The sequence below is a fragment of the Salmo salar genome, chromosome 08 (genome assembly GCF_965601325.2).
Source record: "Salmo salar chromosome 08, fSalSal1, whole genome shotgun sequence".
Lineage (NCBI taxonomy): Eukaryota > Metazoa > Chordata > Actinopteri > Salmoniformes > Salmonidae > Salmo > Salmo salar.
Genome location: NC_138298.1, coordinates 35,454,868 through 35,526,956, shown reverse-complemented (window position 1 = coordinate 35,526,956; position 72,089 = coordinate 35,454,868). Strand labels below are relative to the sequence as shown.

The 72,089-nt window shown below is 43.3% G+C and overlaps 1 protein-coding gene, 3 long non-coding RNA genes and 1 pseudogene across 5 annotated transcripts; 4 read left to right on the top strand and 1 right to left on the bottom strand.

Moving 5' to 3' along the window:
• Positions 1 to 10,635: 10,635 nt before the first annotated feature.
• Positions 10,636 to 11,730, top strand: LOC145881504 (uncharacterized). The gene is made up of 2 exons (XR_014393036.1): positions 10,636 to 11,314; positions 11,411 to 11,730. It is a non-coding gene; the product is annotated as an uncharacterized LOC145881504 (long non-coding RNA).
• A 1,747-nt stretch (positions 11,731 to 13,477) lies between these two features.
• Positions 13,478 to 14,652, top strand: LOC145881547 (mitochondrial import receptor subunit TOM5 homolog; annotated as a pseudogene).
• Positions 14,653 to 17,616: 2,964 nt separating this feature from the next.
• On the top strand, positions 17,617 to 24,133 carry LOC123733151 (uncharacterized). The gene is made up of 3 exons (XR_014393110.1): positions 17,617 to 17,714; positions 23,670 to 23,699; positions 23,931 to 24,133. It is a non-coding gene; the product is annotated as an uncharacterized LOC123733151 (long non-coding RNA).
• A 4,723-nt stretch (positions 24,134 to 28,856) lies between these two features.
• LOC123733155 (cysteine-rich protein 1) lies at positions 28,857 to 41,223 on the bottom strand. Of its 2 annotated transcripts, XM_082978630.1 has the most exons (5): positions 41,182 to 41,223; position 39,755; positions 30,914 to 31,008; positions 29,405 to 29,459; positions 28,857 to 29,175 (listed from the first exon to the last, which is right to left on the bottom strand). In XM_082978630.1, exons 1-5 carry the CDS (start codon positions 41,221 to 41,223, stop codon positions 29,114 to 29,116), a joined length of 255 nt encoding a protein of 84 aa, XP_082834756.1. In that variant the 3' UTR covers positions 28,857 to 29,113. The 2 variants fall into 2 exon arrangements, 1 of the variants encoding a protein (XP_082834756.1); XR_006763627.2 differs by lacking the exons at positions 30,914 to 31,008; position 39,755; positions 41,182 to 41,223 and having other exon boundaries at positions 29,093 to 29,178; positions 29,405 to 29,543.
• A 7,465-nt stretch (positions 41,224 to 48,688) lies between these two features.
• On the top strand, positions 48,689 to 68,193 carry LOC123732697 (uncharacterized). Its single transcript, XR_014393108.1, has 4 exons — positions 48,689 to 48,830; positions 66,884 to 66,913; positions 67,145 to 67,459; positions 67,888 to 68,193. It is a non-coding gene; the product is annotated as an uncharacterized LOC123732697 (long non-coding RNA).
• The last annotated feature ends 3,896 nt before the right edge of the window (positions 68,194 to 72,089 follow it).

The following is a 72,089-nucleotide window of genomic DNA, read 5'->3' as shown; positions in this document are numbered from 1 at the left end:
CTGAAATAGAATCCACTAATTTGAAGGGGTGTCCACATACTTTTGTATATATAGTGTATGTACACATGGGTGTTGTTGCACCATACCAACGATAAGCCTGTCTTCCCCATCACATCATGAAAGGTCATGTTGATGTTCATTTAACCTCTGTCTCTCTATTCCTCTGACTCCTCCCTTTCTCCTTTGTTTCTCTCTATCTCTCTGTCTCTTTCTCTCTTTCTCCTCTGTCTCTCTCTTCCTCTGACTCCTCCCTTTCTCCTTTGTTTCTCTCTATCTCTCTGTCTCTTTCTCTCTTTCTCCTCTGTCTCTCTCTTCCTCTGACTCATCCCTTTCTCCTTTGTTTCTCTCTATCTCTCTGTCTCTTTCTCTCTCTTTCTCCTCTGTCTCTCTCTTTCTCCTCAGATCTCCAGGCTCAAAGCGTCAGTCCACCAGGTAGGTAGAGTATAAATCTACAGTGATAATAGCAGTTCAATATAACTTTATTATCCCACATGGAGAAATTCATGTGTCCATACAAACCATTCTAAACCCCAATAACAAGTAGTGTTTTATGGAACTACTAATACTTGTCAACCACAAAGCACTACTGCTGTTAGAATAACAGAATCACTGTCATCATCTGTCCTCACCACTGTGTTTTCCTCTCTGCTGTTTACAGCTGAACTCTCAGTCAGACTGGTGGATGGGACCACTTCCTGTTCTGGGACAGTGGAAGTCTTCCACGAAGGAGAGTGGTTGGGTCTATGTTCTGTGTTGTGGAGCATGATAGAGGTTAAGGTTGTGTGTAGAGAGCTGGACTGTGGGAATCCTGTAGCTGAATCTAGAGGACCTCTGGCTGAAGATGGAAGAAGAAGAGTCTATCTATATAGTTGCTATGGAAATGAGTCTTCTATTAGACAGTGTGACATCATAGGAGAACCTGGTGACTGTATTGGTAGATATTATCATCATGTGACCTGTTCAGGTAAGAGACTGGTCATATTGAGAGATTTATTTATACATTATACAATATTACCATGTATCATGTTTTATGTGTTTTTATTTCATTTAAATAGAGGGAGATGTCAGATGTATTTAAACATTATATTTGTGTTTGTCATATTGGTTTATGGGAGATGTTCATGGGCAGATCATTGTAGTTCAGATGGTACTGAAGTGAAGCTGCCTGATGGATGTCCAGCTGTTTATTTTCTATAAAGTGAAGTGAACTTATTCCTGTCTCCTGCCTGCATTATTCCCAACCCTATCCTGAGTGACTAAGAACCCATTTCTACCTCTTACAGTATCAAACATAGGAAACTACAATCTTTTATCCAACATATTTGTGTTTAGTCCTTGACAGTGTCATCAACAAAACTGATTGAATGTTCAACCAAGTCTTTTTCTCCAGAGCTTGTGCGGGTTGTGGATGGAGCTGGTCTCTGCTCTGGGAGAGTGGAGGTGAAGTCCAATCAGTCCTGGGCCTCAGTGTGTGAAGCTGACTTTGACCGGCAGGATGCAGAGGTAGTCTGTGGGGAGCTTGGCTGTGGGGCTCCTGCAGCTCTACAGGGGGGGCTCTATGGAAAAGGTGAGGGTCAGACCTGGGATAAAGAGTTCCAGTGTAAAGGCAAAGAGTCCCTTCTCCTGGACTGTGACACCTCAGACAGAGAAAACAACACCTGTCTACCTGGTAATGCTGTTGGACTCACCTGCTCAGGTAAGAAACAGTTTGTCACTCAATCAACATTGTTTCTCACCTGGAGTGAAGAATATGAGAGACAATATAGGTGTGTTTAGGTGAGAAAATAGTAAGATTACTGTCTTTCTATTCTCAGAGCCTGATGATGTGAGGCTGGTGGGAGGAGGCAGTCGCTGTGCTGGTGGAGTGGAGTGGTACTACCAGGGAGAGTGGAGAATTGTGGGAACTGACTGGCTCTTACCTTGGGGATACACATACAGTGGCAGTGCCAAGATCAGGAAGAATTTAGCTGTAGTAGTGTGTAGACAGCTGGGTTGTGGCTCCACTGTTTCAGTACTACCTGGAAAAACCACTCGAGGGTTTGGAGTTCACTGTGAAGGTTTTGAGCCTTCACTGAGGGAGTGTTTGTCAATTTATGATCTCCTTCCTGGACTCTCAGTGATCTGCTCAGGTAATAACAAGATATTATAATTATATTCAACTGATTTCCTTCATTTATACAACTTCCTCTGCACCTCTCATGATGACTGTTTAGCTTGTCAGTCTGCTTTACTAAATAGATCACTCAGTCAAGTAGGAATCAAATACAACTTAAATATCCCAGAATGCTTTTGTATTTGCGTGTTATCTCAGTGAACGTCTCTACTCACTACCACTGTCACATGTCATGTTATTGTCATATCTAAATGAGGAAAGTAGTTGAGGAGCTACGTTTTCTTTTTCTCTCCTCTTGTTCCAGATGTCCTGCTTAAGCCTGATATCAACATATGTTGTCTCAGTGACTGTAGGCCCACTACTCATGTTGCCCTGTGAGGGAGGGTGGCCAGCACTGTTACATGCTGATGTTATTGTCATATCTATAGGAAACTAGTTGAAGAGGTTTTTCTTGTTCTCTTTTATTGTTACAGATCTCCTGGTCCAGCCTGATATCTCCCTGACTGACTCAATGGGAGGGGTCTCCAGGGGCCACCAGGGGCCCGAGATGTTCAGGGGCTACAGCTTCACCATCTCCTGCTCCACTCAGCCACAGTACCCAGGAGGCTCCTTCCTCCTCACGTTCACCAGCTCCAACAGAACCCAGACCCAGCCAGCTGTCAATCACTCTGCTGCCTTCCTCTTCCCTGCTGCAGATGACTCCCACCAAGGGAACTACAGCTGTGTTTATGACAATTATGTTTTCTCTCATGACTTCTCCTCTGAGAGTGAGCTCCTCTCCCTCACCATCACAGGTAACTGAACATGAACCAGACTTATAACTTTGTTATTGACAGATTTCCCACAGATCTATGTGATGATGATCAGTCCCCTCATCAAATGTGTTTCTGTTTGCAGCCTCTCCTCTGCCAGCCTTCATCATCAGACATGTTGTAGTGCTGCTGATCCTACTAACAGCCATCACCACCTCCTACCTGTACTACAAGGTAAAGACATTTACTCAGACGTTACAAGTCATTTAAACTAGAGGGAGAGGGTGAGGGGGAGAGGGAGGGAGAGAGAATGGAGATACTAGAGAGTAAATGTCTGACTGTTGGTGCTGTGTCTCCCTAGCCCACCAGGAGGCAGAAGAGAGTGAACAGGGTGAGCAGCATGGATCTTTATGTCAATGCCATGGAGATGGTCTCTCTGAGCTCCAGAGCTGAAGCTGGACCGGGAGAGGAGAGAGCAGCCCAGGGGACGGAGTAGGAGTAGAATGAAGCTGACCCTACATGCTGATCTTAGGTCAGTTTTGTGTTTTAAATGGATGGTCAGCAGTGGACTGGTGTTTAAAATGTGGTGACAAACCTGAAGTGGTTCTAATTTTAATAACAAGTTCAGAATTAGTTTCTCTTTCTAGAACCTTGGAAGAAATCTAAAAGGAGTGACTGCAACCACCATTATTCCTTTTAGTTTGGTTTTTACCACCAGAGAAACATGGGGTTCTGCGTAACATGGGGTTCTGGGTAACATGGGGTTCTGGGTAACATGGGGTTCTGGGTAACATGGGGTTCTGGGTTACATGGGGTTTGGGTAACATGGGGTTCTGGGTAACATGGGGTTCTGGGTAACATGGGGTTCTGGGTAACATGGGGTTCTGGGTAACATGGCGTTTTGGGTAACATGGGGTTCTGGGTAACATGGCGTTTTGGGTAACATGGCGTTTTGGGTAACATGGGGTTCTGGGTAACATGGGGTTCTGGGTAACATGGGGTTCTCGGTAACATGGGGTTCTGGGTAACATGGGGTTTTGGGTAACATGGGGTTTTGGGTAACATGGGGTTTTGGGGTAACATGGGGTTCTCGGTAACATGGGGTTTTGGGTAACATGGGGTTTTGGGGTAACATGGGGTTCTCGGTAACATGGGGTTTGGGGTAACATGGGGTTTTGGGGTAACATGGGGTTTTTGATTATTTTAAGAGAGTATCTCAATTACGTCTGTTTTGTGTTCCAGAATAAATTGGTTTTTGCATTTGTCTTCATGTCTTTATCTTATTTAGTGTCTTAATGTCTTTATCTTATTTAGTGTCTCTTAGATTCTTTATCTTATTTAGTGTCTTAGATTCTTTATCTTATTTAGTGTCTCTTAGATTCTTTATCTTATTTAGTGTCGCTTAGATTCTTTATCTTATTTAGTGTCTCTTAGATTCTTTATCTTATTTAGTGTCTCTTAGATTCTTTATCTTATTTAGTGTTCTCTTAGATTCTTTATCTTATTTAGTGTCTTAGATTCTTTATCTTATTTAGTGTCTCTTAGATTCTTTATCTTATTTAGTGTCTCTTAGATTCTTTATCTTATTTAGTGTCTCTTAGATTCTTTATCTTATTTAGTGTCTTAGATTCTTTATCTTATTTAGTGTCTCTTAGATTCTTTATCTTATTTAGTGTCTCTTAGATTCTTTATCTTATTTTGTGTCTCTTAGATTCTTTATCTTATTTAGTGTCTCTTAGATTCTTTGTCTTATTTAGTGTCTTAGATTCTTTATCTTATTTAGTGTCTCTTAGATTCTTTATCTTATTTAGTGTCTCTTAGATTCTTTATCTTATTTAGTGTCTCTTAGATTCTTTATCTTATTTAGTGTCTCTTAGATTCTTTATTTTATTTAGTGGCTCTTAGATTCTTTATCTTATTTAGTGTCTCTTAGATTCTTTATCTTATTTAGTGTTTCTTAGATTCTTTATCTTATTTAGTGTCTCTTAGATTCTTTATCTTATTTAGTGTCTCTTAGATTCTTTATCTTATTTAGTGTCTCTTAGATTTTTTATCTTGAAGTGTTTCCATTATTAGTCCATGTATTATTATAATCATCTGGTCATTCTTTGTATTTAAAAAAAAAAAATTATAAAGGGGTTTGTTGTTGTTTACCTCTCATGATGTTATTGATTATAAATGTTATGATATTGATTATTGATTACGATGTAGATTATTGTTATGATGTTGCTCTCTAAACTGCCATGTAATCAACTGAATGCTTTTAATAAAATTACAGGCTGTCAGTCTTGTGTGATTCTCCTCTTGGACAGACTACAACATACAGTATGAATTAACTGAGATCAGTCTTGTGTGATTCCCCTCTTGGACAGACTACAACATACAGTATGAATTAACATACATTAACAAACATTTGTCAGGAGGTTAGGAAGTGCATCTCAGTTTACCCCTCAGTTTGTGGGCTGTGTGCACATAGCCTGTCTTCTCTTGAGAGCCAGGTACCACCTGTATATAGTCTTGCTATTGTTATTTTTCTGCTGCTCTTTAATTACTTGTTACTTTCATTTCTTATACTTATCCATATTTTTTTTAGCTGCATTGTTGGTTAGGGGCTCATAACTAATACAATTTGATTTGATTTGAGGTCTGCCTACGGCAGCCTTTCTCAATAGCAAGGCTATGCTCACTGAGTCTGTACGTAGTCAAAGCTTTCCTTAAGTTTGGGTCAGTCACAGTGGTCAGGTATTCTGCCACTGTGTAGTCTCTGTTTAGGGCTAAATAACATTCTAGTTTGCTCTGTTTTTTGTTAATCCTTTCCAATGTGTCAAGTAATTATCTTTTTTGTTTTCTCATGATTTGATTGGGTCTAATATGTTTGCTGTCCTGGGGCTCTGTGGGGTCTGTTTGTGTTTGTGAACAGAGCACCAGGTCCAGCTTGCTTAGGGGACTCTCCTGTCTGTCTGTCTGTCTGTCTGTCTGTCTGTCTGTCTGTCTGTCTGTCTGTCTGTCTGTCTGTCTGTCTGTCTGTCTGTCTGTCTGTCTGTCTGTCTGTCTGTCTGTCTGTCTTCTTCTGTCTCTCCTCTGTCTCTCGCTCTTTCTGTCTGTCTGTCTGTCTGTCTGTCTGTCTGTCTGTCTGTCTGTCTGTCTGTCTGTCTGTCTGTCTGTCTGTCTGTCTGTCTGTCTGTCTGTCTGTCTGTCTGTCTGTCTGTCTCTGTCTGTCTGTCTCTCGCTCATACACAAATGAGGGGCTAATGATAACACCTGCTAATTCAAACAGTGGGAAACTACAAACAAACAGAAAGAGAGAAGATAAGACATCATTGTAGTTATTTATCCTCCACATAGACTATGATGTATTGTTGTCCTGGTGTGTAGTTATTTATCCTCCATAGACTATGATGTAATGTTGTCCTGGTGTGTAGTTATTTATCCTCCACATAGACTATGATGTATTGTTGTCTTCCTCCTTCCTGCACACTTCAGGAAGCAGTAAATAATTTTGGGACACACCCCTGGCCCAGGCCGGAGGATCTCCAAATTGACCACCTGGCAAAGGGAGCCTATAAATTCTGTGGGGCTCTATTCTGGAATATTAACTGGCGTTTGTTGCCCCCTTGTGGAAAGAACCTCTTATTGATCTGGCTCGCTCTATGTACATAGATCTCTGCAGTTTGTACCTCGCAGCACACCATACAAATATTCAACGTTAAAAGCCTATATTACCGTTCTGCTAGCAGCAGGATAATATGCTGGCAGCACAACATCAGATTATTTTCTTCTAAATAAGTGTCCCCCTGCAAAGACAAGATCAACTTTGAGAATATCAATTATTTTAAGACTGTAGTTCAGTACAACTGTTTTTCACAGCAGTGCAACCACTTTTGAAACAAATAAATGGATAAGACGTATTTTAATATTATATTATTTCTACCAGCATTTCTTTAGAAAGTTTCCAAACTAAATACTGGTATGTTGAAAGCTGTTGTGTAGGCCAGTGGTTTAGTGGTGCCTGGAGAAGTGGGTATACAGTACTCTAATTTAGTAAAACATTTTCCAAACGGCCCAGTGAAGGAAAGGCCCTCTGTGTGAAAAGCATGAGAAATAGTGACATACACTCTGAATGACCTAAAATGATGAATCCCATATTGGTCTTTCACAGTCAGGCCAACCCAAGCTGTTCTGTTCAGTAGGATAATAGTAGACCAACCCAAGCTGTTCTGTTCAGTAGGATAATAGTAGACCAACCCAAGCTGTACTGTTCAGTAGGATAATAGTAGGCCAACCCAAGCTGTACTGGTCAGTAGGATAATAGTAGACCAACCCAAGCTGTACTATTCAGTAGGATAATAGTAGACCAATCCAAGCTGTACTGTTCAGTAGGATAAGAGTAGACCAACCCAAGCTGTACTGTTCAGTAGGATAATAGTAGACCAATCCAAGCTGTACTGTTCAGTAGGATAATAGTAGACCAATCCAAGCTGTACTGTTCAGTAGGATAATAGTAGACCAACCCAAGCTGTACTGTTCAGTAGGATAATAGTAGGCCAACCCAAGCTGTACTGTTCAGTAGAATAATAGTAGACCAACCCAAGCTGTACTGTTCAGTAGATTAATAGTAGACCAACCCAAGCTGTACTGTTCAGTAGGATAATAGTAGACCAATCCAAGCTGTACTGTTCAGTAGGATAATAGTAGACCAATCCAAGCTGTACTGTTCAGTAGGATAATAGTAGACCAACCCAAGCTGTACTGTTCAGTAGGATAATAGTAGGCCAACCCAAGCTGTACTGTTCAGTAGAATAATAGTAGACCAAACCAAGCTGTACTGTTCAGTAGGATAATAGTAGACCAACCCAAGCTGTACTGTTCAGTAGGATAATAGTAGACCAACCCAAGCTGTACTGTTCAGTAGGATAATAGTAGACCAACCCAAGCTGTACTGTTCAGTAGGATAATAGTAGACCAACCCAATCTGTACTGTTCAGTAGGATAATAGTAGACCAAACCAAGCTGTACTGTTCAGTAGGATAATAGTAGACCAACCCAAGCTGTACTGTTCAGTAGGATAATAGTAGACCAACCCAAGCTGTACTGGTCAGTAGGATAATAGTAGACCAACCCAAGCTGTACTGTTCAGTAGGATAATAGTAGACCAACCCAAGCTGTACTATTCAGTAGGATAATAGTAGACCAACCCAAGCTGTACTATTCAGTAGGATAATAGTAGACCAACCCAAGCTGTACTGTTCATTAGGATAATAGTAGACCAACCCAAGCTGTACTATTCAGTAGGATAATAGTAGACCAACCCAAGCTGTACTGTTCAGTAGGATAATAGAATAACTATTATTGAAACAGAGAAACTGAGTCAGAAATTCACAGGTTTCAAAATTTCTTTAATTTTTTTTCAGGTTTTTGTTCTCAAAGTCTAACTTTTTTTAAACAGAAAAACAATACAATTGTATGTTCTAAGTACATAACAATGCTTAAACCACATCAGGAGACCACGTTTGAGGTTTGGGAAAAATGCAAAATGTTGATTTTTGCGAGTAGTTCCCCTTTAATTAAAGGGGAACATAGCACTAATGGTTGGATTAGCAGTGTTTATATAGTACAGGCACCTAGCACTATTGTTGGATTAGCAGTGTTTATATAGTACAGGCACCAAGCACTAGTGTTGGATTAGCAGTGTTTCTGTAGTACAGGCTCCTAGCACTATTGTTGGATTAACAGTGTTTCTGTAGTACAGGCACCAGCACTATTGTTGGATTAGCAGTGTTTATATAGTACAGGCACCAAGCACTAGTGTTGGATTAGCAGTGTTTCTGTAGTACAGGCTCCTAGCACTATTGTTGGATTAGCAGTGTTTATATAGTACAGGCACCTAGCACTATTGTTGGATTAGCAGTGTTTATATAGTACAGGCACCAGCACTATTGTTGGATTAGCAGTGTTTCTGTAGTACAGGCACCTAGCACTAGTGTTGGATTAGCAGTGTTTATATAGTACAGGCACCTAGTACTATGGTTGGATTAGCAGTGTTTCTATAGTACAGGCACATAGCACTATTGTTGGATTAGCAGTGTTGATATAGTACAGGCACCTAGCACTATTGTTGGATTAGCAGTGTTTCTATAGTACAGGCACCTAGCACTATTGTTGGATTAGCAGTGTTTATATAGTACAGACACCTAGCACTATGGTTGGATTAGCAGTGTTTCTGTAGTACAGGCACCTAGCACTATTGTTGGATTAGCAGTGTTTCTGTAGTACAGGCACATAGCACTATTGTTGGATTAGCAGTGTTGATATAGTACAGGCACCTAGCACTATTGTTGGATTAGCAGTGTTTCTATAGTACAGGCACCTAGCACTATTGTTGGATTAGCAGTGTTTATATAGTACAGACACCTAGCACTATGGTTGGATTAGCAGTGTTTCTGTAGTACAGGCACCTGGTGTAACCAACTTCACACAGCCCCCCAGAAGAAAGGCACACGGACACCCACACTTCAGGTTGACTCAGTTTTTATCTGCAGTAAAATAAATCAAACAGTGATGACAGGCACTGACAGGACAGTCACAGCCACACGTTCACTGGTTAGGTAGGACACAATATACCATTTAGATAGGAGCAACATTAGTGATACATGGTTAGGTAGGACACAATATATCATTTAGATAGGAACAACAGTAGTGATACATGGTTAGGTAGGACACAAGATATCATTTAGATAGGAGCAACTGTAGTGATACATGGTTAGGTAGGACACAAGATATCATTTAGATAGGAACAACAGTAGTGACACATGCCCTCAATGTGAATTGATATTAATCCATAAATACAGAGCACAAGTACAACCCTTTTTATATAAACATTTTAAGGTAGTAATAAAATAAACATGAAGTTAATATTTCAATAAGTCACCTGCTAGTAAATCACCTGCTGGTAATAGCTGCGTGACACATTGTAGTGCAGTGACCAACGGTGCTAGTTAGCTCGTCATTAACACGGCTAGCTAAACAAGCAGAAACCTGGTTAACTTGCTGAAATAGGTCTTCAATTTATGAACGGCAAAATAAATATATACATAGCCACATTCGCCATTGACTTTAGGATATATGAACCAGTTTTCCAAAACCACTATTGTGTTATAGAGTTTTAAACAGTTTTTATATACAGAGGAAGAGGACTGGAACCTGCTGTCAGAATATCTCTCTCAGCCTGAGGAGCAGGCAGACCAACTTCCCAAATAGGGGAGAACCACTCAAAACCCACTAGCTCTAGTTAATAACACAGCATAGTAGGCTATTGGTTGACAGACTGCCGCTGATCACATCACCGCCAGCCAGGGACGTCACTAGACATTAATGATTAGGGGGGCTAAGTCTCTTTTAGGGGGTCTGGCATACTCCCTCCGGTCCGTTTATTGTTAGCTAGCAGTCTCAAGCCACAGAAGTAGCTAACGTTAACTTAAACGTTGCATGTACACTAGATAGTGGTAAACTGCTGAGGCCGCCCATTGTGACTCGCTTGTGGGCGTGCTGGCAGCATATGGCAGCATATTTGATTGTGCGTCAAGAATTCAGCACAGCAAGTTTGTATGAAGATCTGGTTATTAAAGGGGTACATAGTTCAATAGTAATATCCTCTAAAACGCTCTGGTGACTAACAAACTGCTGCCCTGTTTCCAATTATCCACATGGCTTGCAGAACCTATTCAACTAAGTAAATACATTACAAAAATGTTTAAAAAACGATGTATTATTAGCTAACTAGCTACAGTGCAGGCTAACACAAATTAGCTGCTAAATTAACTAGCTAGTTAGCTATCTTGCCAACGTTATATACTGTATAGATAGCTAGCCAAGTGAATTAAATATCACCAGCTTCCTAACATCATATTAGCTCGGTATCTTGATGTATTTATCACTGTAAAAAACTAACTCCAAATGCATTTGTAGGTAGCTAGCTAACAGCCTTGGAGGGTGAAACGATAGCAGCCCCAACTGTCAAAGTGAGAGAGTAGACTATTCTGGATAGGGAAGGTACTTTTGTGTAGTTCCTGTCCCTAGAAGTGAGGATGGAGATAATAGTAACATTATATTCAGTACGGTATAATTTGACTATAATGAAGTCTGTTTCTTGTGAGGTTTTCGGTGCTCAGATAAAGAGAGCTGTGAAAGCCTGTCTACATATGAAGAGGTCCCAATGAAGAGCAGTGGTTCTCGCTTTAACTACCTTATTTTCTCAATAACAGTCTCTCCTTCACTTCATCCCTCTCCCCTTCTCCCTAAATCCTCTAGGTTATATCAGCTGTGTCGGTGAACCCCTCCTGCATCTGAACTGGCTACATAGGGGGCACAGCATGATCAGATTTGAGAGGTCACTTGGTCAGGTCAACAGGAAGTATTATTAAAGAGATGCTTGACATTGAAATACAGATAGGTCAGTTTTGCATTTCACCTCCTGATTGATGTTAGAATAAAAAATAAAAACGAGGCTTAAATATGCTCTCTCTCTCCATCTGTCTCTCGTCTGCAGATATGTTTTGATGTGAGAGGATGCCAACCCCCAGTCCCATCATCGCCACCTCACCTGCTTTTAAGAACCTTTGGGCCGACGAGAGACACTATTGTGTAATTGTGATGAACTGAGAGAATATTTAGGTAGCACTGTGATTCATTAATCATGTGCTGCCTTCCCTGCTCCTGTGTGCTTACCTCTTTCCCTTTCTGTCTTTTACACCTCTTTCTTCCTCTGTTTTTATAATGCACAACACATGTGCATTGAAGTACAGATTGAACTTGTATTTATAACACTTGGATAAATGAGCTTTTCAATAAAGCATTTCACATTCTCTACTGATTGAAATGAAGTCTCATTTGATGAAATACTACACCTATCCTGTGTTCATCAGATCATCTACTTTGTGCATGACACAAGTAATTTTTGTTTACAGACAGATTATTTCACTTATAATTCACTGTATCACAATTCCAGTGAGTCAAGTTTACATACACTAAGTTGACTGTGCCTTTAAACAGCTTGGAAAATTACAGAAAATTATGTCATGGCTTTATAAGCTTATGATATGCTAATTGACATAATTTGAGTCAATTGGAGATGTACCTGTGGATGTATTTCAAGGCCTACCTTCAAACTCAGTACCTCTGTGCTTGACATCATGGGAAAATCAAAAGAAATCAGCCAATACCTCAGAAATAAATTGTAGATATCCACAAGTCTTGTTCATCCTTGGGAGCAATTTCCAAATGCTTGAAGGTACCACATTCATCTGTACAAGCAATAGTATGCAAGTATAAACAACATGGGACCACGCAGCCGTCATTCCGCTCAGGAAGAAAACACATTCTGTCTCCTAGAGATTAACATTGGTGCGAAAGTGCAAATCAATCCCAGAACAGCAAAGGACCTTGTGAAGATGCTGGAGGAAACAGGTACAAAATTATCTATATTCACAGTAAAACGAGTCCTATATCAACATAACCTGAAAGGTCGCTCAGCAAGGAAGAAGCCACTGCTCCAAAACCGCCATAAAAAAGCCAGACTATGGTTTGCAACTGCACATGGGGACAAAGATTGTACTTTTTGGAGAAATGTCCTCTGGTCTGATGAATCAAAAATAGAACTGTTTGGCCATAATGACTAGAGGTCGACCGATTATGATTTTTCAACACCAATACCGATTATTGGAGGACCCAAAAAAGCCAATACCGATTAATTGGCCGTTTTTTATATATATTTGTAATAATGACAATTACAACAATACTGAATGAACACTTTTATTTTAACTTAATATAATACATCAATCAAATCAATTTAGTCTCAAATAAATAATGAAACATGTTCAATTTGGGTTAAATAATGCAAAAACAAAGTGTTTTGGAGAAGAAAGTAAAAGTGCAATATGTGCCAGCCTAATCTCAGGAATTGATAGGCTTGAAGTCATAAACAGCACAATGCTTGAAGCACAGCGAAGAGCTGCCTTGTAAATGCAGGAAAGTGCTGTTTGAATGAATGCTTACGAGCCTGCTGCTGCCTACCACTGCTCAGTCAGGCTGCTCTATCAAATATCAAATCAAAGAGTTAATTATAATATAATAACACATAGAAATACGAGCCTTAGGTCGTTAATATGGTCAATTCCGGAAACTATAATTTAGAAAACAAAACGTTTATTCTTTCAGTGAAATATGGAACCGTTCAATATTTCATGTAACGGGTGGCATCCCTAAGTCTAAATATTCCTGTTACATTGCACAACCTTCAATGTTATGTCATAATTATGTACAATTCTGGCAAATGAATTACGGTCTTTATTAGGAAGAAATGGTCTTCACACAGTTCGCAACTTGTCAGGCTGCCCAAACTGCTGCATATACCCTGACTCTGCTTGCACAGAACGTAAGAGAAGTGACACAATTTCCCTAGTTAAAAGAAATTCATGTTAGCAGGCAATATTAACTAAATATGCAGGTTTAAAAATATATAATTGTGTATTGATATTAAAGACAGGCATTGATGTTTATGGTTAAACCCCCTAAAATAGGCCTAGCGACGTCCCTGCCACCAGCTAATTAACTAAAGATGCTGAAAATTGAGAGACTCGGGCCGAAGATGGACCCGGAAGAGATGAAGAGGAAGATGTGGTGTCATCGGTCAGGAACTTTCTCCTCTATGTCTCCCTGCTCCGAGTCAGTAAGTATTGGACCAGAAGCTAGTCGGGTTTCCCTATGATGTCAACTGTGTAGCCTGGCAGGTCCCAGATCTGTTTGTGTTTTTGCCCAGAGTCATGTATTCATATCTAAATACATGGCTCTGCTTTGGTCTATTCCATTGATATTGTCAAACTGAACATTACATTGAACATGTTAGTCATTTAGCAGACGCTCTTATCCAGACAGACTTACAGTAGTGAGTGGATACATTTTCATACGTTGCATTGGCAGGACAATTCCATTAGTAGTAGGGAGGAGAGCAGAAACAGCCTAACACCTACGCTGATACTGTGTAACCTGTCTGCAGTCAACTAGCCATCCCGACTGAAGTGAAGGCCTTATTACAGAATGACAACACCTTCTCTTTCGTCGGCATGGCAACCTGTAAACATGTCAGTGGTGTCACAATGTTGCACAACAGCAGCAGAACATTCCATGGAGGGTCATTGTATCATTACACAGTGTCACTGTCAATTCTACTGTATTGGTACATGTGGTATTACAATACATTAGAAGATCTGTAGACGGCAGCATTGAAACAATTTCCAACACATAGTCAACTAGCAACCTGCTTTGTTTCAGTGCTGTTTAAATATCCCAATTATTTTATTCTGCTGTTAGAGGCCATCAGTAGAGACAGTCAGGAAAATAGTATTTTTTCTGTCAAACCATGGGAAGTGTGTCTATATAGGTAAGTACATATACAATTAGGATTTTACTTTAAGGTTAAATGTACTGTAACTGTCTAGTTGTGAAGAGAATCTAAATATGTTGTTTATTGATCTCCTCTCCATTCTAGCACCATACGTTCTGTTGTTTACTGATCTCCTCTCCATTCTAGCACCATACGTTCTGTTGTTTACTGATCTCCTCTTCATTCTAGCACCATACGTTCTGTTGTTTACTGATCTCCTCTCCATTCTAGCACCATACGTTCTGTTGTTTACTGATCTCCTCTCCATTCTAGCACCATACGTTCTGTTGTTTACTGATCTCCTCTCCATTCTAGCACCATATGTTCTTCAGAAGCTGGTCAGCATGTGAATAGAATCCATCTTCTCTCACCCTCTCCCCACAAGACCTACATCACACAAGATGCTTCAGAATAACAACAACAACAAGCTGGTGAAGTTGCTACCCAACAGGAACAGCCATGACAACAACAACAAGCTGGTGAAGTTGCTACCCAACAGGAACAGCCATGACAACAACAACAACAACAAGCTGGTGAAGTTGCTACCCAACAGGAACAACCATGACAACAACAACAAGCTGGTGAAGTTGCTACCTAACAGGAACAACCATGACAACAACAACAAGCTGGTAGATGCTTCTAGAAAAAACAATCAATTTGGAAACATTATGAAAAAATTAATGTCTCCACCATGGATGTTTAAGTTATATAGTCTACCAAGTGTTAATGTCTCCACCATGGATGTTTAAGTTATATAGTCTACCAAGTGTTAATGTCACCAGCATGGATGTTTAAGTTATATAGTCTACCAAGTGTTAATGTCTCCACCATGGATGTTTAAGTTATATAGTCTACCAAGTGTTAATGTCTCCACCATGGATGTTTAAGTTATATAGTCTACCAAGTGTTAATGTCTCCACCATGGATGTTTAAGTTATATAGTCTACCAAGTGTTAATGTCTCCACCATGGATGTTTAAGTTATATAGTCTACCAAGTGTTAATGTCTCCACCATGGATGTTTAAGTTATATAGTCTACCAAGTGTTAATGTCTCCACCATGGATGTTTAAGTTATATAGTCTACCAAGTGTTAATGTCTCCACCATGGATGTTTAAGTTATATAGTCTACCAAGTGTTAATGTCACCACCATGGATGTTTAAGTTATATAGTCTACCAAGTGTTAATGTCTCCACCATGGATGTTTAAGTTATATAGTCTACCAAGTGTTAATGTCACCACCATGGATGTTTAAGTTATATAGTCTACCAAGTGTTACCCTTTTTTGGATAGGGGGCAGTATTTTCACGGCTGGATAAAAAACGTACCCGATTTAATCTGATTATTACTCCTGCCCAGAAACTAGAATATGCATATAATTATTAGCTTTGGATAGAAAACACTCCAAAGTTTCTAAAGCTGTTTGAATGGTGTCTGTGAGTATAACAGAACTCATTTGGCAGGCCAAAACCTGAGAAGATTCTGTACAGGAAGTACCCTGTCTGACCATTTCTTGGCCTTCTTGATCATCTCTATCCAAAACAGGGGATCTCTGCTGTAACGTGACACTTCCTACGGCTCCCATAGGCTCTCAGAAGGCGGCAAAAAGCTGAATGGTGGCTTTGCAGGCCCTGGCTGAAAAACATTAGCGCATTTGGATAGTGGTCGATCAGAGAACAGAGACTGGAGGCGCGTGCACGAGGCGACACCATGTTTTTATTCTTTCGTCTTTGAACGAAAACAAAGACTCCTGGTCGGAATATTATCGCTTTTTTACGAGAAAAATAGCATAAAAATGTATTTTAAACAGCGGTTGACATGCTTCGAAGTACAGTAATGGAATATTTATAATTTTTTTGTCACGAAACGCGTCGGGCGCGTAACCCTTCGTCACCCTTGGATAGTGTCTTGAACGCACGAACAAAACGCCGCTATTTGGATAAAACTATGGATTATTTGGAACCAAACCAACATTTGTTATTGAAGTAGAAGTCCTGGGAGTGCATTCTGACGAAGAACAGGAAAGGTAATCAAATTTTTCTTATAGTAAATCTGAGTTTGGTGAGGGTCAAACTTGGTGGGTGTCAAAATAGCTAGCCTGTGATGGCGAGCTATCTACTCAGAATATTGCAAAATGTGCTTTCACCGAAAAGCTATTTTAAAATCGGACACCTCGATTGCATAAAGGAGTTCTGTATCTATAATTCTTAAAATAATTGTTATGTTTTTTGTGAACGTTTATCGTGAGTAATTTAGTAAATTCACCGGAAGTGTTCGGTGGGAATGCTAGTTCTGAACGTCACATGTTCTGTCCTTTTGTTATTCTACTTGAATAAACTCAAGTCTTGAATGTAGTTTGAATTAATTTATTTCCATGTAAGGTTGTTGTTTACAGACACAGCTGTAAACTGACCTGACCCCAACCCTGACATACAACATCAGGTCTGTCGAAGAGGAGGGAGAAGGGTGGAAGTGAGCAACTGGGGGAGACAGGACATGAGGGAGAGAGAGGACTAACTGACAGACTGGTTTGGTAGAAGGAGACAGGACAGGAGGGAGAGATAGGACTAACTGACAGACTGGGTTGGTAGAAGGAGACAGGGGAGGAGGGAGAGAGAGATGAGAGAGAGATAGGACATATTGACAGACTGGGTTGGTAGAAGGAGACGAGAGGAGGGAGAGAGAGGGTGAGGAACATAGTGTGTAAAAGGTGAATAACTTGTCTCTGCAGATGAAGATAGCTGACGTTGACAGCACCAGGGCTCAGCCGTCTAGTTACCACAGCTCACACTATTCTCTGATCCGTTCTGCATGTTTCCACATAACTGAGTTCCTGCAGATTGTGAAAAACAGGATGTGTCACACACTGCGGTCACACCAAAACAGCTCTTGGCTGTACGCCCAGACTTATCAATAAGTCACACAAGACAAGTTTGTATCAGTGAAAAAACACTAGCATTTAACAACATACAATTATCTAAGTAACAAAAACAGCATAGCATGTCTAATTTGTAATTTACCACCACACCTGTTTTGTTGACTTGGGTAACAGTCCTCTAGCTTCTACACCACAGAAAGTTAGAGGTGACTTTCCCAAGTCAAGCACTGACAATTAGGTAAGATATTATAGGACACACTATGTGTAACAGCTGCTCTGTCAGCAGTTTCCTGTGGAGTTTTTCTAATGTCAATGTTTCCTGTAGGTAGGTGGGTTTAACTGATCTGATTTGCTTAAAAGTTTGTCACATCATAGAAGTCAGGAAGTATTGAGATAGAAGTAATATAGCCGAGCAGTATTTCTCACTCTCAGTCCACTCACTCATGACAGTACACTTGTTTCGGTCAGTGGAGCCCCAGTTAGAGGCAGATATGATACCTGCAGTGATATTGACGATCCTGTTCTGGTGTACAGGTAAGATGCTGTTATACTGATATACACTTGTGACAGTTACTGAGAAATGTTTTGATATTGTAAGATATATTATCATTTGCAGGGTTAGTAAAGAACATGCAACTGGAAGCAGACAGTAAAAATCTGTCACAAAGCAGGACAATGATGTGATCACCTGTAAATGTACTTTACTGTAGCCTAACTGTCCATCTGGGGACAGGCACTAATGTCAGTTAACTTGTTATGGATAGGGGGCAGTATTTTCACGGCCGGATAAAAAACGTACCCGATTTAATCTGATTATTACTCCTGCCCAGAAACTAGAATATGCATATAATGATTAGCTTTGGATAGAAAACACTCCAAAGTTTCTAAAACTGTTTGAATGGTGTCTGTGAGTATAACAGAACTCATTTGGCAGGCCAAAACCTGAGAAGATTCCTTACCTGAAGTGCCCTCTCTGACCATTTCTTGGCCTTCTACACTTCTTTATTGAAAACTGAGGATCTCTGCTGTAACGTGACACTTCCTACGGCTCCCATAGGCTCTCAGAAGGCGGCAGAATGTTGAATGATGACTTTGCAGGCCATGGCTGAAAAACAGTAGCGCATTTGGATAGTGGTCGATCTGAGAACAATGAGACTGGGGGCGTGTGCACGAGCCGACACCATTTTTTATTTTCAGTTTTTGAACGAAAACAACGACTCCCGGTCGGAATATTATCGCTTTTTTACGAGAAAAATCGCATAAAAATTGATTTTAAACAGCGTTTGACATGCTTCGAAGTACGGTAATGGAATATTTTGAAATATTTTGTCACGAAACGCGCCGGGCGCGTCACCATTCGGATAGTGTCTTGAATGCACAACAAAACGCCGCTATTTGGATATAACTATGGATTATTTGGAACCAAACCAACATTTGTTATTGAAGTAGAAGTCCTGGGAGTGCATTCTGACGAAGAACAGCAAAGGTAATCCAATTTTTCTTATAGTAAATCTGAGTTTGGTGAGGGCCAAACTTGGTGGGTGTCAAAATAGCTAGCCTGTGATGGCGAGCTATCTACTCAGAATATTGCAAAATGTGCTTTCACCGAAAAGCTAGCGGAACGTCTAGATGTAAGAGGTTGGTGTGATGGTCAGTGTTATTAGAACCAAGGTAAGACCCAAATGCAGACAACAGGAGCAGGCAAAGACAGGTCAAGGCAGGCAGGGGTCGATAGTCCAGAGTAAGCGGACAAAGGTACAGGATGGCAGGCATGCTCAGGGTAGGCAGAGGTCGGTAATCCAGAAGAGGGCAGAGGTACAGATCAGCAAGCAGGCTCAGGCAGAGTGGTCAGGCAGACGGGCTCAGAGTCAGGACAAGCAGAGTGGTCAGGCAGGTGGGCTCAGAGTCAGGGCAGGCAAGGGTCAAAACCAGGAGGACAAGAAAACAGAGACTGGGGAAAAAGCAGGCGCAGACACAAACCACTGGTTGACTCAAACAAATACACAGGGGATAATGGGGAAGATGGGCTACACCTGGAAGGGGGTGGAGATAATCACAAAGACAGGTGAAACAGATCAGTGTGTGACACAATGTTCCCTCTAAACTGCAGATAAATCAGCCAACAGTGAGAAGCACGAGATTGAACTTCACTAAATGTTCTAGAACAGTGGTCACCAACCGGTTGATCTCCATGGCATTCCTAGTGGATCGCCAAGCATTTCTGTAAAAACCCACGATAAAGCCTTGTGTTCCTATTAATGGGGGGGTCTCGGGCTGATGGCAGTAGGTGCACCTGATTCAGTTGCCCTGCACGCCGGGTAGGCAAACTGTTGCCATATTGAACCATTTGATGTGTCTGAATGTACAAACTGCCTTTCTGGCTGGCCCAGAGAGCAAATCAAGTGCACTATAGGGCTACCGCTGGCCAATCGGATGTAGCCAGGAGTGGTATGGTGTTGATATCGTGTAGTCATAGTAACCAGGAGTGGTATGGTGTTGATATGGTGTAGACATAGTAACCAGGAGTGGTATGGTGTTGATATTGTGTAGTCATAGTAACCAGGAGTGGTCTGGTGTTGATATTGTGTTGTCATAGTAACCAGGACTTGTATGGTGTTGATATGGTGTAGTCATAGTAACCAGGAGTGGTATGGTGTTGATATGGTGTAGTCATAGTAACCAGGAGTGGTATGGTGTTGATATTGTGCAGTCATAGTAACCAGGAGTGGTATGGTGTTGATATGGTGTAGTCATAGTAACCAGGAGTGGTATGGTGTTGATATGGTGTAGTCATAGTAACCAGGAGTGGTATGGTGTTGATATGGTGTAGTCATAGTAACCAGGAGTGGTATGGTGTTGATATTGTGCAGTCATAGTAACCAGGAGTGGTATGGTGTTGATATTGTGCAGTCATAGTAACCAGGAGTGGTATGGTGTTGATATGGTGTAGTCATAGTAACCAGGAGTGGTATGATGTTGATATGGTGTAGTCATAGTAACCAGGAGTGGTATGGTGTTGATATTGTGTAGTCATAGTAACCAGGAGTGGTATGGTGTTGATATTGTGTTGTCATAGTAACCAGGAATGGTATGGTGTTGATATGGTGTAGTCATAGTAACTAGGAGTGGTATGGTGTTGATATTGTGTAGTCATAGTAACCAGGAGTGGTATGGTGTTGATATTGTGTAGTTATAGTAACCAGGAGTGGTATGGTATTGATATTGTGTAGTTATAGTAACCAGGAGTGGTATGGTGTTGATATGGTGTAGTCATAGTAACCAGGAGTGGGATGGTGTTGATATTGTGTAGTCATAGTAACCAGGAGTGGTATGGTGTTGATATGGTGTAGTCATAGTAACCAGGAGTGGTATGGTGTTGATATTGTGTAGTCATAGTAACCAGGAGTGGTATGGTGTTGATATTGTGTAGTTATAGTAACCAGGAGTGGTATGGTGTTGATATTGTGTAGTCATAGTAACCAGGAGTGGTATGGTGTTGATATTGTGTAGTTATAGTAACCAGGAGTGGTATGGTGTTGATATTGTGTAGTCATAGTAACCAGGAGTGGTATGGTGTTGATATTGTGTAGTTATAGTAACCAGGAGTGGTATGGTATTGATATTGTGTAGTTATAGTAACCAGGAGTGGTATGGTGTTGATATGGTGTAGTCATAGTAACCAGGAGTGGGATGGTGTTGATATCTCTGGCGTACCGTTGGACACTGCTGTTTATCTGTATTATTGCCCTGTCTGGAGAATGTAGCTGGGATCATATTTCTGAATTCCCAGAATGCCCTGTTAGGGTGAAAGAGGTTGAGGAGTCAAGGATCAGGGCTGCACAGCAAGTCTCCTATGTGGAGGTGGTGAAGAGAGTTGAAGGGAAAGAGGCCACAGTTCTGAAGAAGATATGGAGGTGGATGTACCACAACCAGTTGTAAATGTTATATGTCAATCAAGTGATCTGGATACACTTATTGTGGAAAAGGTGGATTTTATAGCATTTACAGCCACAGTTATTCATTGTACTGCACATTATTATAACTGCAGCAGAGAAGTTTTTGGGCCTCCAAGACTTACGGCAGAAGCACTTCAAGGACTACTGTCACCAGGAAATGTCCCTCCATCACAGGATCCCTCTGAGCCTGTGTAGGGACCTGATTAAAATAGAAAAGCAGGCTGATTTAGGGAGATAGGGAGGAGAAAAGAGAGGAGAGGAGAGGGGGAGGAGAAGCGGAGAGGGGAATAAGAGAAGGGGGGGGAGATGCAGAGATGGGAATAAGAGAAGCGGGGGGAGAAGCGGAGAGGGGGATAAGAGGAGCGGGGGAGGAGAAAGGGAGGAGAGGAGAGGGGGAGGAGAGGAGAGGAGAAGAGAGGAGAGGGGGTAGGGGAGTAGAGGACATGAGAGGGGCTGAAGAGAGAGACGAGGAGGGGGGGAGAATAAGAGGGGGAGGGGAGAAGAGGAGAGGGGGAAAGAGGAGAGGGAGAGGAGAGGGGAGAAGAGGAGAGGGGGTGAGCGAGAGAAGAAGAGAAGGAGAGAATAGTAGAGGGGGAGAAGAGTAGAAGAGGAGAGGGGGAGAAGCGGAGAGGGGGAAAGAGGAGGGGTGGTGGAGAGGGGGAGGAGAGGAGAGAGGGAAGAGAGGAGAGGGTGAGAAGGGGAGAGGAGGAGAATAGGAAAAGAGTAGATGAGAGTTGGAGAAAAGAAGAGGAGAAGAGAGGGGGAGAAGAGGAGACTGGGAGAAGTGAAAATGGAGAGAAGAGGAGAAGAGAGGGGTAGACTAAGAGGAGGAGGAGAAGAGAGGGGGAGGAGAAGAGGCGAGTGGGAGAACAGGAGAGGGGGAGAAGAGGAGAGGCGAGGGGGAGAAGAGAAGAAGAGGAGATGAGAGAGGGGAGAAGAGGAGAAGAGGCGAACAGAGTAGAGGAGAAGAGGAGAAGAGAGGGGGAGGAGAAGGGGGGAGAAGGGGGAGAAGAGGAGAAGAGAGGGGGAGGAGAAGAGGGGGGGAAGAGGAGAAGAGTGGGGGAGGAGAAGAGAGGGGGGAGAAGAGGAGAAGAGAGGGGGAGGAGAAGAGAGGGGGAGAAGAGGAGAAGAGAGGGTGAGGAGAAGAGAGGGGGAGAAGAGGAGAGAAGGGGGAGAAGAGGAGAAGGGAGGGGGAGGAGAAGAGGGGGAGAAGAAGAGAGGGGGAGGTGAAGAGGAGGGTGGGAGAAGAGGAGAGGGGGGTTAGAGATTGGAGAGGGGGAGAAGAGTAGAGGCGAGGGGGAGAAGAGTAGAGGCGAGGGGGAGGAGGAATGGGAGAGAAGAGGAAGAGGAGAGAAGAGGAGAAGAGAGGTGGAGAAGAGGAGGATAGAGGGGGAGAAGATCAGAAGAGAGAGGAGGAGAGGGGGAGAAGAGAAGAGGATATGAGGAGAAGGGGGGAGAGGAGAAGGGGAGGAAAGGAGTGGGGGGACTACCACCTAGTGGCCATAAGTGGAACTGTCCTGTCAGTGTGTTTTTACTGCTGGCTCAAAACAACACATGACCTGCATACATGATATGATTCATGTGTGAGTACTAAAAGCATATGAATATAGTATTTTATAGTATATTTATTATATATGTGGGTCTGATAAGTAAACACTCTTAATGTTTAATGTTTTAGCACATTGTTTGCTGTAGCGTTAACAATCATTTAAAACATCCCCAAACCCTTTTTCCTCCTCCACCAAACTTTACAGTTGACACTACGCATTGGGGCAGGTAGCGTTCTCCTGGCATCCGCCAAACCCAGATTTGTACGTCGAATTGCCAGATGGTGAAGCGTGATTCATCACTCCAGAGAACACGTTTTTACTGCTCCAGAGTCCGATGTAGGCGATCTTTACACCTTTCCAGCCGACCCTTGGCATTTCCCATGGTGATCTTAGGCTTGTGTGCGGCTGCTCACCATGGAAACCCATTTCATGAAGCTCCCAACAAACAGTTATTGTGCTGACGTTGCTTCCAGAGGCAGTTTGGAACTCGTTAGTGAGTGTTGCAACCGAGGTCAGCCGCCGTTGTTCCTAGATGTTTCCACTTCACAATAACAGCACTTACAGTTGACCGGGGCAGCTCTAGCAGGGCAGAAATTTGACCATCTGAAAGTTGGCATCCTATGATGGTGCCATGTTGAAAGTCACTGAGCTCTTCATTAAGGCCATTCTACTGCCAATGTTTGTCTATGGAGATTGCATGGCTTGATTTTATACATCTGTCAGGAAGCGGTGTGGCTGAAATAGAATCCACTAATTTGAAGGGGTGTCCACATACTTTTGTATATATAGTGTATGTACACATGGGTGTTGTTGCACCATACCAACGATAAGCCTGTCTTCCCCATCACATCATGAAAGGTCATGTTGATGTTCATTTAACCTCTGTCTCTCTATTCCTCTGACTCCTCCCTTTCTCCTTTGTTTCTCTCTATCTCTCTGTCTCTTTCTCTCTCTTTCTCCTCTGTCTCTCTCTTTCTCCTCAGATCTCCAGGCTCAAAGCGTCAGTCCACCAGGTAGGTAGAGTATAAATCTACAGTGATTATAGCAGTTCAATATTAGTCAACTTTATTATCCCACATGGAGAAATTCATGTGTCCATACAAACCATTCTAAACCCCAATAACAAGTAGTGTTTTATGGAACTACTAATACTTGTCAACCACAAAGCACTACTGCTGTTAGAATAACAGAATCACTGTCATCATCTGTCCTCACCACTGTGTTTTCCTCTCTGCTGTTTACAGCTGAACACTCAGTCAGACTGGTGAATGGGACCACTTCCTGTTCTGGGACAGTGGAAGTCTTTTCCAGAGGAGAGTGGTTGGGTCTATGTACTGTGGGGTGGAGAATGATGATAGAGGTTAAGGTTGTGTGTAGAGAGCTGGACTGTGGGAATCCTGTAGCTGAATCTAGAGGACCTCTGGCTGAAGATGGAAGAAGAGGAGTCATACTATTTAGTTGTAGTGGAGATGAGTCTTCTATTAGACAGTGTGTCATCATAGGAGAACCTGGTGTCTGTATTGGTAGATATTATCATCATGTGACCTGTTCCGGTAAGAGACTGGTCATATTGAGAGATGTATTTATACATTATACAATATTACCATGTATCATGTTTTATGTGTTTTTATTTCATTTAAATAGAGGGAGAGATGTCAGATGTATTTAAACATTATATTTGTGTTTGTCATATTGGTTTATGGGAGATGTTCATGGGCAGATCATTGTAGTTCAGATGGTACTGAAGTGAAGCTGCCTGATGGATGTCCAGCTGTTTATTTTCTATAAAGTGAAGTGAACTTATTCCTGTCTCCTGCCTGCATTATTCCCAACCCTATCCTGAGTGACTAAGAACCCATTTCTACCTCTTACAGTATCAAACATAGCAAACTACAATCTTTTATCCAACATATTTGTGTTTAGTCCTTGACAGTGTCATCAACAACACTGATTGAATGTTCAACCAAGTCTTTTTCTCCAGAGTCTGTGCGGCTTGTGGATGGAGCTGGTCTCTGCTCTGGGAGAGTGGAGGTGAAGTCCAATCAGTCCTGGGCCTCAGTGTGTGAAGCTGACTTTGACCGGCAGGATGCAGAGGTAGTCTGTGGGGAGCTTGGCTGTGGGGCTCCTGCAGCTCTACAGGGGGGGCTCTATGGAGAAGGTGAGGGTCAGACCTGGGATAAAGAGTTCCAGTGTAAAGGCAAAGAGTCCCTTCTCCTGGACTGTGACACCTCAGACAGAGAAAACAACACCTGTCTACCTGGTAATGCTGTTGGACTCACCTGCTCAGGTAAGAAACAGTTTGTCTCTCAATCAACATTGTTTCTCACCTGGAGTGAAGAATATGAGAGACAATATAGGTGTGTTTTAGTGAGAAAATAGTAAGATTACTGTCTCTCTCTTTTCTTTTCTCAGAGCCTGATGATGTGAGGCTGGTGGGAGGAGGCAGTCGCTGTGCTGGTGGAGTGGAGTGGTACGACCAGGGAGAGTGGAGGACTGTGGGAGCTGAAGACAGGAACCAGAGGGATGTAGCTGCAGTAGTGTGTAGACAGCTGGGTTGTGGCTCCACTGTTTCAGTTCTACCTGGAAACACCACTGGAGGGTTTGGAGTTGACTGTCATGGGGATGAGCCTGTACTGAAGGAGTGTAGGAGAATGTATGATCTCTATCCTGGACTCACAGTGATCTGCTCAGGTAATAACAAGATATTGTAATTATATTCAACTATTTCCTTCATCCATACAACTTCCTCTGCACCTCTCATGATGACTGCTTAGCTTGTAAGTCTGCTTTGCAAAATAGATCACTCAGTCAAGTAGGAATCAAATACAACTTAAATATCCCAGAATGCTTTTGTATTTGAGTGTTATCTCAGTGAACGTCTCTACTCACTACCACTGTCACATGTCATGTTATTGTCATATCTAAATGAGGAAAGTAGTTGAGGAGCTACGTTTTCTTTTTCTCTCCTCTTGTTCCAGATGTCCTGCTTAAGCCTGATATCAACATATGTTGTCTCAGTGACTGTAGGCCCACTACTCATGTTGCCCTGTGAGGGAGGGTGGCTAGCACTGTTACATGCTGATGTTATTGTCATATCTATAGGAAACTAGTTGAAGAGGTTTTTCTTGTTCTCTTTTATTGTTACAGATCTCCTGGTCCAGCCTGATATCTCCCTGACTGACTCAATGGGAGGGGTCTCCAGGGGCCACCAGGGGCCCGAGGTGTTCAGGGGCTACAGCTTCACCATCACCTGCTCCACTCAGCCACAGTACTCAGGAGGCTCCTTCCTCCTCACGTTCACCGGCTCCAACAGAACCCAGACCCAGCCAGCTGTCAATCACTCTGCTGCCTTCCTCTTCCCTGCTGCAGATGACTCCCACCAAGGGAACTACAGCTGTGTTTATGACAATTATGTTTTCTCTCATGACTTCTCCTCTGAGAGTGAGCTCCTCTCCCTCACCATCACAGGTAACTGAACATGAACCAGACTTATAACTTTGTCATTGACAGATTTCCCACAGATCTATGTGATGATGATCAGTCCCCTCATCAAAGGTGTTTCTGTTTGCAGCCTCTCCTCTGCCAGCCTTCATCATCAGACACGTTGTAGTGCTGCTGATCCTACTGACAGCCATCACCACCTTATACCTGTACTACAAGGTAAAGACATTTACTCAGACGTTACAAGTCATTTAAACTAGAGGGAGAGGGTGAGGGGGAGAGGGAGGGAGAGAGAATGGAGATACTAGAGAGTAAATGTCTGACTGTTGGTGCTGTGTCTCCCTAGCCCACCAGGAGGCAGAAGAGAGTGAACAGGGTGAGCAGCATGGATCTTTATGTCAATGCCATGGAGATGGTCTCTCTGAGCTCCAGAGCTGAAGCTGGACTGGGAGAGGAGAGAGCAGCCCAGGGGACAGAGTAGGAGTAGAATGAAGCTGACCCTACATGCTGATCTTAGGTCAGTTTTGTGTTTTAAATGGATGGTCAGCAGTGGACTGGTGTTTAAAATGTGGTGACAAACCTGAAGTGGTTGTAATTTTAATAACAAGTTCAGAATTAGTTTATCTTTCTAGAACCTTGGAAGAAATCTAAAAGGAGTGACTGCAACCACCATTATTCCTTTTAGTTTGGTTTTTACCACCAGAGAAACATGGGGTTCCGGGTAACATGGGGTTCTGGGTAACATGGGGTTCTGGGTAACAAGGGGTTTGGGGTAACATGGGGTTGTGGGTAACATGGGGTTTGGGGTAACATGGGGTTCTGGGTAACATGGGGTTCTGGGTAACATGGGGTTCTGGGTAACATGGGGTTTTGGTAACATGGGGTTCTGGGTAACATGGGGTTCTGGGTAACATGGGGTTCTGGGTAACATGGGTTTTGATTATTTTAAGAGAGTAGCTCAATTACGTCTGTTTTGTGTTCCAGAATAAATTGAAGTTTTTAATGTATTGCTTTTTGCTTTTGTCTTAGATTCTTATTTAGTGTCTCTTAATGTCTTTATCTTATTTAGTGTCTCTTAGATTCTTTATCTTATTTAGTGTCTCTTAGATTCTTTATCTTATTTAGTGTCTCTTAGATTCTTTATCTTATTTAGTGTCTCTTAGATTCTTTATCTTATTTAGTGTCTCTTAGATTCTTTATCTTATTTAGTGTCTTAGATTCTTTATCTTATTTAGTGTCTCTTAGATTCTTATCTTATTTAGTGTCTCTTAGATTCTTATCTTATTTAGTGTCTCTTAGATTCTTTATCTTATTTAGTGTCTCTTAGATTCTTTATCTTATTTAGTGTCTCTTAGATTCTTTATCTTATTTAGTGTCTCTTAGATTCTTTATCTTATTTAGTGTCTCTTAGATTCTTTATCTTATTTAGTGTCTCTTAGATTCTTTATCTTATTTAGTGTCTCTTAGATTCTTTATCTTATTTAGTCTCTTAGATTCTTTATCTTATTTAGTGTCTCTTAGATTCTTTATCTTATTTAGTGTCTCTTAGATTCTTTATCTTATTTAGTGTCTCTTAGATTCTTTATCTTATTTAGTGTCTCTTAGATTCTTTATCTTATTTAGTATCTCTTAGATTCTTTATCTTATTTAGTGTCTCTTAGATTCTTTATCTTATTTAGTGTCTTAGATTCTTTATCTTATTTAGTGTCTCTTAGATTCTTTATCTTATTTAGTGTCTCTTAGATTCTTTATCTTATTTAGTGTCTCTTAGATTCTTTATCTTGAAGTGTCTCCATTATTAGTCCATGTATTATTATAATCATCTGTTCATTCTTTGTATTTTGAAACAATTTTTAATAAAGGGGTTTGTTGTTGTTGTTGTTCACCTCATGATGTTATTAATTATGAATGTTATGATATTGATTATGATGTAGATTATTGTTATGATGTTGTTAGTAGTCTAGAGATAATAATTTAATTGATTATAAATGTTATGATATTGATTATGATGTAGATTATTGTTATGATGTTGTTAGTAGTCTAGAGATAATAATTTAATTGATTATAAATGTTATGATATTGATTATGATGTAGATTATTGTTATGATGTTGTTAGTAGTATATAGATAATGATGTTATTGATTATAAATGTTATGATATTGATTATTGATTATGATGTAGATTATTGTTATGATGTTGCTCTCTAAACTGCCATGTAATCAACTGAATGCTTTTAATAAAATGACAGGCTGTCAGTCTTGTGTGATTCCCCTCTTGGACAGACTACAACATACAGTAAGAATATCATGCTGAAACCCTCATAGCCAAGTGTGTGTGTGTGTGTGTGTGTGTGTGTGTGTGTGTGTGTGTGTGTGTGTGTGTGTGTGTGTGTGTGTGTGTGTGTGTGTGTGTGTGTGTGTGTGTGTGTGTGTGTGTGTGTGTGTTCAGAACTCTGGTGGTATTGAAACATGATCTGACTAGGTAGTGTCCACTCCAGTACATGTGTAGTGTAGGATGTGTGTCTGTGTACTCCAGTACATGTGTAGTGTAGGATGTGTGTCTGTGTACTCCAGTACATGTGTAGTGTAGGATGTGTGTCTGTGTACTCCAGTACATGTGTAGTGTAGGATGTGTGTCTGTGTACTCCAGTACATGTGTAGTGTAGGATGTGTGTTGATGCCTAAAGAGACTCTGTGTTTAACACACTTCAACCAGACGACTGTAGAAGCTTCTGTTTTATTGAAGAACAACCGTTTCTCCATTGAACACAATGTTGTGGTCAAGGTAGTTGTTTTATGACTGACTGACAGAGGGAGACTTTCAGAATATTTCTTGGTTGGTCAAATGTTGGTTGGCTGAATGTTGGGTCTAGTTGGTTGGTCATTGTCTTGATGGCTGAATGTCAGGTTTGTTGAACATAGATCCTTGTTGATAGGCTGTTAGTTCTCATTAGGTTGTATTTTGGTGGTTTTTGGTAGACTGGTTCCTAGGAGGAGGAAGAGGAAGAGGAGGCTGAGCTGTGACAGTTTGACATCAGTCTCCTGTTACCTGCTGAGAGAGAGAGAGAGAGAGATGTATGAGATATTTGCTGTACATAGCATCCTAAGACACACACTGTTCCCTATTTAGTGTACTACTTTTGACCAAGTCTCTGGCCAAAGTAGTGTACAATGTAGGGAATAGGCTGCCATTTGGGACGCACAGCAGCTAAAGTAACAGTTAGTGTAGTAGGGTTTCTCATCACAACAGTTACAGTACATCACCAAGCAGTATCTACCTCTGGTACCAAACATCTTCATGTAACAGTTAGTGCAGTAGGGTTTCTCATCATGCTGAAACACAAAGCACAGAAAACATCTTAGTTCATGAGATACATAGATACACACATACATGTAGACATGTAGACGGATAGACAGACAGACAGACAGACAGACAGACAGACAGACAGACAGACAGACAGACAGACAGACAGACAGACAGACAGACAGACAGACCTTCCCCACCCCACCTCCCTCACTCCCTCCCCACACTACCCCTCCATGTCTTCGTACCTCAGCATGTTGTCCTGGGGTCAGCTGTCTCTGACACAGTTGACACTATCTTTCCCTCCACTTCTCCATCTCTCCCCCCTCACTCCCCCTTCCCTTCCCTCTCTCCCCTCCCCTTCTCTCCCTGACTCACTCTCTCTCCCCCTTCCCTCTCTCCTCTCTCCCCTCTCCCTCCTACGTCTCCCCCCTCCGCTATACTCCTCTCCCTCTCAACCCCCTTTCCTCTCTCCCCCTTCTCTCCCTCCTCCTCTTCCCTCCCTCCATCTCTCTCCATACCTCAGCATGTTGTCCTGGGGTCCCCCTTCTCTCCCTCCTCCTCTTCCCTCCCTCCCTCTCTCTCCATACCTCAGCATGTTGTCCTGGGGTCCCCCTTCTCTCCCTCCTCCTCTTCCCTCCCTCCCTCCCTCTCTCTCCATACCTCAGCATGTTGTCCTGGGGTTCCCCTTCTCTCCCTCCTCCTCCTCCCTCCCTCTCTCTCCATACCTCAGCATGTTGTCCTGGGGTCCCCCTTCTCTCCCTCCTCCTCTTCCCTCCCTCCCTCTCTCTCCATACCTCAGCATGTTGTCCTGGGGTCCCCCTTCTCTCCCTCCTCCTCTTCCCTCCCTCCCTCTCTCTCCATACCTCAGCATGTTGTCCTGGGGTCCCCCTTCTCTCCCTCCTCCTCTTCCCTCCCTCCCTCTCTCTCCATACCTCAGCATGTTGTCCTGGGGTCCCCCTTCTCTCCCTCCTCCTCTTCCCTCCCTCCCTCTCTCTCCATACCTCAGCATGTTGTCCTGGGGTCCCCCTTCTCTCCCTCCTCCTCTTCCCTCCCTCCCTCTCTCTCCATACCTCAGCATGTTGTCCTGGTGTCCCCCTTCTCTCCCTCCTCCTCTTCCCTCCCTCCCTCTCTCTCCATACCTCAGCATGTTGTCCCAGGGTCCCCCTTCTCTCCCTCCTCCTCTTCCCTCCCTCCCTCTCTCTCCATACCTCAGCATGTTGTCCTGGGGTCCCCCTTCTCTCCCTCCTCCTCTTCCCTCCCTCCCTCTCTCTCCATACCTCAGCATGTTGTCCTGGGGTCCCCCTTCTCTCCCTCCTCCTCCTCCATCCCTCTCTCTCCATACCTCAGCATGTTGTCCTGGGGTCCCCCTTCTCTCCCTCCTCCTCTTCCCTCCCTCCCTCTCTCTCCATACCTCAGCATGTTGTCCTGGGGTCCCCCTTCTCTCCCTCCTCCTCTTCCCTCCCTCCCTCTCTCTCCATACCTCAGCATGTTGTCCTGAGGTCAACTGTCTCTGACACTGTTGACACTTCAGACACAGAGGGTGGTAGTCCCGCCCCAATGACCTCTTCTTCTCACCTGGACCAATGGGGAGAGAGGATACCAAGGGTTAGAGGTCAAATGTCTGTCATGGACCAATCTGGTTAGAGGATACCAGGGGTTAGAGGTCAAATATCTGGCATGGACCGTTGGGGTTGGAGGATACCAGGGGTTAAATAAAAAATGTAATCAAATCAAATTGTATTAGTCACATGCGCAGAATACAACAGGTGTAGACCTTACAGTGAAATGTTGTCACGTCCTGACCAGCAGAGGGAGTTATTGTATTAGTATTTGGTCAGGACATGGCAGAAGGGTTGTGTTTTGTATGTATTTTCTAGTCTGTCTATTTCTTTGTAGTCTGTGTGGCTCCCGATCAGGAACAGCTGCATGTCGTTGTTCCTGATTGGGAGTCATATATTAGGAGTGTGTTTTCACTTGGGTTTTATGGGTTGTTGATTTAGCACTGCTGTTATTTGTATAGCCTGTTATACTGTCTTCTGTTGTTTCTCGTTTTTGTTACTTTTTCCGTGCTCGCTTTATTTAAATAAACAATTCAAGATGAGCATCCACATTCCTGCTGCGTTTTGGTCGTCCCTACCCAACGACACCCGTGACAGAAAAACCCACCTCAAGAAGACCAAGCAGCGGAAAAAGGAGCAGCAGGTGGATTACATGGACTATCAGGGGAATTGGACATGGGAAGAAATTCTGGACGGGGCCGGACCTTGGCACCAGGCTGGGGAATACCGTCGCCCACGGGAAGAAATAGAGGAAGCTAAGGCAGAGAGGCGTAGGTACGAGGCTATGAATGCGTTGAGGGAAAAGCACGAGAGGCATCCAATCATTTTTTTGGGGGGGGGCACACGGGTAGTTTGGCTGGGCCAAGGGTGAGCCCTAAGCCAGCTCCCCGTGTTTATATGGAGAAGTGTATGGAGTGGAGGGCGCCGAGTTATGAATAAGTGCGCACGATCTCGCCCATACGCACGCACAGTCCGGTGTGCGTTATTCCAGCCCCTCGCAGATGCCGTGCTAGAGTGGGCATCCAGCCTGGTAGGAGGATGCCTGCGCAGCGCGTCTGGTCGCCGGTACGCCTCCTAGGACCAGGCTACCCTACGCCCGCTCTACGCACAGTAACCATCAAACCCCTGCACAGCCCAGTTCTCCCTGTACTAGCACCCCGCTCGTACAGGGCTGCTAGTTCCATCCAGCCAGGACGGGTTGTGCAGGAGGTGCGATCAAGACCACCTGTGCGCCTCCATGACCCAGTTTTTCCAGTTCCCGCCTCTCGTGCTGACCCAGAAGTGCGAACCTCCAGTCTGGCACGTCCAGTACCAGCACCACGCATCAAACTTCCCGTGAGTCAGCCTAGTCCTACACAGCCTGTTCCCGCTCCTCGCACTAGCCATGAGGTGCGTGTTCTCAAACTGGCAGTTCCAGTACCAGCAGCACGCATCAGGCTTCTAGTGCGTAATATTAGTTCCTCTCGGCCGGTTCCTGCTTCCCGCACTAGCCCTAGGGTGTGTGTCTCCAGCCTGGTACCTCCACTACCAGCCCCACGCATCAGGCTTCCAGTGTGTCAGCCCAGCCTCGAGAGTCTGGAGACAGTGCCCCGTCCTGAGTGTCCGACAACAGTACCCGTCCTGAGTATCCGGTAAGAGTGTTAAGCCCGGAACCGAGTGAGACGGCCTACAGTTCGGAACCAAGGAAAACGGCCCACTGTGCAGAACCGAGTGAGACAGCCTACAGTTCGGAACCTAAGAAGATGGCCCACTGTGCAGAACTATGTAGTTTCTAGTCTGTCTATTTCTTTGTAGTCTGTGTGGCTCCTGATCAGGAACAGCTGCATGTCATTGTTCCTGACTGGGAGTCATATATTAGGAGTGGGTTTTCACCTGGGTTTTGTGGGTTGGTGCCTTTAGCACTGCTGTTATTTTGTATAGCTGTTAAAGGAATGTTATATCTTTGATGATAATAATCAATAATCAATTCGCCTTGACTAATGCCCAAGGTTTGTAAGACAATGGGTTAAAATAATTAGGCAAGGACTCAGCTTTCTGCAAAAGGTTTCTGTAGCTTTATTCAGAGAACGTTCTGAGGTCAGGATAACAAAACAGTCATTATATAGTTCTTGCTTAACTACGCACATGCATTTACACACAATCCGTTGGTGACCTGCAACCCCCATAAACTTCTCACACTGTTTATCACTATCCAGAGCTCAGCCTGTTCTTTTCCCTCAAGGTTAGAAACTCCTTGAAGCTTCCACTCCCTTGACCATATGTTTCTCTATCTCTCTATACTAATTGCATACACACATTTCTTTCCCTCTCCAGTGGTTACTGGACTTTCCGGAACTAATCAGACTAATCGGTCCCTACATTGATCATTACATTAATTATTCATTAACCATGCTGTATGACTAATAATTCATCATGGTTTATTGATTCATTTACCTTTATTAGATAATTCTCTTATCAATTCCACCCTTAAATGATTCAATAATTCACCATGATATGATCAGATGCTATCTGAGAACCCTACTAATCACACGCTATATGTAAATGCAATAATCACCCGCTATATGGAAATAAATCACACGCTATATGGAAATACATCACACGCTATATGGAAATACATCACACGCTATATGGAAATAAACATAATCATACACTATATGGGATTACATAACGATTATCACATACTATGAGTATTCACTAACAATCACATGCTATATGGAAATTAATTGTAATACCATGATTAAACAAGTCCAATACATGAATATTCCTCCTACTCTTCCATTACTGTCCTAGGCCTATTTCCAATTATGGCACTTCTGTTTAGGATTTTCATCATCATTTTCATTAAAGGAACAGTCTATCAAAACGTTGAAAATTCAATCAAAACGTTGAAAATTGTTTCATCAAACATTGGCTCCTCGTTATTGAAAGAGAAGGAGCCATCTTCCTGGCCTGGAGGCCCGCATTCGCCATCCCACTCATCGGAGCTCGGAATCGGTCCATATCTCACCAACTGCTGCGTCATCGATCTCTCGAGAGTCCTGGAGATTAAACCTCTCACACATGGGACGAGACAACATCCACACAACACAAACACACTCATACAGGTGAAAGCAGCCCATAATACAGTTCTTACAACACTTTTCCATTTCCCAAACATGGGATGTGTTATCAGGAATGTACGTGTAGCGCTGAACCTAATCATTCTACCTACACTGCCCTCTTCTGCCAATAACGTATCGAGAGTCAGTCTATTTTACCAGGTCATGAGGGGGGTGGTGGATAATTGGTCAGAGAACCTCTTTACTGCATCCCTGTTTTCATTCATGAATCTGTTGATTATAAAAGATGTCATTAATCCCATCCACATTTTAATTTATTGTCAACCACCAAAATAATGTAGTGTTAAAGCCTTCACATATTTGATTCATAGCTTTGTATTCATCTGGAACTTCCCTGAGAATGCCAATAGCATCCATCTAGACAAAGCTACTCCCATCCTGGTCAAAACTCCTCCTGTGCCTACTTTAGCCTCCCATAACTGGCCTCTGATGACTAACTTGACTTGGTTGGACCTATAACCCCAGGGCGCAAGTTCCAACCACCCTTTGTGGTAATTTCCGTCGTATGCGTCCTTTGCTGGTACTAGCCCACCCTTCATCAGTTATAGGTGCTGTGAGGTTAAACATTTTCTATTCATCTTTCAAACCTAAGTCAGTCACATTCACGATTACTTTCAGCCATTAAAGTCATCTAAGTTCTCGGTGCCATTCTTGTATCTATAACACTGGTGCTCATCAGGGGTTAAGGTGAACCGAGGTGGGTTGGCTGAGTACTTCAATCTGGCCAACCCCAATTCCTGTACAGTTGTCTTCTTTCCCAGGAAATTGTTTAATGTTTACCTTAAATCCTACATCTTGATCTTCTTTGACTCCTTATTCTGTAAGTCACTCATCAGTGTATTATATAGTTTATCTTCTACTTCTTCTCAATGACAACGGTATCGTATGATTAGTGCCAGAAGGTGGTGGATCTGAATGTATCAGTCAGATTAGACTATGATGCAGCTGAGTCTCTACTCCTCCCAAGAACCGCCAACCCTCTCCTGCCCTTAGTCTCTCTGCTAGGTACCACCCCATACTCACACCTCTAGGAGCACACACAGTGATGAACGGTCGGGATAGAACATCTTCGTTAAGGAGGTAACCCCCGGACCCTGTTGGTATCGGTTCTTCTCCTAACTCTGTGTGTGATCAACAGTGCTCATATGTGTACATACCTCCTTGCAGTGGGTAACGTGGACCCAAGTGACTCTCTCAGCTTTTCTAATGGCAAAGGCAGTGGTTTAACAGAACCTGGTATGGGCCTTCCCCACGGGGTTGCTTCCAGTTTTTTCTCCTTAGGGACTGGATCCACACCCAGTCTCCTGGTTGTACTGAGTGAATCACCTTCTCCTGTAATTCACCTGTTGGACACAAAATCTTGGACATACGGGTTTGGTTAACAAACAGTCTTCTCATGTGTTCTGCTAGTATTTCTTCAACTTCTATGTCTACCTGTTCTGGTATCTCTAACTCTGTCATTCTATAGGCTCTACCTGATTAGCTAAACTGTCATCCATCATTTAAAGAGATGGCTCCTAGTAAACCAACTCTAGGGATAATATCTTGACTTAATCATGTCCACCAAGTAAGTTGGGAACGCTTCTACCCATTTGCTATACTTATCTGTTACTGTTAAACACCCCTTCTTCGCCTCAATTCGGAATATTTCAATAAGTCCAATTCCAAATGTTGGAATGGATCTTCTTACAAAAAAAAATTTGTTTAACCTGTTATGGCTAGGGGGCAGTATTTTCACGGCTGGATAAAAAACGTACCCGATTTAATCTGGTTACCACTCCTACCCAGTAACTAGAATATGCATATACGTATTACATATGGATAGAAAACAGCCTAAAGTTTCTAAAACTGTTTGAATGGTGTCTGTGAGTATAACAGAACTCATTTGGCAGGCAAAAAACTGAGAAGGTTTCATGCAGGAAGTGGCCTGTCTGACAAGGTGTCGTTCTTCTTGTCTCTGTTTATTGAAGAGTGAGGATCTTAGCTGTCCCGTGACACTTCCTACGGCTGCCATAGGGTCTCAGAAGGCGGTAAAAAGCTGAATCGTGGCTTTGCAGGCTCTGGCTGAAAAAAAGTAGCGCGTTTGGGTAGTGGCTGGTTACAGTACTGTGAGACTCAGGCTCGTGCCCGCGTCGACCGAAAGCTTTGTTTACTTTCCTCTGTTTAGCTAAATGGACATTCCCGGTCAGAATATTATCGCTTTTTTACGAGAAAAATGCCATAAAAATGGATTTTAAACAGCGGTTGACATGCTTCGAAGTACGCTAATGGAATATTTAGATTTTTTTTGTCACGAATTGCGCCATGCGCGCGACCCTTATTTACCCTTTCAGATAGTGTCTGGAACGCACGAACAAAATGCCGCAATTTGGATATAACGATGGATTATTTTGGACCAAACCAACATTTATTATTGAAGTAGCAGTCCTGGGAGTGCATTCTGACGAAGACAATAAAAGGTAATCAAACTTTTATAATAGTAAATCTGATTATGGTGAGTGCTAAACTTGCCGGGTGTCTAAATAGCTAGCCCTGTGATGCCGGGCTATGTACTTAGAATATTGCAAAATGTGCTTTCACCAAAAAGCTATTTTAAAATCGGACATATCGAGTGCATAGAGGAGTTCTGTATCTATAATTCTTAAAATAATTGTTATGCTTTTTGTGAACGTTTATCGTGAGTAATTTAGTAAATTGTTAGCAAATTCCTCCGGAAGTTTGCGGGGGGTATGCTAGTTCTGAACGACACATGCTAATGTAAAAAGCTGGTTTTTGATATAAATATGAACTTGATTGAACAAAACATGCATATATTGTATAACATAATGTCCTAGGGTTGTCATCTGATGAAGATCATCAAAGGTTAGTGCTGCATTTAGCTGTCTTCTGGGTTTTTGTGACAGTTGAATCCTGTGGCGCGATTTTCAAAACCTTTGAAATGCTATTACTTCAATTTCTCAAACATATGACTATTTTACAGCTATTTAAAGACAAGACTCTCGTTAATCTAACCACACTGTCCGATTTCAAAAAGGCTGTACAACGAAAGCAAAACATTAGATTATGTCAGCAGAGTACCAAGCCAGAAATAATCAGACACCCATTTTTCAAGCTAGCATATAATGTCACCAAAACCCAGAAGACAGCTAAATGCAGCACTAACCTTTGATGATCTTCATCAGATGACAACCCTAGGACATTATGTTATACAATATATGCATGTTTTGTTAAATCAAGTTCATATTTATATCAAAAACCAGCTTTTTACATTAGCATGTGACGTTCAGAACTAGCATACCCCCCCGCAAACTTCCGGGGAATTCGCTAACAATTTACTAAATTACTCACGATAAACGTTCACAAAAAGCATAACAATTATTTTAAGAATTATAGATACAGAACTCCTCTATGCACTCGATATGTCCGATTTTAAAATATCTTTTTGGTGAAAGCACATTGTGCAATATTCTAAGTACATAGCCCAGGCATCACGGGCTAGCTATTTAGACACCCGGCAAGTTTAGCACTCACCAATATCAGATTTACTATTATAAAAGTTTGATTACCTTTTGTTGTCTTCGTCAGAATGCACTCCCAGGACTGCTACTTCAATAACAAATGTTGGTTTGGTCCAAAATAATCCATCGTTATATCCGAATAGCAACGTTTTGTTCGTGCGTCCCAGACACTATCTGAAATGGTAAATCAGGGTCGAGCGCATGGCGCAATTCGTGACAAAAAAAATCTAAATATTCCATTACCGTACTTCGAAGCATGTCAACCGCTGTTTAAAATCCATTTTTATGCCATTTTTCTCATAAAAAAAGCGATAATATTCCGACCGGGAATGTCCAATTAGCTAAACAGAGGTAAGAAAACACAGCTTTCGGTCGACGCGGGCACGAGCCTGAGTCTCACAGTACTGTAACCAGCCACTACCCAAATGCGCTACTTTTTTTCAGCCAGAGCCTGCAAAGCCACGATTCTGCGTTTTGCCACCTTCTGAGAGCCTATGGCAGCCGTAGGAAGTGTCACGGGACAGCTAAGATCCTCACTCTTCAATAAACAGAGACAAGAAGAACGACACCTTGTCAGACAGGCCACTTCCTGCATGAAACCTTCTCAGTTTTTTGCCTGCCAAATGAGTTCTGTTATACTCACAGACACCATTCAAACAGTTTTAGAAACTTTAGGGTGTTTTCTATCCATATGTAATAAGTATATGCATATTCTAGTTACTGGGTAGGAGTGGTAACCAGATTAAATCGGGTACGTTTTTTATCCGGCGGTGTAAATACTGCGCCCTAGCCCTAACAGGTTAACCCATACGGCATGACGAGGTACTCATAGTGCCCAGAAGTAGTGCTAAATGCCGTCTTCCACTCATCCCCTCCCCTGATACGCACCAGGTTGTACGCGCTCCTGAGGTCCAATTTTGTGAAGAAGCGCGCCCCGAGCAATGACTCTGTCATACTGGCTATCAGAGGCTGCGGGTAACTGTATTTAACAGTAATCTGGTTGAAACCTCGATAGTCAATGCACAGGCGTAAACCTCCATCCTTCTTCTTCACAAAAAATAAGCTTGAGGGGACAGGTGAAATGGAGGGCCGAATGTATCCCTGTCCCAGAGATTCAGCGACATATGTTTCCATAGCCGTCGTCTCCTCCTGTGACAGAGGATACACGTGACTCCTGGGAAGTGCAGCACCCTCCAAGAGATTTATCGCACAATCCCCCGGTCGATGGGGTGGTAATTGAGTCGCCTTCCTTTTACAGAAGGCGATTGCCAAATCGGCATATTCGGGAGGAATGTGCATGGTGGAAACCTGGTTTGGACTTTCCACCGTAGTGGCACCTAATGAAACACCTAAACACCTCCCTGAACACTGACAGGTCCATCCCTTGAGAACCCTCTGTTGCCACGAAATAATAGGATCATGAGAAGCCAACCAGGGAAGCCCCAACACAACGGGAAACGCAGGAGCGTCAATCAGAAAGAGACTAATACTCTCTTCATGACTCTCCTGCGTCACCACAGTAATGGGAACTGTGACCTCCCTAATCAGCCCAGACCCCAAAGGACGACTATCTAGGGCATGTATAGGGAAGGGAACATCAACGGGAACAATAGGAATCCCTAATCTATTGGCAAAAGACCGATCAATAAAGTTCCCAGCTGCGCCTGAATCTACTAGCGCCTTATGCTGGGAATGCGGGGAAAACCCCGGAAATCGTATAGATAACCACATGTGAGCAACAGGGGGGTCTGGGTGAGTCGTGTGCCTACTCACCTGAGATGAACCACCAGTGTTCCACCTACCGCCTCGACTACCTGGAAAACCTCCCCAGCACCGACCAGCAGTGTATCCTCTGCGGTCACCTCTGGTGCATGGAACGGTTTCCCCTCTGGTCTCCCTAGAACCAGCCCCGCCCAACTCCATCGGTGTTGGGTCTAAGGGACTGGAGGATGGAACCAACGGACCCCGATCCGGACGTCCGCGGGAGACCAGCAGGTTATCTAGCTGGATAGATAAGTCCACCAGCTGGTCCAGGTGGAGGGTGGTGTCCCTGCAGGCTAGCTCCCTGCGAACGTCCTCTCGCAAACCACACCTGTAGTGATTGATCAGGGCCCGCTCATTCCACCCTGCACCAGCCGCCAGAGTTCGAAAATCCAGTGCCAATTCCCGAGCGCTGCTCATCTCCTGTCTTAAATGGAACAAGCGCTCTCCTGCCGCTCTTCCTTCTGGTGGATGATCAAATACTTCCCGAAAGTGGCGGGAGAAGTCCTCGTAGTTATCCCGAGTCGGGTCTTCCACCTCCCAGATGGCGTTGGCCCACTCCAGGGCTTTACCAGTCAAACAGGAGATGAGGGCGCTCACTCTCTCGCGTCCCAAGGGCGGCGGCTGGACAGCTGCCAGGTAGAGCCCCAGCTGGAGTAGGAACCCCTGACACCCGGCAGCTGCTCCGTCATATGCACCCGGGAGCGAGAGCCGAATCCCACCGGATTCAGACGGCAGTTGGAGGTGTTCCAGAGGTGTGCTGGGCGGTGGTGTGGCTGGGTTGACGGGACATCTTTTCCTCTCCACTCTCTCCATGGTCAGCAGCACGGAATCCATGGCAGTCATAAGATCCTGTATCATATTCGCAGTCTGCTGAACGCGCTCCTCTAAATGAATAGGAGGACTGGCTGCTCCTGCTGACTCCATTGCGTGGTCAGTGATTCTGTAATGGTTTTCTTAGAAGTGGAGGAGTCAGGCGCAGGACACAGGGAATAAGGTAAACAAACTTGTTTACTAAAATTATCAATAAATCTTCTCATCAAAAAATACATAGTCAGGAGAAAACACCTCCAACTACACAAAACAGGCAAACAATCACCGACAAGACAAACAGGAAATGCACAGGTTAAATATTGAACATGATTAGCGAAATGAAAAACAGGTGTACACAATAAAGACAAAACTAAACGAACAGTGAATCATCGATCGGTGGCAACTAGTAAGCCGGTGACGTCGACCGCCGAACGCCGCCCGAACAAGGAGAGGGGCCGACTTCGGCGGGAGTCGTGACACAATATAGCAAAGGTATAACGATTGAGTCTAGAAAAGATTTGCGAGCGAACGATGCCTCTCAAAAACCTGTCCTAATAATCTGTTAACTATTCCATTTTTATATGGCATCTCTGACCCACTGTATGACACTGCAAACAGACAGACAGAGACAGACAGAGACAGACAGACAGACAGACAGACAGACAGACAGACAGACAGACAGACAGACAGACAGACAGACAGACAGACAGACAGACAGACAGACAGACAGACAGACAGACAGACAGACAGACAGACAGACAGACAGACAGACAGACAGACAGACAGACAGACAGACAGACAGACAGACAGACAGACAGACAGAGAATAGGAAAGGTAAAACGATTGAGTTTAGAAAAGATTTGCGAGCGAACGATGCCTCTCAAAAACCTGCCCTAACAATCTAGCAACTATTCTATAATTCTATGGCATCTGTGACACACTGCAAACACACACACACACACACACACTGCACTCAACAAAGTAGACGGGTTTCCCACAGATCGGACAGTAGCCCACCATGATAGATGGTATTCCTGACACAGTTATTTATCAGACAGGAAGTGTGTACGTAGAGAGTGTGAGATGGAGAAAGTGTGTGTAGATTGAGATAATGTGTGTGTGTGAGAGTGTGTAGAGAAAAGGTGTGTGTGTGTCAGAGAGATGTACAGGAAATAGGTTCAACTCTGTGAACGTGGCGTGTTGTGATGACAGAACCAGGATGTGGTGAGAACCTTGTCACAGCAAGACAAAGAAACATCACTTCAAAATAAAATACAATATGAACACATTGGTGTCACTGGTAAAACTAAATATACATAGATATATAGAACTAGAAGGATATGATAGATTGAACTAGAAAGATATGATAGATAGAACTAGACAGATATGAAACATAGAACTATAATAATCTTTAGATAGAAGATGATTAAAGATATGTATATTCTGGACTGTTATGTCTGAACAGAACATCAGGTGGGACTAGATCTGGACTGTTATGACTGAACAGAACATCAGGTGGGACTAGATCTGGAGCAAGGCTGTCAATGCTATTGGTCACTCTGAAAACAGAAAATGAGGAGAAGAAAGAGAGAGAAAGGAGAGATAAAGAGAGAGAGAGCGAGAAAGAGAGAGAAAGAGAGAGAGAGAGAGAGAGAGAGAGAGAGAGAAAGAGAGAGAGAGAGAGAGAGAGAGAGAGAGAGAGAGAGAAAGAGAGAAAGAGAGAGAGAGAGAGAGAGAGAGAGAGAGAGAGAGAGAGAGAAAGAGAGAAAGAGAGAGAGAGAAAGAGAGAGAGAGACAGACTCTTGGTGCTGAAAAGAGGGACTCAATAAAAGGAGTCAGCATATCAAGTTACCTGTTCAGTCCTCTTTTCATCTTTAAACACTTTTCTCTCCAACAGCAAAGATTGGGAGCCTCTCAAATGAAAAGGGAAACTTGACACCAACCCCCACTTCACACACACAGAGGGATGAGGGGAGTGGAGGGGGAGATTAGGTGAGGATGAGTGAATGGGGGAGACAGATGGGGGAGAGAGAGGGGTGAGAATGGATGGACGGGGAAGGCAGAGGGGGGAGAGAGTGGTGAGGATGGTTGGATGGGGGAGACAGATGTGAGGATGGATAGATGGGGAGACAGAGGGGGAGAGAGGGATGGATGGATGGATGGGTGGATGGATGGTGGGGAGACAAACGGGTAGAGATAGTCTGTGTGTGTGTGCGTCTCCTCTCCTCTCTCTACCTCACCTCTCCCTAACTCTCCTCTCTCTACCTCACCTCTCCTCTCCTCTCTCTACCTCACCACTCCAATCCTCTCTCTACCTCACCTCTCCTCTCCCCTCTCTACCTCACCTCTCCTCACCTCTCCACCTCTCCTCTCCCTAACTCTCCTCTCCCTAACTCTCCTCTTCCTAACTCTCCTCTCCCTACCTCACCTCACCTCTCTCTACCTCACCTCTCCTCTCCTCTCTCTACCTCACCTCTACTCTCCTCTCTCTACCTCACCTCACCTCTCCTCTCTCTACCTCACCTCTCCTTAACTCTCCTCTTCCTAACTCTCCTCTTCCTAACTCTCCTCTCCCTAACTCTCCTCTCCCTAACTCTCCTCTCCCTAACTCACCTCTCCCTAACTCACCTCTCCCTAACTCACCTCTCCCTAACTCACCTCTCCCTAACTCACCTCTCCTCTCCTCTCTCTACCTCACCTCTCCTCTCCTCTCTCTACCTCACCTCATCTCTCCTCTCTCTACCTCACCTCACCTCTCCCCTCTCCTTCTCACCTCACCTCTCCCTACCTCTCCTCTCTCTACCTCTCCTCTCCCTAACTCTCCTCTCTCTACCTCGTCTCTCTCTACCTCACCTCTCCTCTCCTCTCTCTACCTCACCTCTCCTCTCCTCTCTCTACCTCACCTCTCCTTAACTCTCCTCTTCCTAACTCTCCTCTCCCTAACTCTCCTCTCCCTAACTCTCCTCTCTCTACCTCACCTCTCCTCTCCTCTCTCTCCCTCACCTCATCTCTCCTCTCTCTATCTCACCTCACCTCTCCTCTCTCTATCTCACCTCACCTCTCCCTACCTCTCCTCTCTCTACCTCTCCTCTCTCTACCTCTCCTCTCTCTACCTCTCCTCTCTCTACCTCTCCTCTCTCTACCTCTCCTCTCTCTACCTCTCCTCTCTCTACCTCTCCTCTCTCTACCTCTCCTCTCTCTACCTCACCTCTCTCTACCTCACCTCTCTCTACCTCACCTCTCTCTACCTCACCTCTCTCTACCTCACCTCTCCCTAACTCTCCTCTTCCTAACTCTCCTCCCCCTAACTCTCCTCTCTCTACCTCACCTCTCCTCTCCTCTCTCTACCTCACCTCTCCTCTCCTCTCTCTACCTCACCTCACCTCTCTCTACCTCACCTCTCCTCTCTCTACCTCACCTCTCTCTACCTCACCTCTCTCTACCTCACCTCTCCCTAACTCTCCTCTCCCTAACTCTCCTCCCCCTAACTCTCCTCTCTCTACCTCACCTCTCCTCTCCTCTCTCTACCTCACCTCTCCTCTCCTCTCTCTACCTCACCTCACCTCTCTCTACCTCACCTCTCCTCTCTCTACCTCACCTCTCCTCTCCTCTCTCTACCTCACCTCACCTCTCCTCTCTACCTCACCTCTCCTCTCCCCTCTCTACCTCACCTCTCCCCTCTCTACCTCACCTCTCCCTACCTCTCCTCTCTCTACCTCTCCTCTTCCTAAATCTCCTCTCCCTAACTCTCCTCTCTCTACCTCACCTCTCCTCTCCTCTCTCTACCTCACCTCACTCTACCTCACCTCTCCTCTCTCTACCTCACCTCTCCCCTCTCTACCTCACCTCTCCCCTCTCTACCTCACCTCTCCCCTCTCTACCTCACCTCTCCTCTCTCTACCTCACCTCTCCTCTCTCTACCTCACCTCACCTCTCCCCTCTCTACCTCACCTCTCCTCTCCCCTCTCTACCTCACCTCTCCTCTCCCCTCTCTACCTCACCTCTCCTCTCCTCTCTCTACCTCACCTCTCCCTAACTCTCCTCTTCCTAACTCTCCTCTCCCTAACTCTCCTCACCTCTCTCTACCTCACCTCACCTCTACCTCACCTCACCTCTCTCTACCTCACCTCTCCTCTCTCTACCTCACCTCTCCTCTCTCTACCTCACCTCTCCTCTCTCTACCTCACCTCTCCTCTCTCTACCTCACCTCTCCTCTCCCCTCTCTACCTCACCTCTCCTCTCCCCTCTCTACCTCACCTCTCCTCTCCCCTCTCTACCTCACCTCTCCTCTCCTCTCTCTACCTCACCTCACCTCTCCTCTCCCAACCTCACCTCACCTCTCCTCTCCCAACCTCACCTCTCCTCTCCTCTCCCTACCTCACCTCTCCTCTCCCCTCTCTACCTCACCTCTCCTCTCCTCTCCCTAACTCTCCTCTTCCTAACTCTCTACCTCACCTCACCTCTCTCTACCTCACCTCACCTCTCTCTACCTCACCTCACCTCTCTCTACCTCACCTCTCCTCTCTCTACCTCACCTCTCCTCTCTCTACCTCACCTCTCCTCTCCCCTCTCTACCTCACCTCTCCTCTCCCCTCTCTACCTCACCTCACCTCTCCTCTCCCAACCTCACCTCACCTCTCCTCTCCCAACCTCACCTCATCTCTCCTCTCCCTACCTCACCTCTCCTCTCCCCTCTCTACCTCACCTCTCCTCTCCTCTCCCTAACTCTCCTCTTCCTAACTCTCCTCTCCCTACCTCACCTCTCCTCTCCTTACCTCACCTCTCCTCTCTCTACCTCACCTCTCCTCTCTCTACCTCACCTCTCCTCTCTCTACCTCACCTCTCCTCTCTCTACCTCACCTCTCCTCTCTCTACCTCACCTCTCCTCTCCTCTCCCTAACTCTCCTCTTCCTAACTCTCTACCTCACCTCACCTCTCTCTACCTCACCTCACCTCTCTCTACCTCACCTCACCTCTCTCTACCTCACCTCTCCTCTCTCTACCTCACCTCTCCTCTCTCTACCTCACCTCTCCTCTCTCTACCTCACCTCTCCTCTCTCTACCTCACCTCTCCCCTCTCTACCTCACCTCTCCTCTCCCCTCTCTACCTCACCTCTCCTCTCCTCTCTCTACCTCACCTCACCTCTCCTCTCCCAACCTCACCTCATCTCTCCTCTCCCTACCTCACCTCTCCTCTCCCCTCTCTACCTCACCTCTCCTCTCCTCTCCCTAACTCTCCTCTTCCTAACTCTCCTCTCCCTACCTCACCTCTCCTCTCCTTACCTCACCTCACCTCTCTCTACCTCACCTCTCCTCTCTCTACCTCACCTCTCCTCTCTCTACCTCACCTCTCCTCTCTCTACCTCACCTCTCCTCTCTCTACCTCACCTCTCCTCTCCCCTCTCTACCTCACCTCTCCTCTCCCCTCTCTACCTCACCTCTCCTCTCCCCTCTCTACCTCACCTCTCCTCTCCTCTCTCTACCTCACCTCACCTCTCCTCTCTCTACCTCACCTCACCTCTCCTCTCCCAACCTCACCTCACCTCACCTCTCCTCTCCTCTCCCAACCTCACCTCTCCTCTCCTCTCCCAACCTCACCTCACCTCTCCTCTCCCTACCTCACCTCTCCTCTCCCTACCTCACCTCTCCTCTCGCGTACTCTCCTCTCGCGTACTCTCCTCTCGCGTACTCTCCTCTCGCGTACTCTCCTCTCGCGTACTCTCCTCTCGCGTACTCTCCTCTCGCGTACTCTCCTCTCGCGTACTCTCCTCTCGCGTACTCTCCTCTCGCGTACTCTCACTGTCTCAGCTAAGGTGGGATGGGAAATATTCAGTAGTGTCACGACTTCCGCTGAAGTTGGTCCCTCTCCTTGTTCGGGCAGCGTTCGGCGGTCGAATTCGCCGACCTTCTAGCCATCGCTGATCCTCTTTTCATTTTCCTTTGGCTTTGTCTTGTCTTGTATCACACTTGGTTCCAATCCCATTCATTACATGTTGTGTATTTAAACATCTGTTCCCCCTCATTGTCCTTGTCGGTGATTGTTTGTTTGTAAGCAATGTGCAAGATATGTTCTGGTGTGCGACGGGTTTTCTACCCACGTGAATTATTTTGTATATTTTGGATTTTGGAGTTCTTGAGCACTTATTAACTTCTCTAGGGTAGGGGGCAGTATTTTCACGGCCGGATGAAAAATGTACCCAAATTAAACGGCCTACTACTCGGGCCCAGGAACTGAAATATGCATATTATTAGTAGATTGGATAGAAAACACTCTGAAGTTTCTAAAACTGTTTGAATGATGTCTGTGAGTATAACAGAACTCATATGGCAGGCAAAAAACTGAGAAAAATCTAAGCAGGAAGTGAGAATTCTGGTGCTTGTAGTCCTTTCAAGTCATTGCCATTCGAACACACGGTGAGTTAGGCTTCATTTTGCACTTCCTAAGGCTTCCACTAGATGTCAACAGTCTTTAGGAAGTTGTTTGAAGCATCTACGATGAACAGAGGCCGAATGAGAAGACATGGAACTTGTAGACCAGGGAATGACATCACTTCATTGGGGCGCATTCACAAGAGAGGATGCTCCGTTCCAAAAACTTTTTTCAAGACACAGGAACCGTCCGGTTGAAATATTACTGAATCTTCACGTTCTAAAGGCCCTAAAAACTGATGTTTTACAACGTTTGACATGTTTGAACGAACGTAAATAAAAAAAAAAATCAAGTTTCATCTTCGCATTTTCGGCGCGCTTCTGACATTTTGAGTAGCTGACCTGAATGCGCGAACAACAAGGAGCTATTTGCACGTAAATTATGGATACTATTTATGAATTTAGATGACTCCAACATGGTGGCTATCTGTATCGCCTAGTGTATTTTTCTGACCACAGTACTCAGATTATTGCAAAGTGTGATTTCCCAGTAAAGTTATTTTTAAATCTGGCAATGCGGTTGCATTTACGAGATGTTAATCTATAATTCTTTGAATGACAGTTTAATATTTTATTGAGGTTTTTGAATTGTATTTTTGTAAATTGTAGCGCTGATTCACCTGCAGTTTTGGAGGCTAAGTATTTTCTGAACTTCATGCGCCACTGTAAAATGCTGTTTTTGGATATAAATATGAACTTGACAGAACAAAAAATGCATGTATTGTGTAACATGATGTCCTGGGAGTGTCATCTGATGAAGATTGTCAAAGGTTTGTGCTTCATTTTAGCTGGTTTTCTGCTTTTGGACAGCTACCGTTGCTTTGAAAACTCTAAGAAAATGGCTGTTTTGTTACTCTGTTGCTGTGGTGGTATCCTAACATAATGTAATGTTTTGCTTTCGCTGTAAAGCCGTTTGGAAATCGGACAACGTGGTTCGATTCAGGAGATGTGTCTCTATAAAACAGTGTAAAATAGTCCTATGTTTGAGAACTTTGAATTATGACATTTTGTGGTTTTAAATTTTGCGTTCTGATTTCTCACTGGCTGTTGAATAGGGTGGGACGATTTCATCCCACCTTCACGAGAGAGGTTAAACTGCTCCGTTTTATACCAAGTTCAATCTCCTGTGCCTGACTTCCCTGCCACCATCACGCACCCTTACAAGTACTCAGTAGGGAGAGAGAGATAGAACTAACTCAATGACAGACTGGGTTGGTAGAAGGAGACAGGGGAGGAGGGAGAGAGAGGGTGAGGAACATAGTGTGTAAAATGTGACTAACTTGTCTGTGCAGATGAAGTTAGCTGACGTTGACAGCACCAGGGCTCAGCCGTCTAGTTACCACAGCTCACACTATTCTCTGATCCATTCTGTATGTTTCCACACAGCGGAGTTCCTGCAGATTGTGAAAAACAGGATGTGTCACACACTGCGGTCACACCAAAACAGCTCTTGGCTGTAAGCCCAGACTTATCACTAAGTCACACAAGACAAGTTTGTATCAGTGAAAAAACACTAGCATTTAACAACAAACAATTATCTAAGTAAAAAAAACATCATAGCATGTCTAATTTGTAATTTACTACCACACCTGTTGAGTTGACTTGGGTAACAGACCTCTAGCTTCTACACCACAGAAAGTTAGAGGTGACTTTCCCAAGTCAAGCACTGACAATTAGGTAAGATATTATAGGACACACTATGTGTAACTGCTGCTCTGTCAGCAGTTTCCTGTGGAGTTTTTGGAAGAGATGTCAATGAAAGCAAATAAATGGTCAAACAGGCCACTTCCTGTAAAGGAATCTCTCAGGTTTTTGCCTGCCAAATGAGTTCTGTTATACTCACAGACACCATTCAAACAGTTTTAGAAACTTTAGGGTGTTTTCTATCCATATACAATAAGTATATGCATATTCTAGTTACTGGGTAGGATTAGTAACCAGATTAAATCGGGTACGTTTTTTATCCGGCCGTGTAAATACTGCCCCCATCCCCAACAGGTTAACTGATCTGATTTGCTTAGCAGTTTGCCACATCATTGAAGTAAGGAAGTAATGAGTTAGAAGTCATATAGCCTAGCAGTATTTCTCACTCTTCAGTCCTCTCTTTATGACAGTAGACCGGTTTCACTCAGTGGAGCCCCAGTTAGAGACAGATATGATACCTGCAGTGATATTGATGATCCTGTTCTGGATTACAGGTAGGATGCTGTTATACTGATATCCACTTGTGACTGAGATATGTTTTGATATATTACCATTTGCAAGACTAGTAAAAGAACATGCAACTGGAAGCAGACAGTAAAAATCTGTCTCAAAGCAGGACAATGATGTGATCACCTGTAAATGAACTTTACTGCAGCGTAACTGTCCATCTGGGGACAGGCACTAATGTCAGTTAAGGTGTGATGGTCAGTGTTATTAGAACCAAGGTAAGACCCAAATGCAGACAACAGGGGCAGGCAAAGACAGGTCAAGGCAGGCAGGGGTCGAAAGTCCAGAGTAAGGGGACAAAGGTACAAGACAGCAGGCAGGCTCAGGGTAGGCAGTCAGTAATCCAGAGGAGGGCAGAGGTATAGATCAGCAAGCAGGCTCAGGCAGAGTGGTCAGGCAGGTGGGCTCAGAGTCAGGGCAGGCAAGGGTCAAAACCGGGAGGACAAGAAAACAGAGACTGGGGAAAAAGCAGGCGCAGACACAAACCACTGGTTGACTCAAACAAACAGTGTGAACTGGCAACAGACAAACATTAAACACAGGCATAAATACACAGGGGATAATGGGGAAGATGGGCTACACCTGGAAGGGGGTGGAGATAATCACAAAGACACGTGAAACAGATCAGTGTGTGACACAATGTTCCCTCTAAATTGCAGATAAATCAGCCAACAGTGAGAAGCACGAGATTGAACTTCACTAAATGTTCTAGAACAGTGGTCACCAACCGGTTGATCTCCACGGCATTCCTAGTGGATCGCCAAACATTTATGTAAAAACCCACAATAAAGCCTAGTGTTCCTATTAATGGGGGGGGGGGGGGGCTCTGGCTGATGGCAGTAGGTGCACCTGATTCAGTTGCCCTGCACGCCGGGTAGGCAAGCTGTTGGTTATTTGAACCATTTCATGTGTCGGAATGTACAAACTGCCTTTCTGGCTGGCCCAGAAAGCAAATCAAGTGCACTATAGGGCTACTGCTGGCCAACCGGATGTAGCCAGGAGTGGTATGGTGTTGATATGGTGCAGTCATAGTAACCAGGATTGGTATGGTGTTGATATGGTGTAGTCATAGTGACCAGGAGTGGTATGGTGTTGATATTGTGATGTCTCTGGTGTACCTTTGGGCATTATTATATTATTGTATTGTTTATCTGTATTATTGACCTGTCTGGAGAATGTAGCTGTTTATCTGTATTATTCACCCCTATGGAGAATGTAGCTGTTTATCTGTATTATTGACCCCTATGGAGAATGTAGCTGTTTATCTGTATTATTGACCCCTATGGAGAATGTAGCTGTTTATCTGTATTATTGACCCCTATGGAGAATGTAGCTGTTTATCTGTATTATTGACCCGTATGGAGAATGTAGCTGTTTATCTGTATTATTGACCCCTATGGAGAATGTAGCTGTTTATCTGTATTATTGACCCCTATGGAGAATGTAGCTGTTTATCTGTAATATTGACCCCTATGGAGAATGTAGCTGTTTATCTGTATTATTGACCCTTATGGAGAATATAGCTGTTTATCTGTAATATTGACCCCTATGGAGAATGGGGGAAAAGGAGCAGAGTTTATCTGTATTATTGGTGTTTGATGAGTATTTACCACCCTATGATAAGTTGGGATATATAAGATACGCCATAAGAGCGTTCGTGTAAAAAGTGAAAGAAGTTTTATGTGTCAAGTGTTTTCAGACGGAAGGAATATGTTCTAGAAGAGTCTGTGAATATAAAATGTTGTAACTGTGGTAGGGATCATATTTCTGAATTCCCAGAATGCCCTGTTAGGGTGAAAGAGGTTGAGGAGTCAAGGAGCAGGGCTGTACAGCAAGTCTCCTATGTGGAGGTGGTGAAGAGAGTTGAAGGGAAAGAGGCCACAGTTCTGAAGAAGATATGGAGGTGGATGTACCACGACCAGTTGCAAATGTTATATGTCAATGAAATGATCTGGATACACTTGTTGTGGAAAAGGTGGATTTTATAGCATTTACAGCCACAGTTATTAATTGTACTGCACATTATTATAACTGCAGCTGATAAGTTTTTGGGCCTCCAAGACTTACGTCAGAAGCACTGCAAGGACTACTGTCACCAGGAAATGTCCCTCCATCACAGGATCCCTCTGAGCCTGTGTAGGGACCTGATTAAAATAGAAAAGCAGGCTGATTTACTTTAATTAACATTTCGTTACTTATAGTTTGTATTGAATTTATTTTATTTATATTATAAAATGTTTATCCTTTTTGGAGACGTATTATCCACCTGAACAGTAGGTGGCGGAATGCACATATAATTGTTGCGAACGCAATTATACCATAGAAGAAGCTCGTGTCCTTATTCCAGCAAACCCGGAAGCTACAGAGACAGAGAGAGGAACAGAAACAATCAAACAGAGCGCTCTTCCAAAACATTGCAAAGTGTGCTTCCCCGTGAAGCTTTTTTGAAATCTGTCACAGCGGTTGCATTAGGGAGTTATCTATAATTCTTTGAATAACAGTTTAACACTTTCAACGTGTCCCTTACTGTGGCAAATGTGATCAATCAATGGAATATTAGCCTCTTTCACTGCAACATACCGAAACAAAGCCAACTATGTAAGAGATGTTGTAGACAGAACACATCGGAGTAGGATTCTATTACATCAACACGACTCATCCCGTACTCTACACAGACCGGTGCTGCATAACCAATCAGAGCTGCAGTAGGCCTACATGCAAATAGACCATTGCCATATTTATATTTATCCTTTATTTAACTAGGCAAGTCAGTTAAGAACAAATTCTTATTTACAATGACGGCCTGGCAGGAGGCAAAAGGCCTTATACGGGGTCAGGGATTAAAAATAAAATCATCAAATATAAATATATGAATATAAAGTTAGATGAACATTGGTGATGGTGTCATGCATCTGACTGTTGTATATTCAGTGTGTCAATGATTGATTGTATCTGTCTCTATGTAAATGAATGAGAGTATATATTCTATATTATATTGGTGTTATGTTAGAGCAGGAGAAGAGGAGGGGTGTAGATGCTAGAGGTCTGTTACTTGAGTCAAGATCAACAGGCATGATGCTATATGTCAGGAAGAGAGAGAGAGGGGAGAGAGAGAGGAGAGAGGGAGGAGGGGTGGGGAGGGCAGAGGAGAGAGTAGTGGAGAGAGAGAGGAGGGGGTGGGGAGGGCAGAGGAGAGAGTAGTGGAGAGAGAGAGGAGGGGAGGGCAGAGGAGAGAGTAGTGGAGAGAGAGAGGAGAGAGAGAGGAGGGGGTGGGGAGGGTGAGAGATAAGGGGAGGAGATGGAGGGAGGTGTCAAAGAGATGGACTGACATAGTAACAAACAGTCAACTGAATGTAGTCAACCAGTAACCTCTTCCACTATTGGCCCAGCTCAGCTTGACCCTGACCTATGGAACTGAACGATTGAAAAAAAACTAAAATAGATGAAAGCTAATGTATTAAATTATATATAATCTCATCTGTAAAGAGATGTTCACCTTTCCACATTGTGACTTTGTGGTGAGGTCTTGTTGAGAAATGTCACATCATTTCTCAGTGCTCAATGTCTCAACACTGTTTCTCAAAGGACCCACAACCATTTGTCCTGTTCATCTCTCACAGCTTAGTTCAGTCTACTGCTAAATAACAGGATATGGAGAAACAGCATTTGGCTGTGAGTCCAGAACCATGAGTCAGTCATGTAGACAAAGGGGAAGTGTTCTAGCAGAGGGAGCAGGTCTCATCAGTACATCATGTGACTTTAGTTAAATATATAGATACACTGGATAAACATTATAACAGACTAATTAAATACATAGATACACTGGATAAACAATATAACAGACTTTAGTTAAATACATAGATACACTGGATTAACATTATTACAGACTTTAATTAAATACATAGATACACTGGATAAACATGACAGCAGTTTTGCCACCATAGACCCAAGTCAGTAAATACATATCTTGACTTATTAGGTGGAGGCCCTGCACTACATCAAATCACATCACATTTTATTGGTCACATACACATGGTTAGCAGATGTTCATATGAGTGTAGCGAAAAGCTTGTGCTTCTAGTTCCGACAGTGCAGTAATATCTGACAAGTATTCTAACAATTTCACAGCAACTACCTTATACACACAAACGTAGAGGGATGGAATAAGAATATGTACATATAAATATATAGATGAGCGATGGCCGTGCTGCATAGGCAAGATGCAATAGACGGTATAAAATACTGTATATACATATGAGATGAGTAATGTAGGATATGTAAACATTATTAAAGTGCCATTATTTAAACTGACTAATAATTTCGCCCCCGATGATGCGTTGTGCAGAACGCACTACCCTCTGGAGTGCCTTGCGGTTGAGGGTGGTGCAGTTGCCGTACCAGGCAGTGATACAGCCTGACAGGATGCTCTCGATTGTGCATCTGTAAAAGATTGTGAGGGTTTTAGGTGACAAGCCAAATTTCTTCAGTCTCCTGAGGTTGAAGAGGCACTATTGCGCCTTCGTCACCATGCTGTCTCTGTGGGTGGACCATTTCAGTTTGTCCGTGATGTGTACGCTGAGGAACTTTCTCCGCTACTGTCCCGTCGATGTGGATAGTGGGGTGCTCTCTGCTGTTTCCTGAAGTCCACGATCATCTCCTTTGTTTTGTTGACATTGAGTGAGAGGTTGTTTTCCTGACACCACACTACGAGTGCTCTCACCTCCTCCCTGTAGGTTGTCTCGTCGTTGTTCGTAATCAAGCCCACTACTTTTGTATCATCTGCAAACTTGATGATCGAGTTGGAGGCGTGCATGGCCACACAGTCATGGGTGAACAGGGAGTACAGGAGGGGGCTGAGCACGCACCCTTGTGGGGCCACAGTGTTGAGGATCAGCTAAGTGGAGATGTTGTTTCCTACCTTCACCACCTGGGGGCAGCCCGTCAGAAAGTCCAGGACCCAATTGCACAGGGCAGGGTTGAGACCCAGGGCCTTAAGCTTAATGATGAACTTGGAGGGTACTATGGTGTTGAATGCTGACCTGTAGTCAATGAACAGCAATCTTACATAGGTGTTCCTCTTGTCCAGATGGGATAGGGCAGTGTGCAGTGTGATGGCGATTGCATCGTATGCGTACCTGTTGGGGCGATATGCAAACTGAAGTGGGTCAAGGGTGGCAGGTAAGGTGGAGGTGATATGATCCTTGACTAGTCACTCAAAGCACTTCATGATGACAGAAGTGAGTGTTACGGGGCGATAGTCATTTAGTTCAGTTACCTTAGCTTTCTTGGGAACAGGAACAATGGTGGCCATCTTGAAGCATGTGGGGACAGCAGACTGGGATAGGGATTGATTGAATATGTCCGTAAACACCCCAGCCAGCTGGTCTGTGCATGCTCTGAGGACGCGGCTAGGGATGCCGTCTGGGCCAGCAGCCTTGTGAGGGTTAACACGTTTAAATGTCTTACTCACGTCGGCCATGGAGAAGGAGAGGGGGGGCTATGATATGGGGTGCAGTAGGTTACTGTACAACATTACTAAATGATAACAACGTAGCCTTGTGACCAGATAGTAGTTGGTTGATATGGTGCAGTAGGTTACAGTAACAACAGCAGCCTTGTGAGGGTTAACACGTTCATATGTCTTACTCACGTCGGCCACGGAGAAGAAGAGGGAGGGTCCGCAGTCCTTGGTAGCGAGCCACGTAAGTGTCATTGTATTATCCACAAAGCGGGCAAAGAAGGTGTTTAGCTTGTCTGGAAGCAAGACGTCGGTGTCGCAAGATGTCGGTGTCTGTGACGTGGCTGGTTTTCTTTTGTAGTCCGTGATTGCCTGTAGACCCTACCACATACGTCTCGTGTCTTCAACTTCATTTTGTCTCAAAACCGACATTTCGCTTCTTTAATTTCCTTGCAGAGGGAAGAACTACACTGTTTATATTCATCCATATTCCCCGACCTCTTTCCATGGTTGAATGTGGTGGTTCGCGCTTTCAGTTTTGCACAAATGGTTTCTGGTTAGGGTAGGTTTTAATAGTCACAGTGGGTACAACATCTCCAATGCACTTCCTAGTAAACTCACTCACCGAGTCAGCGTATAAATCGATGTTATTGTCTGAGGCTTTATGGAACATTTCCCAGTCAACGTGACCAAAACAATCTTCAAACGTGGATTCCATTAACCTGTTGGGTCTAGGGGGCAGCATTTGCACGTCTGGATAAAAAAAATGTACCCGATTTAATCTGGTTACTAATCCTACCCAGTAACTAGAATATGCATATACTTATTATATATGGATAGAAAACACTCTAAAGTTTCCAAAACTGTTTGAATGGTGTCTGTGAGTATAACAGAACTCATTTGGCAGGCAAAACCCTGAGACATTTTCTGACAGGAAGTGGATACCTGATGTGTTGTATTGAGTTTAAACCTATCCCATTGAAAAACACAGGGGTTTAGGAATATTTTGGCACTTCCTATTGCTTCCACTAGATGTCACCAGCCTTTACAAAGTGTTTTGAGTCTTCTGGAGGGAGATCTGACCGAACAAGAGCCATGGAACGGTGATGTCCCATTAGACACCTGGCGCGCTACTTCATGTTGGGTACCCTCGTTCCAATACGTTATAAAAGGCTATGCATTCGTCCACCTTGAATATTATTCATGTTCTGGTTAAAAAAGGCCCTAATGATTTATGCTATACAACGTTTGACATGTTTGAACGAACGGAAATATATTTTTTCCCCTCGTTCATGACGAGAAGTCCGGCTGGCTTACATCATGTGCTAACGAGACGGAGATTTTTGGACATAAATGATGAGCTTTTTTGAACAAAACTACATTCGTTATGGACCTGTGATACCTGGAAGTGACATCTGATGAAGAGAATCAAAGGTAATGGATTATTTACATAGTATTTTCGATTTTAGATCTCCCCAACATGACGTCTAGTCTGTATCGCAACGCGTATTTTTCTGGGCACAGTGCTCAGATTATTGCAAAGTGTGATTTCCCAGTAAGGTTATTTTTAAATCTGGCAAGTTGATTGCGTTCAAAAGATGTAAATCTATAATTCTTTAAATGACAATATAATATTTTACCAATGTTTTCTAATTTTAATTATTTAATTTGTGACGCTGACTTGACTGCCGGTTATTGGAGGGAAACGATTTCCTCAACATCAATGCCATAGTAAAACGCTGTTTTTGTATATAAATATGAACTTGATAGAACTAAAAATGCATGCATTGTCTAACATAATGTCCTAGGAGTGTCATCTGATGGAGATTGTAAAAGGTTAGTGTATCATTTTAGCTGGTTTTATGGTTTTGGTGACCCTGTCTTTGACTTGACAAAACATTACACACAACTCTTGTAAATGTACTGTCCTAACATACTCTAAATTTATGCTTTCGCCGTAAAACCTTTTTGAAATCGTAAAACGTGGTTAGATTAAGGAGATGTTTATCTTTCAAATGGTGTAACATAGTTGTATTTTTGAAAAATTTGAATTTTGACATTTATTTGGATTCAAATTTGCCGCTCTTGAAATGCACCTGCTGTTGATGGAGTGCACCACGGGTGGCACGCTAGCGTCCCACCTAGCCCCAAGAGGTTAACATGTTGACTACTTACAGACCACCTAGTCTAATACTACTGCCACACACCTAGATACTAGGTCCAAACTGATAGGAACTCAGGTCCCTCAGAAGAGAGGGTTACATGTATCTAGGGGAAAGTTCCCGATGGAGCCTACAGACTTCACTGTAGTTTGGTGGGAGTATGAAACATGAAATATTATCACCCTCATATTACCCAGGCCTAGTACAGTATTTCATCATCCTGTCAGCTAGTTAGATTGCATTTCCTTGATTCCTTGTGTCCTCTCCTTGCCTTCTTTGGGTTTTGAGTTGGATATGTATTCATGACCCCCCAATTGTCTAATGTGTATTCATGACCCCCCCCCCCATGTCTAATGTGTATTCATGACCCCCCATGTCTAATTTTTATTCATGACAGATGAAAGCAAAAAAAACTGCCGAAAAACAGACAAAAGCAAATGTATTAACCTCTATGGGCTAGTGTCCCACCCCTGGTACACCCTATCAACAGCAGGTGAAATATCAAGGGCGCCAAATTTGAAAACAATTAAATGTCATGATTCAAATTTCTCAAACATACAACTATCTTACACCCTTTGAAAGATAAACATCTCCTTAATCTAACCACGTTGTCCGATTTTAAAAAGGCTTTACGGCGAAAGCATAAAGTTAGATTATGTTAGGACAGTACATTGAAAATAGCTGTGTGTAATGTTTTGTCAATGCAAAGACACGCGTCACCAAAAGCAGAAAACCAGCTAAAATGATGCACTAACCTTTGACAATCTTCATCAGATGACACTCCTAGGACATTATGTTAGACAATACATGCATTTTTTGTTCTATCAAGCTCATATTTATATCCAAAAACAGCGTTTTACTATGGCGTTGATGTTGAGGAAATATTTTCCCTCCAATACCGCCAGTCAATCAGCACAACAAATTAAATAATTACTATTCGAAAACATTGGTAAAATATTATATTGTCATTCGAAGAATTATAGATTAACATCTCGTGAACGCAACCGCATTGCCAGATTTAAAAATAACTTTACTGGGAAATCACACTTTGCAATAATCTGAGTACTACGCCCAGAAAAATAGGCTTTGCGATACAGACTAGGCGCCATCTTGGAGTCATCTAAAATCAAAAATACTATGTAAATAATACCTTACCTTTGATTATTTTCATCAGAAGGCACTTCCAGGAATTCCCAGGTCCATAACAAATGTAGTTTTGTTCGAAAAAGCTCATAATTTATGTCCAAATATCTCCGTGTTGTTAGCGCGTTTTGGCTACTCAAAAACATGAACTACGCCCGCCGGACTTGTCTTCACCAAAGAGGAGAAAAAATATATTTACGTTCGTTCAAACATGTCAAACGTTGTATAGCATAAATCATTAGGGCCTTTTTCATTCAGAACTTCAATAATATTCAAGGCGGACGATTGCATTCTCTTTTAAAACGTATTGGAATGAGAGTACCCAAACATGCACTCGCGCGCCAGAGCAGTATTGGCCATCCGCTTATGACCAGCATTCCAAGGCTCTTGTTCGGTCAGTTTTCACAGTAGAAGACTCAAACCACTTTGTAAAGACTGGTGACATCTAGTGGATGGCGTAGGAAGTGCTCAATGATTAATACATCCCTGTGTGTTTCAATAGCATAGGCTTAAAAGTAATTCAACACATCAGGTATCCACTTCCTGTCAGAATTTGTCTCATGGTTTTGACTGCCATATGAGTTCTGTTATACTTACAGACACCATTCAAACAGTTTTAGAAAATTCAGAGTGTTTTCTATCCAAATCTGTTAATAATATGCATATCCTAACTTCTGAGTTGGTGTAGGAGGCAGTTAAAAATGGGCACATATTTTTTTCAAAATTCTCAATACTGCTCCCTAGCCCCAAGAGGTTTTAAATGCCTCTCCCTTTCAGAACGCGTCTCCTTCCTGAGCAGTATGACGGTTGCGTGGTCCCATGGTGTTTATACTTGCATACTATTGTTTGAACAGATGAATGTGGTACCTTCAGGTGTTTGGAAATTGCTCCCAAGGATGAAGCAGACTTGTGGAGGTCTACAAATTTTTTCTGGGGTCTTGGCCGATTTCTTTTGATTTTCCCATGATGTCAAGCAAAGAGGCACTGAGTTTGAAGGTAGGCCTTGAAATACATCCATAGGTACACCTCCAATTGACTCAAATGATGTCAATTAGCCTATCAGAAGCTTCTAAAGCCATGACATCATTTTCTGGAATTCTCCAAGCTTTTAAAGGCACAGTCAACTTAGTGTATGTAAACTTCTGACCCACTGGAATTGTGATACAGTGAATTATAAGTGAAATAATCTGTAAACAATTGTTGGAATAATGATCTGTGTCATGCACAAAGTAGATGTCCTCACCGACTTGACAAAACTATAGTTTGTTTACCTGTTGTGGATAGGGGGCAGTATTTTCACAGCCGGGTGAAAAAACGTGCCTGTTTTAATCTGGTCACTATTCTTGCCCAGAAACTAGGATATGCATAGAAAACACTCAAAAGTTTCTAAAACTGTTTTAATGGTGTCTGTGAGTATAACAGAACTCATATTACAGGCAAAGAACTGAGAAGATGTCAACCAGGAAGTGGCGTGTCATCCAAATTGTTGCCCTTGTTTTACCTCTCTATCGAATTTACACCATCTAAGCTGTCACGTTACACTTTCCAAGGCTTCCATTGGCTGTCTATTGCTGCCAGAAAGTGGATTGAAGCATCTGCTGTCTCTGGGCAGGTCACAGGAGCTCATTTTGTGAGAGGTCAGCATGATGACATGGAATGTGGAGAGGCGCGTGCACGAGTCCTCGGCATTTTTTCTGTTCCTTTTTGAATGATTACAGCTTCGTCCGGTTTGTATATTATCGCTACTTTATGAGGAAAATAGCATAACAATTGCTTTTACACAGCGTTTGACATGCTTCTAAGTACGGTAAAGGTACATTTTGATTTTTTTTGTCTCGAAATGCGCCCGCGCATCACCGTTTGGATAGTGACCTCGACGCATGAACAAAACGCAAGTTTTTTGACAGAACTATGGACTATTTTGAACAAAAACAACATTTGTTGTTGAAGTAGAAGTCCTGGGAGTGCATTCTGACGAAGAACAGCAAAGGTAATCCAATTTTTCTACTCTTATTTCTGAGTTCAGTGAGCCCCGACGTTGGCGGGTGTCTGAAAAGCTAGCCTGAATAGCTAGCCTGTGATGGCTGAGCTATGCACTCAGAATATTGCAAAATGTGCTTTCGCCGAAAAGCTATTTTAAAATCTGACAAAGCGATTGCATAAAGGAGTTCTGTATCTATAATTCTTAAAATAATTGTTATGTTTTTTGTGAACGTTTATCATGTGTAATTTAGTAAATTCACCGGAAGTTTTCAATCAAGTTCATATTTATATCAAAAACCAGCTTTTTACATTAGCATGTGACGTTCAGAACTAGCATTCCCACCAAACACTTCCGGTGAATTTACTAAATTACTAGAGACCAAGGCGCAGCATGGTGAGTGTTCATCATGATGTTTTAATAATACGAAACACTACAACAAAAGAAACAAACGAAAGCCAACAGTTCTGTCAGGTCATATAGAACAAAACAGAATATAACTACCCACAACAACCCTGTGGGAAAAGGCTACCTAAGTATGGCTCCCAATCAGAGACAACGATAGACAGCTGTCCCTGATTGAGAACCATACCAGGCCAAAACAAAGAAATATCAAAACATAGAGAAAAGGACATAGAATGCCCACCCCAACTCACGCCCTGACCAAACCAAAAATAGAGACATAAAAAGGATCTCTAAGGTCAGGGCGTGACAATGTATTAAACCCCTTAGTTTAGTTCCAAAACTATCTCCATATATACTTCCATAAATGTGTTAAACTGGTACCAGGAGACCTTCAGACGAGTCTTGTAAAGCTTGTGGACGTCCTAGATCATAACAACCTGTACGTGTTCCTGAGAGACTCACCTTTCCATAGTGGGGTCATGTTAGTGTGTCCTAGATCATAACAACCTGTACGTGTTCCTGAGAGACTCACCTTTCCATAGTGGGGTCATGTTAGTGTGTCCTAGATCATAACAACCTGTACGTGTTCCTGAGAGACTCACCTTTCCATAGTGGGGTCATGTTAGTGTGTCCTAGATCATAACAACCTGTACGTGTTCCTGAGAGACTCATCTTTCCATAGTGGGGTCATGTTAGTGTGTCCTAGATCATAACAACCTGTACGTGTTCCTGTGAGACTCATCTTTCCATAGTGGGGTCATGTTAGTGTGTCCTAGATCATAACAACCTGTACGTGTTCCTGAGAGACTCACCTTTCCATAGTGGGGTCATGTTAGTGTGTCCTAGATCATAACAACCTGTACGTGTTCCTGAGAGACTCATCTTTCCATAGTGGGGTCATGTTAGTGTGTCCTAGATCATAACAACCTGTACGTGTTCCTGAGAGACTCATCTTTCCATAGTGGGGGTCATGTTAGTGTGTCCTAGATCATAACAACCTGTACGTGTTCCTGAGAGACTCACCTTTCCATAGTGGGGTCATGTTAGTGTGTCCTAGATCATAACAACCTGTACGTGTTCCTGAGAGACTCACCTTTCCATAGTGGGGTCATGTTAGTGTGTCCTAGATCATAACAACCTGTACGTGTTCCTGAGAGACTCACCTTTCCATAGTGGGGTCATGTTAGTGTGTTGTCCAAACGGTTCTGACACTACAGACAGAAGTTGGCAGATGGACTGTATTACTTCAGACGATGCTTATGGGGTCGTAGAGCAAAACGGAGAACATCATCGTGTTCCTGAGTCTCATCTTTCCATAGTTTACAGGCCAAACTGATCGGATGTTACAGACATTTTCGTGAGAAGACCCATTTTCGTAATGTTTCAAGGTCTGACAAACACAGCTCTAGCTCTGTGACCTTTCACCTCAGATGAGGAATGGAGATATTGGTGGATGTGCTGGATTGAGATGCAAAACATATCTCTAGTTTAAACAGATGGATTTTGATGGGATTGTTTTTTAATGTTAATTACATTTCTAAAGGCTCACGGAAATTGTCAACTAAGGGTTAAATGGTATTCTAAGGGTTAAATTGTAAATGAAAAGAGCATCAAACATGGATTGTGTGGGGGGGGTACAGAGATGTGGTAGTCATATAATAATCATGCTGTGGTCTACATTTTGTTCATCATCAAGCAGACCAGATCATTAGAGATGGTGGGAGAGCCTGTTAGGCTGTTTAAAATGGAACAATATCATTTATATACTGTAGCATGAGACTAATACCTCTATATATATTTTAACAGGATTGAGTGACGTTTTCTAAATAGTTTTCATAATTAAAATAAATATATATAATTCATTTTTCACTGAGACATCATGGCGTGTCCATCAATTTAAATCCCAACTTGTAAGGAAAGTATAAATAATAAAAAGTCAACAATGTATTGGACAGGCCTATGAGGTGTAAAGGTCTGTCTTTCCAAGACATTCTGTTCATCTGCAAGCAGACCTGGTGATTCTAGATGGTGGGAGAGCCTGTTATTTGAAATGGAAGAATATAACTTACTGTAGCCTATATAATGTAACAATGACAATAATCCCTTCATATATACTGTAGTTGAAGGTTATTTTAGTGTCATAAAAAGTGTTCATTAAAACAAATCAGGATGTTTGGTGGATGGATTCAATGTAGATGTTCTGCTGTGTATCCAGGTGTTTATATGAAAGTGGTAGATTTGTAATTCTTTACCAGAGAAAGTTCTGGATTACTTTTCTGTGGGTGACCTCAGGCTATGGTCTTTGACAATTCAGCTACTTTGTTAACAGTCCTACAACTGTCACCTTATGTAACAACTGATTTACTTAACAAAATGCACATCTCAATATGTGGTCCAGGTGCCTTAGTGTTCCTATAAAAACCTGTGTCCAAACTCAGCATTAAATAGTATCTCATCAGAATAGTGTACAGAGATAAGTTATTACTCCTATTGAAATGTCATGTGTTTTTACTGTTTATTCTGTTGCATTAAAAAACACGTCTGATTGGACTAGATCCATGTTGAGGTGAGACATGTCTGATTGGACTAGATCCATGTTGAGGTGAGACATGTCTGATTGGACTAGATCCATGTTGAGGTGAGACACGTCTGATTGGACTAGATCCATGTTGAGGTGAGAAACGTCTGATTGGACTAGATCCATGTTAAGGTGAGACACGTCTGATTGGACTAGATCCATGTTGAGGTGAGACACGTCTGATTGGACTAGATCCATGTTGAGGTGAGACACGTCTGATTGGACTAGATCCATGTTAAGGTGAGACACGTCTGATTGGACTAGATCCATGTTGAGGTGAGACACGTCTGATTGGACTAGATCCATGTTGAGGTGAGAAACGTCTGATTGGACTAGATCCATGTTGAGGTGAGACACGTCTGATTGGACTAGATCCATGTTAAGGTGAGACACGTCTGATTGGACTAGATCCATGTTAAGGTGAGACACGTCTGATTGGACTAGATCCATGTTGAGGTGAGACACGTCTGATTGGACTAGATCCATGTTGAGATGAGACATCAGGTATTTGAGGTAGATATGTACATGAATGCAGGGTAAAGTGACTAGACATCAGGATAGATAATAATAAGGTATTTGAGGTAGATATGTATATGAAGGCAGGGTAAAGTGACTAGACATCAGGATAGATAAGGTATTTGAGGTAGATATGTACATGAAGGCAGGGTAAAGTGACTAGACATCAGGATAGATAATAATGATGTGTGTGTGTGTAGTCTATGTAGTTTATGAATGTGTGTGGTGTGAGGAGAGGAGGAGAGGGGGAGAAGAGGAGAAGAGGAGGAGAGGAGAGGGGGAAGGAGAGGAGATGAGAAGAGGAGAAGAGAGGGGGAGAAGAGGTGAGAAGAAGAGCGGTAGGAGAAGAGAGGGGGAGAAGAGAGGGGCAGAAGCGAAGAAGGGGAGAGGGGGGAGAAGAGGTGAGGGTAGAAGAGGAGAGGAGAGGTGGAGGAAGCGGAGAAGGGGGAGAAGAGGAGAGGGGAGGAGAAGAGAGGGGAGAAGAGGAGAGGGGGAGAGGGGAGAAGAGGGGGAGAAAAGGAAATGGGGCAGAAGAGGAGAGGAGAGGGGGAGAAGAAGAGAGGAGATGTGGGAGAAGAGGAAAGGAGAGGGGCAGAAGAGTAGAAGAGAGGGGCAGAAGGGGAGAAGAGGAGAGGGGGGAGAAGATGAGAAGGGGAAAGGGGGAGAGGAGGAGAGTGGGGAGAAGAGAAGAGCAGAGGAGAGGGGGAGACGAGGAGAAGAGAGGGGAGAGGAGGGGATGGGGGAGAAGAGGAGAGGAGGGGGGAGAAGAAAATAGGAGAGGGGGAGAAGAGAGGGGGAGAAGAGAGGAAGAAAAGGGGAAGAGTGGAGAGGGGGGAGGAGAGGGGAGGAAAGGGGAGGAGAGGGGGGAGGAGAGGAAGGGAGTGGAGTGAAGAGGAGAGGGGCGAGGAGCGGAGAGGGGTGGAGAGGGGGGAGGAGAGTGTGAAAGTAGGAGGGGAGAGAGGGAGAAGAGAGGGGGAGAAGAGGAGAAGGGAGAAGACAAGAGGGGGACGAAGAGGAGAGGGGGGAGAAGAGGAGAGTGGGGAGAACAGGAGAGGGGAGAAGAGGAGAAGAGAGGGGGATAGGAAAGGGGGAGGGGAGGGGGGAGGAGAGAGGAGGAAAGGGGAGGAGAGGGGAGAGGAGAAGGGGAGGAGAAGAGAGGGGGAGAAGAGGCGAGTGGGGAGAAGAGGAGAGGGGCTGAAGAGGAGAGAGGGGAGCGGAGGGGAATAAGAGGAGAGGGGAGAGGAGAGAGTAGAGGGGAGAGGAGAGGAGAGGAGAGGGGGGAGAAGGGTGGGAGGAGAGGAGAAGAGGGGGAGAAGAGGAGAGGGGGAGAAGATGAAGAGGAGAGGGGGAGAAGACAAGAAGAGAGGGGGAGAAGGGGGGGGAAGAGGAGAAGAGAGGGGGAGAAGGGGGGGAAGAGGAGTTTGAGTTTATTTTATTTTTACAGGGACAGTGCACATTAATCAACGTTTCAGTAAAAGTGCCGGTTTTAGCCAGCCGGCTAATTTTCAACCGCAGTCCCTGGGCAGGTAATTAAAAACAATTACAATATAGAAAATCATTGAACAGTGAGCACACGCAGAGTAACATAGGACAAGCAAGATGTAGCATACAGACAGAGCAACATAGAACAAAAAGCAACAAGACAAAATCCATAAAAACAACAAAGTGTTTCCACACCTCACAAGCTCCAGACAACAGACAACATGGAAAGTGGCAATACACAGCTAGTGATTATGTTCACAAATCTGATTGACCTTTAGCCATGTCTTCATGCATTTTGTGAAAGTGTGATATGTGGTGCAGTTATGTGTGTCTGATGGCAGTGTATTCCAGACATGGGACGCTCTCACAGAGAAAGCGGATTTACTAAAGGTGCTTTTCCTTAAGGGAACTATACAGTCACCTCTCATGGCAGACCTTGTGGATCTGCTGCCATATGTTTGGGTTTTCTGTTTAACAAAAATACTGAGTGGAGGGGGAGCGGAGGGGGAGAGGGGGAGCCAGGCCATTTAGGATCTTGAATACAAGACATGCGTCGGTGTATTGCACCAGATTTTCCCAACTCAGGAGCTCATGCTTTCTGAGGATGTAACAGTGATGATGGCTATTGGGCTTCCTATCGAGCACTTTGAGAGCCTGTTTGTAGACAGACTGAATAGGTTTTAATGTTGTATAGCAAGCTTGGGCCCAACTAGTCAAGCAGTATGTTAAGTGGGGGAGTATCATCGATTTGAAGTACAGTTTTGCTTCCTCTGTAGTCAAACAATTTCGTATAAATCGGAAATTAGCTAGGTTGAATTTGGTTATTTGAATGACCTTTTTCACATGCTTTTTAAAAGAGAGGAACAATGCAAACAGTTTTTTTCACATTGAGATGCAAACACGAGTCACTGAGCCACTTTGTAACCTGGACCATTGCAGTAGTGAGTTCTTGTGCAGCTTGTTGTTTGCGCTTTGCATGCACATATATCACTGTATCATCTGCACACATTTGAACTTCAGACCCAGTGCAGACAGAAGGCAGATCATTAATGTACAGGCTGAACAGGAGGGGCCCCAGTATTGACCCTTGGGGCACGCCCACATCATAGCTAAGAGTGGGCGACAGCTCATTGCTCACTCTGACACACTGAGTTCTGCCTTCAAGGTATGATTTCATCCATCTCAAGGCATCGGGGGAAAAGTTGAACTTGGACAATTTTGTGATGAGAATCTCATGGTTAACAGTATCAGGAGAGGAGAGGGGGAGAAGAGTAGAGGGGGGAGAAGAGGAGAGGAGATGGGGGAGAAGAGGAGATGTGGGAGGAGAGGAGACGATAGGGGGGAGAATCGGAGAGGGGGGAGAAGTGGGGGTATAAGTGGAAGGCGGGGAGGAGAGGGGGAGAGGGGGAGAAAAGGGGAGAAGAGAGGGGGAGAAGAGGAGAGGGAGAGAAAAAGGAAAGGGAGAGAAGAGGAGAAGAGAGGAGGGGGGATAAGAGTAGAAGAGATGTGGGAGAAGAGACGGGGAGAATAGGAGAGAGGGGAGAAGAGGAGAGGGGGAGGAGAGGAGAAGAGAGAGTGGGAGAAGAGGAGAGTGGGAGGAGAGGGGAGAGGGGGAGAGGAGAATAGAGTGGGAGAAGAGGAGCGGGAGGGAGAAGCGGAGAATAGGAGAGGGTGGAGAAGTTATTATATATGTGGGTCTGATAAGTAAACACTCTTAATGTTTGCTGTTTTATCACTCAGAAGAACATTGGGCACTATGTAACCAAACACATGTGAAACTTAATGATAAACCTGTCATCACATAATGAAAGGTCATGTTGATGTTCATTTAACCTCTGTCTCTGTCACGTCCTGACCAGTAAAATAGGTTGTTTGTTATTGTAGTTTGGTCAGGGCGTGGCAGGGGGTGTTTGTTTAGTGTGTTTCGTTTTTTGGGGGGTAATGTTCTATGTTAGTATATTTCTATGTTTAGTCTAGTATGTCTATTTCTATGTTTAGTTAATTGGGTTGACCTTCAATTGGAAGCAGCTGCTCCTCGTTGCTTCTAATTTAAGGTCCTATTTATAGGGGTGTTTTTACCATGGGATTTGTGGGTAGTTGTTTCCTGTTTTGTGTTTGTTGCACCTGACAGAACAGTTTTTCGTCGGTGTTTGTTATTCACGGTTCTTCTAATAAAGAAGATGAGTATACACATTCCCGCTGCGTTTTGGTACAATCAATACGACGAACGTGACAGTCTCTCTCTTCCTCTGACTCCTCCCTTTCTCCTTTGTTTCTCTCTATCGCTCTGTCTCTTTCTCTCTCTTTCTCCTCAGATCTCCAGGCTCAAAGTGTCAGTCCACCAGGTAGGTAGAGTATAAATCTACAGTGATTATAGCAGTTCAATATTAGTCAACTTTATTATCCCACATGGAGAAATTCATGTGTCCATACAAACCATTCTAAACCCCAATAACAAGTAGTGTTTTATGGAACTACTAATACTTGTCAACCACAAAGCACTACTGCTGTTAGAATAACAGAATCACTGTCATCATCTGTCCTCACCACTGTGTTTTCCTCTCTGCTGTTTACAGCTGAACTCTCAGTCAGACTGGTGAATGGGACCACTTCCTGTTCTGGGACAGTGGAAGTCTTCAATGAAGGAGAGTGGTCAGGTCTATGTACTGGGGGGTGGTGGAGCATGAGAGAGGTTAAGGTTGTGTGTAGAAAGCTGGACTGTGGGGATCCTGTAGCTGCATCTAGAGGACCTCTGGTTGAAGATGGAAGAAGAGGAGTCAGACTATTTAGTAGTTGCTATGGAAATGAGTCTTCTATTAGACAGTGTGACATCATAGAAGTAAGACCTGGTGTCTGTATTGGTGGATATTATCATCATGTGACCTGTTCAGGTAAGAGACTGGTCATATTGAGAGATTTATTTATACATTATACAATATTACCATGTATCATGTTTTATGTGTTTTTATTTAATTTAAATAGAGGGAGAGATGTCAGATGTATTTAAACATTATATTTGTGTTTGTCATATTGGTTTATGGGAGATGTTCATGGGCAGATCATTGTAGTTCAGATGGTACTGAAGTGAAGCTGCCTGATGGATGTCCAGCTGTTTATTTTCTATAAAGTGAAGTGAACTTATTCCTGTCTCCTGCCTGCATTATTCCCAACCCTATCCTGAGTGACTAAGAACCCATTTCTACCTCTTACAGTGTCAAACATAGCAAACTACAATCTTTTATCCAACATATTTGTGTTTAGTCCTTGACAGTGTCATCAACAAAACTGATTGAATGTTCAATCAAGTATTTTTCTCCAGAGTCTGTATGGCTTGTGGATGGAGCTGGTCTCTGCTCTGGGAGAGTGGAGGTGAAGTCCAATCAGTCCTGGGCCTCAGTGTGTGAAGCTGACTTTGACCGGCAGGATGCAGAGGTAGTCTGTGGGGAGCTTGGCTGTGGGGCTCCTGCAGCTCTACAGGGGGGGGCTCTATGGAGAAGGTGAGGGTCAGACCTGGGATAAAGAGTTCCAGTGTAAAGGCAAAGAGTCCCTTCTCCTGGACTGTGACACCTCAGACAGAGAAAACAACACCTGTCTACCTGGTAATGCTGTTGGACTCACCTGCTCAGGTAAGAAACAGTTTGTCACTCAATCAACATTGTTTCTCACCTGGAGTGAAGAATATGAGAGACAATATAGGTGTGTTTTAGTTAGAAAATAGTAAGATTACTGTCTCTCTCTTTTCTTTTCTCAGAGCATGATGATGTGAGGCTGGTGGGAGGAGGCAGTCGCTGTGCTGGTGGAGTGGAGCGGTACCACCAGGGAGAGTGGAGGATTGTGGGAACTGATGACTGGGACCAGGAGGATGTAGCTGCAGTAGTGTGTAGACAGCTGGGTTGTGGCTCCACTATTTCAGTTCTACCTGGAAATACCACTAGAGGGTTTAGAGTTGACTGTTCTGGATCTGAGTCTGTACTGAGGGAGTGTAGAAGAAGATATGATCTCTATTCTGGACTCTCAGTGATCTGCTCAGGTAATAACAAGATATTATAATTATATTCAACTGATTTCCTTCATCCATACAACTTCCTCTGCACCTCTCATGATGACTGTTTAGCTTGTCAGTCTGCTTTACTAAATAGATCACTCAGTCAAGTAGGAATCAAATACAACTTAAATGTCCCAGAATGCTTTGTATTTGAGTGTTATCTCAGTGAACGTCTCTACTCACTACCACTGTCACATGTCATGTTATTGTCATATCTAAATGAGGAAAGTAGTTGAGGAGCTATGTTTTCTTTTTCTCTCCTCTTGTTCCAGATGTCCTGCTTAAGCCTGATATCAACATATGTTGTCTCAGTGACTGTAGGCCCACTACTCATGTTGCCCTGTGAGGGAGGGTGGCCAGCACTGTTACATGCTGATGTTATTGTCATATCTATAGGAAACTAGTTGAAGAGGTTTTTCTTGTTCTCTTTTATTGTTACAGATCTCCTGTTCCAGCCTGAGTCAGTCAGAGCCTCCCTGACTGACTCAATGGGAGGGGTCTCCAGGGGCCACCAGGGGTCCGAGGTGTTCAGGGGCTACAGCTTCACCATCACCTGCTCCACTCAGCCACAGTACCCAGGAGGCTCCTTCCTCCTCACGTTCACCGGCTCCAACAGAACCCAGACCCAGCCAGCTGTCAATCACTCTGCTGCCTTCCTCTTCCCTGCTGCAGATGACTCCCACCAAGGGAACTACAGCTGTGTTTATGACAATCATGTTTTCTCTCATGACTTCTCCTCTGAGAGTGAGCTCCTCTCCCTCACCATCACAGGTAACTGAACATGAACCAGACTTATAACTTTGTCATTGACAGATTTCCCACAGATCTATGTGATGATGATCAGTCCCCTCATCAAATGTGTTTCTGTTTGCAGCCTCTCCTCTGCCAGCCTTCATCATCAGACACGTTGTAGTGCTGCTGATCCTACTGACAGCCATCACCACCTCCTACCTATACTACAAGGTAAAGACATTTACTCAGACGTTAAAAGTCATTTAAACTAGAGGGAGAGGGTGAGGGGGAGAGGGAGGGAGGGAGGGAGAGAGAATGGAGATACTAGAGAGTAAATGTCTGACTGTTGGTGCTGTGTCTCCCTAGCCCACCAGGAGGCAGAAGAGAGTGAACAGGGTGAGCAGCATGGATCTTTATGTCAATGCCATGGAGATGGTCTCTCTGAGCTCCAGAGCTGAAGCTGGACCGGGAGAGGAGAGAGCAGCCCAGGGGACGGAGTAGGAGTAGAATGAAGCTGACCCTACATGCTGATCTTAGGTCAGTTTTGTGTTTTAAATGGATGGTCAGCAGTGGACTGATGTTTAAAATGTGGTGACAAACCTGAAGTGGTTGTAATTTTAATAACAAGTTCAGAATTAGTTTCTCTTTCTAGAACCTTGGAAGAAATCTAAAAGGAGTGACTGTAACCACCATTATTCCTTTTAGTTTGGTTTTTACCACCAGAGAAACATGGGGTTCTGGGTAACATGGGGTTTTGTGGGTAACATGGGGTTTTGTGGGTAACATGGGGTTTTGTGGGTAACATGGGGTTTTGTGGGTAACATGGGGTTTTGTGGGTAACATGGGGTTTTGATTATTTTAAGAGAGTAGCTTAATTACGTCTGTTTTGTGTTCCAGAATGTATTACTTTTAACTTTTGTCTTCATGTCTATCTATTTATCTTAGATTCTTTATCTTATTTAGTCTCTTAGATTCTTTATCTTATTTAGTGTCTCTTAGATTCTTTATCTTATTTAGTGTCTCTTAGATTCTTTATCTTATTTAGTGTCTCTTAGATTCTTTATCTTATTTAGTGTCTCTTAGATTCTTTATCTTATTTAGTATCTCTTAGATTCTTTATCTTATTTAGTGTCTCTTAGATTCTTTATCTTATTTAGTGTCTCTTAGATTCTTTATCTTATTTAGTGTCTCTTAGATTCTTTATCTTATTTAGTGTCTCTTAGATTCTTTATCTTATTTAGTGTCTCTTAGATTCTTTATCTTATTTAGTGTCTCTTAGATTCTTTATCTTATTTAGTGTCTCTTAGATTCTTTATCTTATTTAGTGTCTCTTAGATTCTTTATCTTATTTAGTGTCTCTTAGATTCTTTATCTTATTTAGTGTCTCTTAGATTCTTTATCTTATTTAGTGTCTCTTAGATTCTTTATCTTATTTAGTGTCTCTTAGATTCTTTATCTTATTTAGTGTCTATTAGATTCTTTATCTTATTTAGTGTCTCTTAGATTCTTTATCTTATTTAGTGTCTCTTAGATTCATTATCTTATTTAGTGTCTCTTAGATTCTTTATCTTATTTAGTGTCTCTTAGATTCTTTATCTTATTTAGTGTCTCTTAGATTCTTTATCTTATTTAGTGTCTCTTAGATTCTTTATCTTATTTAGTGTCTCTTAGATTCTTTATCTTATTTAGTGTCTCTTAGATTCTTTATCTTATTTAGTGTCTCTTAGATTCTTTATCTTATTTAGTGTCTCTTAGATTCTTTATCTTATTTAGTGTCTCTTAGATTCTTTATCTTATTTAGTGTCTCTTAGATTCTTTATCTTATTTAGTGTCTCTTAGATTCTTTATCTTATTTAGTGTCTCTTAGATTGTTCATCTTATTTAGTGTCTCTTAGATTCTTTATCTTATTTAGTGTCTCTTAGATTCTTTATCTTATTTAGTGTCTCTTAGATTCTTTATCTTGAAGTGTTTCCATTATTAGTCCATGTATTATTATAATCATCTGGTCATTCTTTGTATTTAAAAAAAAAATAATTATAAAGGGGTTTGTTGTTGTTTACCTCTCATGATGTTATTGATTATAAATGTTATGATATTGATTATTGATTACGATGTAGATTATTGTTATGATGTTGCTCTCTAAACTGCCATGTAATCAACTGAATGCTTTTAATAAAATTACAGGCTGTCAGTCTTGTGTGATTTAATTATTAGACAGACTACAACATACAGTATGAATTAACTGAGATCAGTCTTGTGTGATTCCCCTCTTGGACAGACTACAACATACAGTATGAATTAACTGAGATCAGTCTTGTGTGATTCCCCTCTTGGACAGACTACAACATACAGTATGAATTAACTGAGATCAGTCTTGTGTGATTCCCCTCTTGGACAGACTACAACATACAGTATGAATTAACTGAGGTCAGTCTTGTGTGATTCCCCTCTTGGACAGACTACAACATACAGTATGAATTAACTGAGATCAGTCTTGTGTGATTCCCCTCTTGGACAGACTACAACATACAGTATGAATTAACTGAGGTCAGTCTTGTGTGATTCCCCTCTTGGACAGACTACAACATACAGTATGAATTAACTGGTCATACATTTGGCAGGAGGTTAGGAAGTGCATCTCAGTTTACCCCTCAGTTTGTGGGCTGTGTGCACATAGCCTGTCTTCTCTTGACAGCCAGGTACCACCTGTATATAGTATTGCTATTGTTATTTTACTGATGCT

Coding starts and splice junctions, on each gene's coding strand:
- LOC123733155 (XM_082978630.1), bottom strand. CDS start 41,223: ATGGTGGGCTACTGTCCGATCTGTGGGAAACCCGTCTACTTT. Junction 29,460..30,913: donor CCTCAGGACAACATGCTGAG/GTATGGAGAGAG, acceptor TTTGTGTTTCAG/CATGATGAGAAACCCTACTG. Junction 29,176..29,404: donor GAAGATGTTTGGTACCAGAG/GTAGATACTGCT, acceptor CTCTCTCAGCAG/GTAACAGGAGACTGATGTCA.